Source organism: Numida meleagris, chromosome 4 (assembly GCF_002078875.1).
Source record: "Numida meleagris isolate 19003 breed g44 Domestic line chromosome 4, NumMel1.0, whole genome shotgun sequence".
Classification (NCBI taxonomy): domain Eukaryota; kingdom Metazoa; phylum Chordata; class Aves; order Galliformes; family Numididae; genus Numida; species Numida meleagris.
The window spans coordinates 90,420,882-90,491,482 of NC_034412.1; the positions used below are offsets into that span (position 1 = coordinate 90,420,882).

Below are 70,601 nucleotides of genomic sequence, written 5' to 3' on the forward strand. Positions count from 1 at the left end.
TGAGGAATTCTCTGCTGTTGCATGTTTTTGTGCTTATATATTTCAAGGGGTACATGAAGCCAAGGAGGCATTTCCAGCATATAGCAGTGATGGTAAGATTATGAGATGTCACAGCAGGTTATGCAGCCAAGACCCTGTCTGTGTGACATAAATACAGGGAAGAGGAACATACCTGAGTGAATCAGTGTAATTCAGTGATGTCCAGATGCTTTAGCTGAAGGGACAGGCTTCCTTATATTGAGTTTGGAGTCAAAAGGCAACATGATGACAACTGGTGGGAGCCACCCAGCCCTTGAGCTTCAAGCCTGAGCTCAAGCACAAAGTTTCAAAGGCAGCAGACACACAATAATCTGCAGACGAAGCCCATTACTTTCCATCTGTTGACACAGTTCCTCATGGAGCCTCATGGCTCGCAAGGCCAAGATGAGTGAGCTGTGTACATACTGACAGCTCTATCATGCACAAACGTATGCTCTTCTGGGCTTTTACTCCCAGATGTTCACAGGGCTTGGTAGTGTAGTGTTTAGAAGCAGTGGGAGGATAACTCCATGAGCAGCCTTACATGAGGAACTACCAACCATGTGAGCCCTCTCTTCCTTCTCCAGGTGGATGCATGTATGATGCTTTGTAACGCAAGACTGTATACATATCTTCATAAAATCCCCCCTCACAAACATTGGGGACACATGGGGGATGAAAAATATTCACAAAAATGTTGCCCCTTCATGTTGTTCCAAGGCAAATGATCTAACAGAGGGTAAGGTAAGCTCTGTTTTGTCTCGTGGTTTAAAGAGTCTGCAATGAGGTTTTGATCCTCACTATGTGGATTAGAAAAGTTCCTTATAAATACATGGTTCTTTGAAGAAAACATCCCCTCAGTTCAGTTTATACAGCCATATTGTACAGAGGATGAGCTTGACTTCTCTGATCGGATCAGACTTCCTCTCCAGATCAAATGTTGATGGGATAATTTCTTGCAGATACAGATTATCCAAGTAAAATAATGAGAGGGACTTGGCACAAGTACAGAACAGAGGAACACCCAAGTAAGATCCTCTGCCTCTGCCCTATTGCATCTATGGATGTGTGAATGGTTTTGCAGCTGAAGAAGAGGAGCGCAGTGCTCCAGGCATCCAGTAATGCCTTATGGCATGGATTTGCATGCCTGGTAAGGTATCAAAGAGATCAATATTTCAATAGCAATATTTCAGTGTTCTCCCACTCTGGTTTGAAAATCTAATGGAAAACATTTCACAAAATCAACATTTTGTGGGTGTTTTTTTTTTTTTCCCATTCTTCTCCCTAGTCTCCCTCCCCATCTTTCCTTGTTAAAACAATAATTACTCAATGTCCAAGCCCAGGGTTTTTGTTTTTGTTTTTGTTTTCCTTCTTTTTCTTTTCCCTTCTGTGCTTTTCTTAAAAATTCTTTTACCTTGGTAAAATTACAAAAAGAAAAAATAGCAAACAAGCATCAGCTCTATTACTGTCAATATTCAAAGCTTCTTCAACATATGAGAATTTACAGAGTATAGGTTATAAATAATTTTGTCTGTGCATTTTCAATGTAGATACCATAAAAAAACTGCAGACTAAAAGAAAGTCCAGGAGAGCAGGATTTGAGATCATCTCATTTTTAGTCTAATGCTGAAGTGACTCACTTGCATCTATCTCTGTATTTCAAATTTCATGAAAGAAAAGTTCCTTTACCTAACACTGAGAGGCCAGAGAGTTTGCTCAAGCAAAGTATACAGGGTTAAAAACAACAGAGAAAACTTGAGCATTATGAGAAGGGTCCAGATTCCCTAATGGAGCCTGGACATTTTCCAATTGCCATTTTTGTAATACCGTCTTCTATACAAAGGATACTATCTAGAATTTCCTGCCATAGGCTTTAATTGTAGGCAGATGATCAGTAATTTTGTTTGTCAGTGTAAGTGATCTAGATGACACAGCATGCAATCTGTGGCACCAAATACTGGAAAATTCAGATGAGGCAATGGAAACCCTTACTCTTTGTGTCTTTGTGCCTGGGCACAAACCAGGGCACTGTCTACTTTGAGAGTCCCAGAGCACCCTCAGCTTTGTCCATATGGCCCTGGAACATGGTGTCACAACAGCTCTCTGCCTGCAGCCTGCCCAAGGCAACTGTTGGTTTGTGGGGCAGCATCTCATGCCATCTCCTTGGGACATCTCTCAAAGGACCATGCAGAAATTCCTAAATATACTGACTTTGACACAACAGCAGGGGAATGAAACAAAGCTACAAAGCCCATTTCATCCATCAGGGGTTTTGCCAGTGGCTCCTGGTGTGTAGCATTCCTTCTATGAGGGAGCGATACCCCCCTGCTGCACTTCATCCTTTTTTTTTCAGGCAGAGCTGAACAGAGTCAGCAATGTGACTTGTCCAAGGCCACCCAGAATGAGCACTGGCCTTGGGATACGATTCAGTCTTCTTGCTCCTGAGATCAAGGGGGGCTTCGGGCATTTTTTTTTTTAAGAACAAGACCTTCCTTCCTGTAGGCTGCTGAGAACACTGGCACCAGCCATAGCAAACAGTCCCAGCTTTGCCTCTGTGCAAGAATGAACTGGGCACAATTTCCAAGCAATCCGAGGGCTGTCTGCTGGGCCATGGTGAAAGAGGCTTCCAATCCAAACAAAGCAGGGAAAATGTTTTGCAAAATCACTTCTCCGTCCCCTTCCTTCCCACTTTTTCTCCCTGAGTTGTGTTGACAGGAGATGTTTCTCCTGGCTGTGGGCTAGCTGCTCGGACACCTTCCACATGGGGTTCTGCAGCCCCCAAGAGCAGAAGTTCTGTTTCACAGAGAATTTCAGTATTTTGTTATCTGGCTTTGCTCCACATGGGCATTAAGTTTGGCCTTTTCTACAAACTACCATAAGGAAAACTGTCCCTACTCCATTCATATAAATAAGGCAAACTAATAAATACATAAATAATTTTTTTGGGTTGCTCCTAATGTTTTATTTCAAGGAATTTAGATGTTGAGTGTCTCCACAGGAGTCAGCTGTGAGTGAGGTGATGGGAGAGCCCTGTCCAAAATCCACCTCTGTCCGCATGTCCTAACACTTCTGCATCAGCTGTATGATGACCACAGCCATTTTGGTTACAAAGCCTGTGACAAGGGAAAGAGAAACTGTAAATCCAAAGTTACTTCCAAAAGAAATGCAAAGGCAAATTTAATTCCAAAGTGTCAAAATACCACATTCTAGCACTCTCAGAGCTTTCCTTCTATTTTTCAAACCATTTTGCAAAACTTTTCAGTTGAGATGACACTCAGAACTATGAAAGACCTCCATCAAATCTTCCCAAGTAGCCTCAGAGGAGTTTCATTTCCTAAAGAAATTCATTTCTAATGGATTAAATGTCATTTTCTTGATTTTTAGAATGCAATTATGCAAAGGGAGACAAGTGAAAAGGGATGGCTATGGGTATGCACACATGTGAATCCTGATCACTGCTTTGCCATTCATTCTGTTGTGCTTAGGGATGTCCCTTGGTACAGCCACTTTTTCTTCTAAAAAAATAAACAAAATAAATATCTTTTGCTGGAGCCTGTTCGTGCTGCTGGTAGGAAGCACAAAAATAACCAGAAATACCCATGTACCATATGGCAACGGCACAGCTCACCCCTTTGCTGTGCTGCAGTTGCACTTCCCAGTTCCAGAGGTTCTGCTTTTCCACTGACCATTTTATTTTATTTTATTTTATTTTATTTTATTTTATTTTATTTTATTTTATTTTATTTTATTTTATTTGCCACATGAATGACTAGAAATACTGGGGTCTTGAGATATGTGGATTTTATAAGAGTTGAATACTCCATCTCAAAAATCAAGCCCTGCGCTAGGGTTTGAAATTTGGTATCCGAAGAGATGACCGCTATAAATCATCAGCCACTTCCGGAAATCTCAGCCACTTCTGCAGAAAATGAGAAAACCTTCAGTTGGAAGTTAAAAGAACAATCCCTAAGTGGTTTTAGCAGCTACTGTGTGTCCCTCCCGCACTCAGTTATTTGAACTGAGACTAAGTTTCTTCCCAGGCTCCTAGCCCAACATGGCATGTTTTCTCTGCTGGAGATTCAGTTCTTGTACATCATGTAGTAAATATCAAAAAGGAGGTTTACAGCCCAGTGAATAGAGAAATCTCTTTCCAGGTCAATGCAAGAAATTATAGAGCATTGGAAAGCCCTAGTTTTATCTCCTGCCAAAGGAGGGATTAAGCTACAATGATTCCCAGGCCCAGGGTCTTTTTTTTTCCTTTCCCTCTGCCTTCTTTGAGTGCAAATTGACAGAGACGAGTTTTCACTCCAAACAGCTGTCTGTTATTTGAATGGAGTCAGTTCCTAATCCTGCACATGACTGCCATCAGAGGCTGCTGTAGTGGAAATGTTTCTAGTATCAAAACAAAGCCTCTGGCACAAAGATCTGCTTGAGAGGGCTCTGTGCGTAACCTCTCCTTTCAAATACTATCTTTTCTCTGAAGGCACTGCTCTGCTGGCTACCAAACTAGTCATTATCCATTTAATTAAGAAAAGATGCACTCTATTTTGCATAATTATAAAGGAGGAAAATCAGTATAAGATGTTCAAATGAAAATCAGTTGCTGGAATCCTCCTGTTTATTTTTTTTCTTTTAGTATGTGTTTATCCTCCTTGAATTTTCATTTGGAAATCAGAATTTCAAGAGAAGTAAGCTGAGATAATGAATGGGATTCCTCTGAAAATTGTAATTCCCAAAGCTCAGTTGCTGGAAATGCTCATACCAGTCATTAATACTAAAATGTCTAGAAGTTGAGGTAGTATAAACATCCTAAGTATTTCTCTAGTTCCTTGCCAATCTATATGTGTTCTTCAAAAACTACAGAAGTCATAACTGCTGATCTATGTAACATTTGATTCCAAATATTGTCACCTTTTCTTGCCTCAAATTAGGGAGAAATAATTCCAGCAAGTGCAGTAGGGCTCAGTTCATGATATCATGTAAGTGATCAGTTCTGTTAGCAATCCCATTGACAATTTTCTTTCAGAATTTTGGCAAAAAACTTGCTCTTTGTGCCTCCTGCCTTACCTATAAAACCATGACAGAAATACTTCTGTTGTTAAAAAAAGTCTGCTCATTCTTTCAGGCAGGAAATTCAATGTGTTCATACAGCAAGAAGGACACTGCACCTCATCTTGATCATACTTCTTATACGTGGAGGACCTGCCACTGATAGAGACTCCAGACTGGGAATAGATTTTAGAATCATAGAATCATTAAGGTTGGGAAAGACCACTAAGATCACCTAGTGCAACCATCAGCCCATCACTACCATGCTCACTAAATCATGTCCCTCAGTGGATGCAGGCACATACCCAGGATCCAAATCTGAGACTGTCATTTCTAAAGTACACGGTAAGAGGGGATGTACCCTCCACAGCCAGAGCTATTCTGTTGGGCTGTAGTGCCTCCAGTGTCCTCAGAATATAATACAAATCAAAATCCTACCTCTCTCATTGCCAGAATAGGTTTTGTTCAGAGGGGAGTCAGAAAGATCTCACTTCTCTATTTCAGCTCTGCTTCTTGAAAGATCAAGAAGATTTGTACATCCTCTTGATCTTTCAAATCTGCAGATACAAATGGCAGGGGACAGACTTCATGAATAGATATCTAGATTTCTACTGAGACAGAAAAAAAAAGGAGATTAGCTAGTCTGGTGAATGTTCTATCTCTTCCTGAATGGCTTCAGTCTGAACTGCAGAATTTCAGGAATTCTAGAAATCAAAAGAATTTTTTCCCATATACTTTGGATTTTTCTAAGCATAGGCAGGGAAGGTGAGGTGAGATGCAGTTCCACCTCCAAGGAGAGGTACTGCTGACAGCAAAGCACTGAACTACGTGAATACCTCCTGGAGTAGCGAATACTCAGTTCACCCAGAAAACTCACACTGACAAGAATCATCTCTTTGGCTCCAAAAGCCAAGGAGAGGATGAGAAAAAGCACATAGTACCTTCTAATTTAGAGTCAAATTGAGGTGTTACAAGGGCAGAAGGGCATGATCATAGAATCACAGAATCGTGGAATGGCTTGGATTGGAAGGGACCTCAAGGACTGCCCTCCACTAAATCAGGCACTAGGTCAGGTTGCCCAGAGCCCCATCCAAACTGGCCTTGAACATCTCCAGGAATGGGACATCCACAACTTTACTGGGTGGCCTGTTGGTATGATGTTGGTATCTTCAGGTAATGGGAGAGTTTTGGATGATGAATCTAAGTGTTCCAGGAGAAAAGACAGTGAAGAGGGAAAAGTGGTGTGCAAATTGGTAAAACTCACATAGAACGAAGGGCTAGAGCTCGATGGGCTCTGACAGTCCTAGCACAGTCCCCATAACAGCATGTCGAATGCTTTAGATAATGAAACACCATGTGCTGAAGCACGTCTCTCTAGTTAGTTTCTGCATTTGGCACAATAGGTCCAGTCAAACTGACTTAATGTTCAGTTCAAGAAGTGCTGGAAACCTCTGAAGTGCCCAGCTGGCTGTCCCTGACTGCTAGGGACAGACAGTTTTTGGTGGAAGTCACACCAAAGGAATGATCTGTCAAAAAGAAGGGTGCGAAGAGGCTGCTCAAGAGCTTGGCCAGCAGAAACGGCTTCTGGTAATGATGGCCTCTGGCTTGATCCATTTTGCTGTGGTGCATCAAATGCTGGGCAAGGCCAAGGAGAAGGCCGCTTGGGGGCAACAAGGGGCAGGAGGCGGGAGTACAGAGTGGGATGACTTCTGCACAGCCTATGCTTTGGTTCTGTGCAAAAGCAGAGAGATGATAAAATCAGAAAGATTTGTTTGTTTCTTTGCTCATGTAAGCGAATGGAAATTCCCCCTTCCAGTGTTGAAGTAATCAATCCTCTTGGAGTAATGATCCATCCTGTTTTCAGAACTCCCTGAGTGACTTCAGTCCAACACCATTTTCCTGGAAGGCAAGGATCTAGCCTACAGCATCTACAGCATCTGCCTACAGCTCTCCGTCCAGTCACACAAGCTAATGGTGCACAGGGGCAGGAATGAGTGGGTTTGCCAGGAAATCTGGATGTCTCAGGCCAACCTCTCCTCTTTTATTTTATAAAGCTGCTTACATAGGCAACAGTAACAGGAGAGAATCCTCAGATGGCAATAGAAACTTCAGATTTCACTCAATATCACAACTTTAGATGTGGGTGATTATCTTAAACAAATGCTTTTTCGACTGACAGGAAGATTTTCTTTCCAAATAAGCAGCAGTGCTCACTATGATAGTTTATTTTACAAGTAAATTTGGGATGCTTAGGTTGTAAACATTTTTCAGACTTTCAGAAGAGGGGGGTTAAAAACAGAAACAATGTTTGAGGAAGAAATTTAAACAAAATCATTTTGGGGCCTTTCCCCATCTGCTGCTCAGAGAAGATCTACCTTAATCTACAGCATTTCCAGTCAGAAACTGAATGAAGCATTTGGCTTTTTGTAACACGGTTTTCAGCTTTTCTAAAACAGAAAAAGATCAAAGCCTCTTTACAGAGTGGGTAGGCAGAGAAAAACTGATCTATAGTGCCTGAAATACATATTTCACCATCATGAAACAATAAAGAAGCACGTCCTGCTCATCCAAGTGATAGAATGAAAGACTGGCTTTGTGTTTCCTTCCAAGCAACTTCATTGGTGATCCTCTACAGGTCACGTTCAAAATATCTGTAATTGATACATTGGTCAGTCTATAGAGCACTTTCCAGGCTTGGTGTACAATGCTGACACTCCTTGAATTTTGGCTCTTCCTGGGCCTTGCCAGGAACAAATATGTGGAGACAGAGAGGAAAAAATCATAGACTCATAGAATCATGGAATATTCTAAGTTGAAAGGAACCCATAAGGATCATAATGTCCAATTCCTGAAAATGAAATGCTTTTAACTACTGCTTTGGTTAACACACATCTCACAAACCACAAATGCTCCAGAGGACCTCTGCCAAGGGTCGCTTAAATCTATCTTCTGAGAAGCAGCCCCTCTTCGCCACCCTGGCCTTCCACCACCCAGCGAAGGGTCAGACAGATCTGGAAGACACCACGCTCCTGATGGCACCAGGAGGAGGAAGATGAAGTACTGGAAATAGATGGCTGGGTCCACGTGTGAGCAAGGGGAGAAGGGAGGACTCCCCCTCCAAGCATCCCAATGCTCAAAAGGATGCATTGCCTCCACTGAGAACGTGAGGAAGAGCAAGTTTCTGCAGCAGGACCCACCAGATAAGGGCGTCCTGGCTCTGCTTCCCCCTGACTATCAATGCCCATCTCACCATGAGCCTCTCCCTTACTTTCCCTTGCTTTGAAACAAAAGGTCTGTTCAGGGAATGCCAAAGTGCAACTGGATAAAAAAGCTGAAAAGCCATCTTTCCCTCTGCTCCTCTTAGGGTGTCTGAAAGGGTATGCTCAGCACGCAAAAAAACCTGCTGACTTCACACTCTGCTGGAGAAGGCGATTTGAAACCAACAAAAATAATTGTCACTGTGTTTAGCCAGAGTCAATAAAAGCACTAAGGGCCTGGCAGTGTCAAACCCAGGAGAAAATAAATTGCTGGTTCATGAGCACTCCCTACAATGTATCCTGAAAAGACGTTTTCTTTCCTTTCTCCTCAGAAAAAAAAAATGATAGGGAGTGAGAGGCAGTGAGCTGAGAGGAGGGAGAGCCTGGCAACATATATTTCATGTCTAATGATATTGTTTTAACAGTGAGCAATATACTGTGGGGTTTTGAATGATGGCATAGGAAAGAATAAATAAAGGCCCTGCTCATACAGATTGCCTGTTGGCTCACATAGTAAATCTGCAGGGAAGTGTCTTACCCATAGGGACAGGAGAAAGAGTTGCAAAAGCAATGAAGTGACGCAATTTACTTTTTCCAAAATGCCTGTGATTTTGGGTGCCCAGCCTAACACATAGACAAGGGTCTGGATTTCAGGGATGGAAACTGCTCAACACAGTTTCAAAATTACTAGCATGTTTTAGCCTTGAAAAATGAAGGTGCTTTCTGCTAAAGCTACAGCAAATCAGACCTGGTAGGGATATGTCCTCATAACTATGACTGGTTTTATTCTCTAGTTCTGCCAATCTGCCACATAGCGTTGCCCTCTCCACAAATTCTCTCATCTAAAGCCACCAGCCCATTTTGAAAATTGGAGCCAAAACCAGAGTTCTAATAGTTTCCAGAGAACATGAGAGTATGAGGGAAAGCCACATCCAAGTGATCTTTTATTGAATGTTTAAATAAATTTAAATAGAATATGGCAGAATGCAGAGATGAAAAAGTCAGGCAGAAAATAAACAGTGCTATTTGTGTTTCATTTTCTGTCTTGTTTATCCTTACCCTGGTAACACTCTTCTATTTTAGCCTTGTTTGTCTTAACGATGTTAGGTGCACCACATGACTTCATTTTCAACCTGAAGCAATGTCCTGGACGTTGTTAGACATTCAGTTCTTAGGCTTGCATTTACAGAGCCGGCTCTGAATAGCCCTCTCAGTGCCTGAAAGACATCTCTATGAAGAAGGACACAGCAACCCAATGATACTGACCTGTGTCATCTTCTAATTATTCTAAGCACAATATACACATTCACTGAATCCAGAGTGATTCAGTGGATGTGAAGGCAGTAGCTAACCTGGAGAGCTGAGGATCCCCAGAAGAAAACCAGCAGCACTCAGAAACAGGGGTGGGCTTGAGATGAGACAGCTATTGAATCACAGAATTGTAGAATCATTAAGGTTGGAAAAGACCTCTCATATCATCCAGTCGAACCATCCACGTACCACCAATACTGCTCACTAAACCATGTCCCTAACTGCCACATCTCTACGTGTTTCTTGAACAGCTGTTTCTTGAACAGCTTCAGGGACGGTGACTCCACCACCTACCAAGGTAGTCTGTTCCAGTGCCTCACCACTCTTTCAGAGAAGTTTTTCCTAATATCCAACCTGAACCTCCCCTGGTACAACTTGAGGCAATTACCTCTTGTCCAGCTGACCACTCTCTCTTTGGAAACATCCCAACGGATGGAGAAGGGTAGCCAGCATACAGGGAAGGGATGCGTTTACGTTCAGTGTTGGCCCACCTGCAACAGAGGTTCCCAAGAAGGCAGGACCATCCCTACCACACAAGCAGGGGTGAAAATAACACTTGTCTCCAGGGCAAGAGGCCTACATTGCTCAGAGAAGGTGCCCACCATTTACACTTCTCTCCTGGATCTGTCCTGAAGAAGAGAGGACCAAAAAGCAGACTGTTTTTCTCTTGCTCACCTCTGCCATTCCGTGGCTACCGGCCCAGGTGGGTTTCACATAGGAAAAATGAGTTTTCATAGAGAAAATTAAAGGAAGGTCCTAATGAACACACAGCTGCCCAGCACTGGAAAATACCCGCTGCTGTATGCAAAGCCTCATACCACATTTTTAATTAGATGTGACAGATCAGGGTTCAAGCATCTGAGGAATTCCAGGCTAGATGAAAAGGGACCCGGCAGAGATCAATAGGGATAAAGAGGCAGCGATAAGGAGAAGGACCTGCTTAATCTTGTTTTTATCTCTGTTTATTTATCCTCTGTCAACGGTGCTCTCCTGATCAAATACACAGGCATGTAGAATCCAGTGTGCTTACTCCTTACAACATGGCAATAACAACAGAGCTGGTGTTCCCACTCCTGCCTGCCCCGGCCCTGGGCAAACAGGGCCTTCTGCTTGCTGACACACAGCAGTTGCTGCCCGTGTTTGTTCATCAGCTCATCAAGGCACTCACTGCTGCCATGTCTCCTTTCTCTTCCCTTGCAGCTGATAACAAGTGTTGCTCCTCTCTGACACCTTCACATTTGACAACTTGCATAGGGCTGGAAACCAGCAAGACGCGTTCATGAGGTGCTGAGGAACAGAGGTGCTTGGCCATTGCCTCCCATCACCTCAAGAAGCCCAACTCTTCTCCAGATATTTTTACTGCACATCTCCTCTTATTGTTTGTTAAGGTGGATAAATTACAGTTTGCATCCATACAGAGGCACTGTGCAGAGGAGAGAGCAGGGTGTAGTGGGCCTCATGAGGCTCCACAGGGAGCACTGCTTGGAAGCAAGCCAGGGCTGGGTACTTGCTCATTAGACATCTTTGTCAGGGTTAAGTGGGGATTTCATCTCAGATTTACACCCTTTCTGATGGCTATGTTGCACATAACTCCAAATTTGGGCCCTGAATATATTCCTCTGCTCCTTGGGGTTTCGCTAGCCTGTTTATACAATGCAGGGGTGCAGGGCAGCCTGAAGAAACTTGTAGTAAAACATGGTTAGGATTTTCATGAAACATGGGGTCCAGCATTTCTATCTGCCCATTCCCTTTGCACTGCCTGAATACACAATCAAACTACACCCCAGGGCAGCTAGCTGATTTAGAGCAGCTGAGGGCATAGCTAGATTTTTGGAGAGCACACATGCTGTGACTCCTGAGAAGAAATCTGTCTCTAAAGCATAGAATATATAGCAGCCCATACTTAGCCATATATTCTCTGAGCTATTTCCAGCCCTCCAGGCTTTTTGAACAAACCTAATCCAAGCAAGGCTATTTTAACATATCAAGTCTATTTCCAGGATGATTCATCTGCTAAAAGTGTAACATGCCTTGTCTTCCCTACAAGGCTTTTCAACTGAAGACTGCAGGAGGTAAAATACACCCAGCATTGTCCTAATTACCAGCAATCCCTACCTGCAATTTCTGCAGAGCACTCGAAATTATTAATCATAATTACCATTAGCACATCATCGATTAAACATCTAGTCTAGGTCAATATAGAGGAAAGGCATATTTAAGTACCTGCGTTGGCTATGACACTACTGAAGAGCGAGTACTGCATTTTCACTAACATAAATCCATTTCCTTCTAAAATTAGCTACTCCATTGAAATGCCCAAGCTAAACCATGTCAGTTAATATTATTGTTGTGGTCTGCAGAGATAGATCAGAAACTGAGTGGTCTGCCTTGCATCTTCTGAAGGTCCTCATTCCTGCTGCTGTCTACAGAGGAGATCTTAACTGATGGTTTCCGTTGCTTAAATAACTAAACGTGTAACAGATTAATCAGAAAAAATGCCAAGGCATTTTTGCGAACAATTTGTTAACCCCCTCAGCCCCTTTGAGATAAGCAGAGAATTCACAGGTGTTTTATACCAAGAGGGAAATGTTTGCTTTACATGCTTCCCAGTGCCTGCTGGGACCCAAGGCGACTTTGAGATGGGACAACCAAAACGTGTTTGTTTGTCTGTCCAAAATGGGTTACAAAAATCTTCTGTCTGGATCACCAGCCAACAAACAGCAGCTTAATTAACAGCATAGAGCCCCTGTAGTTGCTCTCACAGGTGAAGCTTGCAAATAATCCAGAGGCAACTACAGTGTTTTCACCTGGGATTGTCCAGGTATCTCCACTACTATCACAATTTTAGGCATATCTTCACAGATTACCTAAGTAATGGCATGTAAATTCCCCAAATTACCAACTGTCTTTCACCTGTTAGTTTAGTTTCTTGTTAACTGGCTTTGATTTTTTTTCTGCGTTCACACCTGGAAGAAACTCCAGGTGTCTCCTTCAAATCCTTCTCCTAAGCCTTGCCCTTACCTCAACCTTGTCATGACCCAGGTAGATATCAGAGAGCTGTCGAGCACTTCTTATCATTTCAGTCACAGCTATCTTAATACCACTTTGCTCCCCAGTGTCTAGTTAGCTATCTCTGTCTTCTGCCAGGTAGACACAAGAACCAAATGTTTTAGATGTCACCTTGATACAGATAGTAATTATGATTTAAAGTGTGTTTAGGGCTTGCAGGGGCTACAACTGTGGATGAGGTAAGGGTACCATACTGCTCTGATGAGCTACCTACGATCTAAATGGGCTCAGGTGGAACTGCTTTAGCCTTCAGCTTTTCCACACCAAGCTGCCCTTTCTATAGTCCAAAAACTTCAAATGAAGTGATTAACAGTATAATTTTTCTCTGGTCAGAAGAAATGCAAGAACTAGTGCAGGCATTGAATCCTAGCACACAGGTTCAGGTCTAGTTTGTGTCTCTCCTCCCCTACAAGTTTGAGAATGTTTGTACCTGGAGTCACTGAATAGAAAAACAAGGAGGGAAGCTGTGAAACCAAGATATGAGTTAGGGTTTAGACTCAGAACTCTTGGTGTATTTAGATGTGAGTATACAGAGTGGGGAGTTGTGTTGCTTACCCCATTTTCAAAATGAAAGCGAAAAAGAAAAACAAAAAGGAAACAGAAAATGAAAAAAAAGGAGAGTGAAGGAGAAAAAACAAGAAAATATATCTTACAATAACCTGAAGAATGCAAGGTAAGGGAAGGCACTTTGTTAAATGTTAATTGTAAGTTAATTTTTGGCCGAACTGTTTTTTCAAATGTTTCTTCAAGCTCCTTAGCCTGTATTATTCCTTCACTGGAGCAAGCTGTCTCTCAATCTGCTAAAGAAATATGGCTTTATTACATGCTCATTACAAATGAGTGATGCGAAGTATTCAGCGTAGAGCACAGAACAGGCAAGAGCGTGCACAACCATCCCTCTTGTGCAGCTAGTGACAGATGTGGACTAAGAAGTCGTTAAGAGTCTTTTGAGAAGTTCTTTGTATGACTGATGATCTCTCAAAAGTAACAACTGTCTTGTACCATTTCTCCTACTGAATTTGGGCTGCCTGCTTTGCATTGCATGTACAGTTTTTGGAGAACTAATTTCCATGTTTTCTAGGAGGCCGCACTCATTCAACTGCCTGTGCAACTAGAGTAAAGGATTTTTATTTAAGACTGCTCATCTCACCTGATGCCCTCAATGAAATTAGAGTTTTACAAGCTGGTTTCTGAAAATCAGACCTACTAATGATCCCCTATCAAGACTGCATTCACCTGCAGCAACCATGATTTCCATATAAGAAAGAGAATGGCATCTTAAAGGTCCCTTCCAACCCAAACCATTCCATGATTCTATGATCTTCACACTATACCTCCAAGAGAGCTGTCCCCAATCTCAGCTTCTGGTAAGATGAGAGGAAATTGATAGGGTAAGGGGGAATGGCCTCAAGTTGCACCAGGGGAGGTTCAGGTTGGATATTAGACAAAAACTTCTTGAAGAATGGTCGTATATTGGAACAGACTGCCCAGGGAGATGGTGGAGTCACCATCCCTGGAGGTATTCAGGAAATGTGGAGAGACGGAACATGAAGACATGTTCTAGCGGGTAACATTGGTGATAGGCGGACAGTTGGACAAGATGATCTGAGAGGTCGTTTCCAACCTTAATGATTCTAGACTGGGAAGCATGCTGTCTGGTGCTGCCTGGGCAGGGATAGTGACCCTATGGTAAAATTTCTTCATACAGAGGTAAGCTGATATAACTGTAAGATGTGACGTCCCTTAGTGAGTATGGTTCACTTGCTGTCATGTGGACACTGTGTTAGAACGCTCCATTGGTAAGCATGAGGAGGTAGATCAGGTACAGACATTTCTATTACAGGTATCTAAAAAAATGTGAGATTGCTTCTACTTCCTCCACTTTGACTGTTACTCTGATGAAATATCTGCTTATGTTTATATTTTGAGTTCCCAAGATAGGGATTGCAGATATATTCTTTCTCTATTTAGCACCAGTACCTGATGGGTATCAGACATCTATGAGGAATGCTAGGCACAGATTACACACTATAAGGAATAAATAAAAGTACTGTTGAGACCGGCTTCATTTTTAATTGCTCACTATTTTTTTGAGATGGCTCTCTGACAAGTGAAGCAGCTTTGCCTACTATTGTACTGTGTCCAAAATGAAGGCAATATTTGAAAAATTTGAAATCGAGAGGGCAGGCTACTCAGACATATAAACTGGGCATCACACTCTGATAGATGATGATTTGGCAAGACTGATTTTGAGAAAGTGGACTGATACAGAATTTAAGAACTGTACAGTAGAGATCAGAAGGGATCTGCACAGTATTCAATAAATTTCAAACTCCTTGTGATCCATATGGTCCCTTTGCTCTCTTACTGATGTGTGATCATTAGCAGAGATGTGTAGCCCCTCAGTAAATCAACCTAAATACTTTGTTATAATGATCCTCATTACAGAACATTGATAGATTAACCGTGCTCCATTTCAGTTTATGAGCAAAGCTCTTTGCTCTCTCTGGCAGTATGATTAATGTGAGGTTTGCATACTTAACATTAGAGACGAGTATTTATGGTCTTAAAAACATCAAGAAAAAGGAAAATATCTGCTGTGACAGTTCATATGGTACAAGTGTCAAATCTTATCAAGGATCCTCTCATCCATTTTAGATTCAAGAGGTACTATCATTTACCAAGCTGACCTGGCAGACCTCGGAGCCTCATTGTAGCATTCTTTGCATGGTAATCCATTTAAGAGCAAGACACAAGCTAAGTGAGACACAGCTTAACACGTTCATATTCTCAATAAAACTGTTACTGCAAAAGAAATCATCAGCAAGATGGCCAAAGTCATTCTTCTCTAATGGGAAAAGATTCAGTCAAACTTCGCCTCAGTCAAATAATTTTCTCTCTCCCTTGCTGTACGAACAAACTGAGCAATGATACCCCTACAGTCATGGATGGGTGGAGCAAATTTTGGGGGGATCCTAGGATAAGATCAAGGAATGGCCCAGGCCAATACATCATTAAGCTTTGCAATGTAGAGTTGTTTTCATTGTTTTAATCAAGGGGGATGAAACTTAACAGGGGCTTGCAAAGGAGGTATAATGGTTTTGACTACTATTCAGCTTGAAAGCTTCAAGGAGCACAAACCCTGCTTAAGCTTACTAATTTTTCTTATGGGATTCAGGATCCAAAATCCTGAGCAAGGGAAGCAGATCAAATAACTCAGTCTGGACATCCTCTTGCCTCAGTCAGGCCTCTCAAAAAGACCTGAACTGCCCTCCACCTCCTGCACATTGGGGATGTGACTGTAATAAGCACTGCCTGCTTGAGAAGCTGCACTGCTTGGTGGTTGCCATCACAACATGTTTCAGAGATGAGCTAAGAGGCAGCTTGACCTGGATGATTTATTAATACTCTCCTATAATAGGTGTTACTGGATGACTAATACTGGCCCTATTCAAGGTAGTTAAGCACTCAAAGGCACTTGAACATGCACATAATTACTGATACATGTCAGTATCATTGACTTCAAGGAGATATCAACATGAGGTTAGGGTAAAACACATACTTAGCTGCTTTCATGAATCAAGGCCATCATTTGATCAAACTGCTTGTGATACATGCATTACTTTAGATGTCATGCATTATGACATCTAAAAACAAACTATGTCCAGGATCAGGTTGTGAACCAATAATGTACAAAACAATAAATAGGACTAAGTTTGGATGGAAACTGAGGGCTCTGAACCAAATGAACAGGCAACTTTTGAAAGAGGAGACATTAACTGGTGCTGAGGAGCTGTAGTTCCTGGCTCTAAGGAGAGAACACACCAGTGGGACATCAGAAAACACGTAACTTGCACACATAACACCATGTAGAGATACACTAAGTGGAAGTGAGAACAACTGTAAAAGACAACACTGGGAGTTTTAGTAGAGTATGAAGATATCACTATACCACACAACTTCCAGACAACAGCAGATTCCAAGCAAGAGCTTGAAGGCAGTGGTGCTCCAAATCACCCTCACTATTTGAAGGCCAATGCGTTATCTGCCACTCACTGGGGAAAGAGGTTTGATGTTTTTGTTTGGGGAAAGCTTCTTTTTTTTATGATAATGTGCTCTCAAATTCAGTGGTGACTTGTAGTTAAATCACTGCCTCTAAGTGCCTCTGAGGTCAATGACAGCTCTCCTGAGTCATGCAGAGATGGAAGCTTACAAAATATCTCTACTTGATGTAAGGGGAAGGGCTTACCCAGAGATTTATTGGGGGATAAGGAGGGTTTGTGCCAGACTTTAAAGAGAACATGCTTCTACGAGATAAATTCATTTTCGTGTTTATTTATTTAGAGTAGAAAAAACGGTGCTGCCTAGTAGAGCATATGCTGGGTGTAATGAAAGACAAACGTCAGCTTTTGAAGGAAAACACCCATTCATCAAAGGACACAGAAGAACAAACAACTTCTTCATTAAAACACAATTGAAAGGTGGCTTCTCCTCTCCATTCCACCTGCTTTCCCAAGTCAGGGATTGCATGGGAAACTGCCACTCGCTTCGCTTTCTTGTTACTCTCTGTCTTGGAGAAAATGAAAGTCTTTCCCCATCTCAAAAGTTCCTTAAATCTCAGAGATAGGAAAAATAATAATAAAAAGTGATCCACAGTACTTCAACAGCTTTTTCTTCACTGTTTTGGAGATGGTGGCATCTGCATTCAGTCCAGCCCTGCTGTGACAGCTCCCAGCTGAAGGATGGAGTACATACCTGCCAGGCATTCTGTGCTCTTAACATGAATTCTTGTGGTAGGCGCTGGAAGCTGGTAATATGATACAGCCCCAAGATCCTACTAAATAGGAGGAAGCAATCAAAATCTTCTAAATTTTCCCAGGATGGAAAAGCAATTTCCTCCTCCAGCTGTAAGAATGGAGGAGATTGAAAGGTCTCAGGGAAAGTAATTATGCCCCTTTGATGAGTCCATCAGGAAGCTGAGACTGGTTCATTGGCATGAATAAATATTTTCATCTTTGACCTAATTGTCTGTAAATCTAACAAAAAGAAATTGCCAACTTAATGTGCCTTGTGTCTATATTCCTATGTGTGATGCTGATATGTTTTGTGAAGCATCACAGGGATATGTGGAGATAAATAAGTAATGAAGAAAAGAATAAGAACAATAGCCAACTCACATGTCTGATATCCCAGTTAAATCCACCCAAGCCTGGGCTCTGGCTGGTTTATGCTGTTGTTTCGTACCTCTCTTTCTGTGCTTCTTCTGGCCAGTCCTCAGTGAGGTTTTTGATTATGTCTGTAATAATATCAGTTGTCTGCATCTCTGGAAGCTGCAATTAATTAAATTTTAAAAACATGAAATATGACAGAGAAGTACAAGTGTTGCTATAGCTGTCCCTCGGATGGTCTTTTAGCAAAGCAACAGACATGAAAGTGAGAGATTAGAAGATGACTCCATCACTGCTTGATTTTTGCAAACTTTTAATATGAAATCTCAGTTCAGTTCTTTAAAACAGAGGGTCAGCTGAGCCCAAAAGATCATGTTTACAGTTCACAGCTGTCAGTAATAACTTGCTGCTTAAAAAACAAGGGAGACTTTGAGACTCCTCTTTAAGTGTAGATTAGATATAAATAGGAATGAATAAAAGAGAGAAATTCTGCTTTGCACTTGAAATCTGAAAACTGGACCCAAGAAGGAACAATACAGCTTCAATCCAGGAACACCTTGTAAAACCAAAGCCTAGAAAAATGTAAGTAGTTAAAATTACTCACCATCCTGATCACACAACATTGGTGTTGACTGTTCTTTGGATGTAACTGGAAACTTATTAATGATGATCCACTTTAGCTGGGGATTTTCTTAACCTATAAAGTTCAAGTAGCTGTTTCTTCTCCCCAAACCACTGATCTGGCTTTGCTGCCTTTGAGACTAAATAGACCCCTTGTGCAAGTGACCTTATTGACAACACTCAGAACACAGGCTTTTATTTTCAAAATGTTAGCAAGCAGACACCCAGGTTTAACTTGCAACCTATTAATATATCTAGCTGGGACTCACCAAGGCCACAGGCATCTCAAATTGGACATTTGTTTGAATAACATACTACTTTGTGCCCAAGTACAGCCCAACCCAAGGAGTTCTGTGGGCCAGGAGGGGAGGCAATGTAAGCTGAACCACCTGGGGAAGAATTGGGACATGAGGAGGCAGAATTCTTTCTTTCCTATTTTTTTTTCTGGTTCTTGATCCAGGAAAGAGTAACCTGGATGAATCCTCCAGCTGTAGTGGCTCAGCTGCATTGGCCATTGTGAGCAGGGCCATAAGCTCATGCCTTTGCATCCATATGGAAAATAGCAACAGCCCATTCCACACTTCCTCTTCCACGTCTCTTCAGGTCATCTGCTGGTATCCCAGTATGTTGTTAAGGAGAGGGAAGAAACTGCAGCTTTTATAATTGAGAGTAAGTGTACTCATGTAAGAAAAAGTTACTGCACTTAACTCTTCTTCCATGTCCCACAGGAATTACGTAGGATCTGTACCTGGGTGTATATCTGCCAACTTTCATGCTACTCATAATAATGTTGCTTTACATATCTAAAGTTTCATAAAGCTTGTGAAAACAGTGACAGAGTGAGTGGAAAACATCTCACCTAGCTTCAGTAGCCAAAAGTCTTGACATTTGGTCTAAAAGAGTCCCTAAGATCAATGGAAAGTAAGACAATTTCCAATAAATGGTAGCTTCCTATTCTCTCAGGGTAGAATGAAGGTGCCAATCTCTTTCTAAGAAATTATAAAAAGCCAGAGATCAAACCTCTTCCAAGAGCAGATTTTTTTATTATGGTCATATTTTGGGGGATAAACTCACCAAGGTTATCTACACTGCTAGAAAATGCCTTCCCTCATAGCTGTTTCTACCAGTTACTGCCAAGGGCAACCTCCCAGCCCCATCTGCAGGGCAGCTCATGTGAAAGTCATGTTGACCACCATTAGGTAAATTAGCCAAGGTTCAAAGGGCTCCAGCCCTTTGAATTGGGCTCATCTAATACGACTTACCTTGCTGAAGTGACAGGCAATATTTACATGCTCCAATCTGCTGGTAGAAGGCAGGGCATAGCATAGTGCAGAGATAGAGACATGGTCAGTCAGGAATAGGAATTTCTTCCAGAGGCACAGCTGAGGCCAGAAACGTGTCAGATAACAGGATAGGGTAAAAGATTTCCATCTTTTTCTTCAGTTTATCAAAAACTAAAAGCTATTGCGAGTTCTCAGATGATTTAAAGATTAAAGCTTGTCTACTTCAGTAGCAGTGTTCTGATTTTCTTGTGCCAAGCAAAAAGAAAATGGCAATCCTGGATATAACCAAGCAGTAAAAATACTCAGGCCTAGAGATCTGTGCATATAAGCACACATCTAGTTTTCAAAGCAAGCCATGACGTTCCACTGCTTGGAAGAAAGATTAGCAATATGTCAGGCAATGCAAATGCAGTGGTTGAGGAAGCCACTTAAGGGCAAATAAATGAACAAGAAAAGTCCTAGGAAGCAAATAATACACTAAAAATTACTTCATTGCAAAGGATGGAGTATCAGAGGTCACCATTTCTGCTACTTGTCAGGAGTTCTGCACATGGAGTGCAGCACTGAAATGGCTGAATGGTACTTGTGCTGTGTTGCACTTGGATCCAACTCTAAAAGAAAAAAACAGGTACATGCTAAAATCAGTGTAGATAAAGCTACCACATTTACAGAATTTTCTTCTTGCTGCAAGTTATCATGCCTCTGTCATGACCACCCGATTGTTATCCCAGGTTTAAACTTGGTCGGTAAAAGTCCAAGAGAATCAAGAAGTGATCATTTACCCCTAATACGTGATGTGATTTTTGGAGGAAAAGGTCTAATTCATGTTTACCTCTCTGAATCACCCTGTTCCCTTTGCTCCCTAGGTGTCAGCAGACTAGAGGAGGTATTGTGAAATATTTCCAAAGCCAAGTGGAGCAGAGATGAAAGGTGGGCAAGTTCACAAAAATTTTGGATCATATTTCTCACCGGAGCTGAACAGCTGAGATCTGGCCATTACAGTTGAAGAAGAAAAGGATTCAAGGATTTATGTGGTGTTTTGGCAAGCGAAGAGCCCTTGTCTTCTAGAAGAATGCCGAATGAAAATATTTAGCTCACTAAGTAAAGTATGTCTTGTTCCTTGTTACTCCTGCACAATTGAAAAAGTGACATGCTTCCAATGATCCTGTTGTTCTCAGAGCACAGCTTTAGTGCTATGACTCAAAATGAAAGACTCCCAGTGTGGTGAGGTTAAATTCATTACAGGTGAGCCAGGCTTGAAACAGCAGGCCCAGGCTTTCTCCTGCAGGGCACAGCAGATGTATCCCCACCAGTGAACCCAAACATGCCAGCCCCAGATGCATCTTGCAGGTGGCTTTCCTGTCCTGGAGGCCAGGAGAGGCAAGATGTGGGATGCCTTTTGCCAGCTGGTGGTAGGGCCTGGAAATGCTCCCAAACACATCAATCACCAAGGATAAAAGTAACCAAAGACTTCAGAATGCTGCCAGGTCCTCAGTTCAAGGTAGGCTACTGAAAGGTATAGGTCTGTAGTTCAGGTAACCTTTCTACCCTCCTTGAGCAGTTTAACGGTTGTGGAATTTCACCTGTACAGGGCATGAGGAACAACATCTCTGCAGATTTCCCTTGTCCACCTTCCTGCTTGATATATGAAAATTCACCTTCTCACTAAGTTTTATAGGTGGATCTCTTCTATCAGGAATAGGACACAACTTGAAGATTAAGAAGAGAATTAGTTACTCACATAATGAGTATCTAACGTGGAGCTTTTTAATCTCCCATAGAAACGGTTAAAATCTACAGCATGATTTAGTTGTGTAATCATAGATGTTTATTGACCTTTCAGATGCCATGGAGCATCAGACATCTGTCCAGGATTGGCACAGGCCATCGAGATATATATTCCAAGGGGACAAAGAGACCCATGCAGCCACGTGGGACAAGACCTACGGAGGCACCATGCAGCTGAGAATTCCAATTCCAGTCCATGCTTTGACATTTAATTTTTGTGCTCTCCTCGGTGAGCTAAATCCCATCCCAGCAGTCTGGTGAATCCCACCTGGCATTTCAATGCTTGGGATCCATGTCGCATGGACATAATATATGCACAATATAAGTCCAGTGAGAATATAACACTTCTAAATCCCCAATTTAGACAAACTCCTCTTCAGTTTCTTTGGCTCTGGAGTGGAGGTAATGTTATGTATTTTTAAAGATCATATAATTGTTTGAGTTGGAAAGGACCCTTAAAGGTCATCTAGTCCAACTCCCCTGCAATGGACAGGGACACCAACAGTTAGATCAGAGTGCTCAGAACTCCGTCCAGCCTGACCTTGGATGTCTCCAGGACGGGGCATCCACCACTTCTCTGTTCCAGTGCCTTACCACCCTTATCGTAAAAACTTCTTTATATCCAATCTAAATCACCCCTCTGTTAGTTTGAAACCGTTTCCCTTTGTCCTATAAGATCCTCACACTTCCTGCAGTCTCTCTCCATGCTTTTTCTCTGCACAGTTAACCCTTGTTATCTCATGGAGTTGTCTTAGAATGTGTGTGACACTGCTAAAGCACTTCAAAGAAACTTATCAAAGCCCATTTGCATGAATGTAAACTTCAGAAAAGACAATGACAAAATATTGTGAAAAATGTATGCCCTTGAGGAGAGAGAAACTCTGAGCTCAGTGGGTGTGTGTGTGCTGGGATAAATGATGGCTGAGCTGTATCCTGCAAACAATGGGTCGTTTTGGAGCAATTTTCTGCAAGTTGGACATAGCTTTCTTCCTCTTTTTGAGTCTGCAGGCCCAAATATGTCAAAATTTCAGTATCATCTCTGTCCTTGCTTAAAATAATCAATTCAAAGAAACAAATAATGAAAATAATTTAGTAATGGTGAGGCACCTTGGAAAGGCCTCTAATAGATAAAACTTCATGGTTAAACTGCCTGCATGTGTCTGTTCATTTTCTTTTATTTTTTTCCTGAGGTTTTAGTTCTTTCTCTCATACAGGGATATCGTGTGGTAAAGGGCTGTCAGACTGCATGTTTTCACATGGGAAAGAAGAATGGTATTTGCAACAGCTAATGAGAATTGACATCGTGTTGTATTATGGTTATTCATATTATCAATATTATTGTACCACAACATACATATAGACATTAGATTAGGATTTGGGCCATAGAAACTCTTTCAGTAAAGCCTCTAATTTCAGCACAAGTCTGCCTATTTCAAATATCTCAGGCTAGTTTTATAAAACAGAGCAATTTTGAAAAACTTTCTTCATTGCTTTTGAAAGGAAGTGACTCTGTCAAACTGCCACACACTTCACAGGACACAGGATTTCTGCCTTATCATCTCTGTAGCACTTTGAGCTGTCACAAACAGAAAGATCCATTACTATTTTGATGTAAAACTGCATTATTGTGTATGAGTTGCTTCCTGCAGGTGGAAAAAATTAATGCCAGAACCACTATGAAGATATGCTGTCTATGACATGAGAGCAATAGAGGTGGCATTTTTCAGCTACCTCCCATATGGGTACCTCAAACCACTTCACAGATCTCACTGTCTTTGCTTATCAACGAGAGCATTAGAGTAATGGAAGATTGAGGATTCATTCTATTAGAAAAGGCTGATAAAGCAATGCTAGAATCTACACTTTCTCAGGGCTCATTCCACTCCTTAGTGTTTGGCCCTACTCCTTTCTTTGTATCACAATACCCACAAACACACAGAGAAAGGTGCCCACTCCGCAGTAACTCTTGGTCACTTGTATGCACTTTTCTCTTTCCTTCCCATCCTGGCAACATGGAGCCTTCCTGAATTGGTAAGAAATAAATCTTTTTCCTTCAGACATAATGCTGTGGTTCACTTTGTACACCCAAAGAGAAGTTCAACTCATTATTTCCAGTATAAAGTTTAATATACACAACTCGCCTGAGTTCATAAAGTCAGAAATGTATGGAATGAGACTAGAACCATTTCAAAACGTGAAAAATATACATTCAATTATAAGTGGATCAAGATGATTTATTTGAGCAGTAGTGTTGAGAATATATGTTGAGGAATATTGCAATACAGTTCATCTTGCTGCTAGAGGTGAATCTGAGTCACCATGCTTGGATCCCAGACTGAACTTTCCCAGAACTTGGGAGGAAGCCTTTAGATCTCACTGGGAAACACTAACTTCAGCCTGTTAAAGTTTTTTTGTTTTGTTTTGTTTTGTTTTAAAGTTTTCTACCTGGAAACATCATAAATGTCAATCAACACAGTCTCCTTTTGGGGCTTCCGGCTAATCTCAGTACAGTAATGCCTCTCACTCTTTGTCTTGTTGCACCAGGAAGGCGGGAAGGAAATTAAAGAATTTGTTTCTTGTCCCACAGAAAGAGGACTTGACTCTCCATCACATCTCTTCATGTCTACAGCACCCAGAAGATCTTCTTACCATCCCAGTATTACCACCCAGCAGGTGTGGTTATCCAGACTCTGGAGCAAGAGGGAACCTACCTTTACTGCAAGAACTAGCCCAGGTGTTCTCAGACTCTCATCACACTCCTCCAGCTGAGCCAACATTCCTCTCAGCAGATAAGCTTGGCCACTTAGTTCATTCTCCAGACAACCTCATCTTCTCTGACTGAGGCCACTTCCCTGTCTCCCATTTCTGCATGTTTGAACATGCAATCTAATAATTTGAAAGACACCCTGTAATGGTGTAAAGCAAGCTGCTCTTCTCATTTCCAGCTGCCAGGCATTTCCTCCATCAGGCACAGTCATAGAGTGCCAGATAGCTACCAGGAGGAATTAGTCATCAAGTAACATTTGCTTTGGCTTAGTACACATTTGTTTAAATGTTAAAATCTCAGCCTGTTCTTTATTCTAACATGTTTTGTCATTTGCCTATAACCACCTCCAGTATGCTTTATAGCAGGCTCCTTAGGACTCTAGGAAAAATGTCTCGATGTGTACTCTGTTCTGTGCTTTTGCATGGTGTATGAACATGAGTCCAGGACCCAATTAATGAAGGGAGGCTCATACTATGTGGGTTCTGCTGGGTGAATTCAGTGGAGAATGCCCTAAATCATGTGCGAACACAGCATTTGTAAGCTATAGTTTCTTCTGAGTCTATGCCAGCATGGTGCCAAGAGTAATGTGGTATTTGATGATAGTCTTGCTTGTATGTTACCAAACGTGCACTATACAAGAGACAATCTGCTTCCAAATAGCAGAAATAAAGCTATTCTAGGATAGGTAAAAACTCAACCCTTTTCCATCTGACCCCAAATTCTATCTTTGTGAGAATTTGTATATTTCTACAAAAAGCCTTAGCAATCTGGTGTTTTTCTACAGAAAGAGATAAGAAGCTACCCAGCAAGCACTATTGAAAACCTTTAAATGTAAGTAAACTGTTATTGTCAGCACTCAGGACTTGAATATTTCATTTTCTGTCTGCCCATATTTTTATTTAAACAGTACTTTTTCAAGATATGGAATATTGTGGCTAGATTCTCATTTGTTATGTTTTCTTCCACCTTTAAAAGTAGAGTGGTGTTTGAGAGAAAGCAGCTTTTTGGCTTTTGTAATTACTATAACCAGAGGGCATTAAAAAAAAAAAAAAGACAAAGCATTTTCAGTCTCCTTTTCATGCAGGCACAATGACCATTAGATCAAAATGATGGCATCATTGTGATAATTGCTACTATTGGGGAACATGTCTTTTAAGACTCTGCTTTCTCTAGCAAGTGCCTTGCCACAACAAGGAGTGGATTGGTAGAATGACCAGATGGTGCTAAGGAGTCAACACACACATCTCTGTGTGTTTCATGAGGCTTCAGTTTGGACCAGCTCCATTCTGTGCCTGAGCACTCATCTTTCCTTGGCTGATGAAGTGCTTGAATTGTGTTTCTGACCCACAGCTTGCCAAGCCATGCCCAGCATTTACGCTGAGGACGGCTCATCACCAGGGCTATATTAGGGCTATGATACATGAAGGCTGAGGCAGCATTTTGTGCTGTCTCCAGTGTGGTATCTGCCTTTTTTGCTTTTTCGGCATTTCTGTTGATTTTACTTCTTGTGTTTCTCAAAAGCCCTGTCAATGGGCTGTGTCAGCTGCCATAATTCTTTGTAATTTGGAGGCAGAGAAAGCTCCAGGGAAACCATGACCTGTGGGGTGGGTGCCCAGGAATGTCCTCCAGGTCAGTGGGCTGAGCCATACTGTCGCGTTATGGCGAGAGAAGACCAAGAGTCTTCCTTATGAAACCCAGAGGAGACTGACTGGGCTGTGAGAAGCAGCTGTTTTTGTTCGATGCCGATGAATATTACACAGAAAAGGGTTCCTGAGTCTCAGCTTAGTATTTCTCGGTTCTCTTTTTTTTTTTAATAACTGCAACCTCAGCTACATAAGCATAAATGAAAAATGCCAATGTCTGCCTATCCTATAAATAAATAAACAATAAAATTAAAACCAACCTCAATGTACACAACAAAGACAAATCACGGGATGTTCCTCTGTAAAACTTACACGCTGCCATAACTTCAGGCTAAACAAGTCTGAACCAAGAAGGGTTTTGTCCCAGATCTGTATATTTTATGGGAAGCTGATGCTTATTTTCCATGGGAAACTAATTTTTCCAAAGGACAGTTTCAGCTTGGCGGCTCAATACCGTGCTGCTGTGACAAGCTGCTCTTTTAGCAGCGCTGACAGATTTTTGAGAAATATTTATTTTCTCAACTGAGTCATGAGGCCAATGACAGGTACATTCTGGAATGAAAGAGAATGCAGAGAAGCACGCAAGAAAATATGGAATTTAGAGCACAGCTTTTTACCAGCATAGCCAGATAGGACACAGGTTGAAGTCAACTTTGTGTAGCTCTCAGCAAAAAGGCATTAATTATGTGGTAGTTCAAGTTTGTCCACCAAATTAAAGAACCTGAGTGGAAATTTTTGTCAGGTAGACTGAAAAGTTTGGGGATTTTTTTGTTTTGTTTTGTTTCTTTTTTTTCCCCTGCCAGTACGTAAGATATAAATCATTCTTCTTGATTCAGACCTACATTTTTAGGCTAAAAACAAGAAATAAATCAAATGAAAAATATGTTCCAGTTCCAATCCTGACCTTGATGAGAAAGAAACCTTGATGCTAGCAAAAAACTATTTTCGTTTAGCTCCTAACCAGTGATACTTCTGAAGTTTTAGTGCATCAGAGAAAGCATCAAGCAGAACATGATCCAAAAGGCACAAACACTGAGTTTTCTCCAAGTTAAACATCTTCTAGAACTAATGTCTTTCAAAATGCCTTTCTTACACCTTCAGGTAAGAAATTACACACGTGAGCCTGGACAGCTACTCAAACAGTGCCTAATAAAATGGATTTCTCACATGAGTCAGGCCATGAGTATCTTGTAGCACATACAATGTTGTTTTGATTCCTGTGCTATCATGAAACCCCAGCCAGTGTCAGCTGTGGTGATGTTCTCTGGCACATGATGTCTAGCAATTACCTTTTTTTGGAGAGAACTTCCAAACAGATGGTTATCAATCACTGAAAGCCGCCCAGAATAAACAGAAAAGGGGCCTGAAGGATTACTGGTCAGAAAGTTCACTTCAGGATATCAGCTTGTCCCAAATCCCTTCTCATACACCATCAGCAACCTGAATCATTATTTTCCTCCAAACCTCTTCCTGGTGGATGGAAACTGGCATATACTTTCTCCTTGCTTTTGTTACTGAATACAGACAGTTTGCACACAAAGATTGCTGTGGGCATAATAAAATAATCACATCCAATGTTATACTTTCCTCATGTATTGCACATTATTTCGGCACTGAAAGGAGTTCATGCATAACCACAAATCCTCAGGGAAAAGAATTCAAGAGATACCCAAAGACAATGACTCTCCAGAAACTGAGATGACTTTTGAATTACTGGCTTTTAAGATTACATTTTGTTTTAAAAAAGGAAACTTCTACGAACTTTTCAAGTGAATGAATATTTGTAAAAACAACTTTCTAGTCTTCTCTAACTGTAATTTTCCTTACATTTCTAGAAGTTGTGCAAAAAGTTGTCACTTGTCAAAATAGGCAAATACAAAGGGGATAGTCTATGAGGTCAGACAATTTTAACACATAAAGCACTGATCATATCAAGCAGTAGCTTGTAAACTAGCTCATATCACACTGTGCTGACTTCATACTGCCATTATTTGGAATGTCACACAAGCGGATTGGAAAAACAGGGAAACCAGTGGTTGAACACAAAGTTCTACATGAAGCCTTGATTATGAGCAGCCAGTTCTGGCTCTTGTGTTCTGTCAGTAAGATACCTGGAAGCAACTGACTTCACTGAGGGATTAAAACATTCATCACCACTCAGGAAGCCTAATGTGCCCGACATAGTCAAACTTCCTGTTGGTAAGAGTACAAAAATGTTTGCGAGAAGGCCCCCATGCCTTTCAAACCCCAGGTAGGACCCTTTTAACTGAGACAAAATAATTCAGCAAAATTGTCCTTTGCAAGCTTTCACCCTGTGCCAGCTAGTACCCTCCTGGGTAGTGCCCAAGCAAGGCTGGAATACTCCAGGAGCCATTCCCAGCAGGTGGCTGGTTGTAGGACCAGGGATGTTCCCAAACACTTCTATTTTACTGGGTTAAGTACAGCTTCAGCATAAAAATTTCCCAGTGATGTAGAAATTTGATGAGGATATCAGGGTGATAGAACTGTAAAATAATCTATTTTCTACAGAATGATTTCTGCACTTTCTCCAAGCTTGTCTGGTTGTACCAGGAAACGTGGCAGGTTGTCCTAAGTTAAAAAATAATATTACTGTTAGAGTGACCCCTTGGGAGCTCTGAAGTGCACAGCACTCTGCAAACACATTACCAAAAAAAAAGCACCCCCACCAAGTATGTATAACAGAAACAGAACAAGAACCGACGGGGGTGTAGATGGAAGGAAACAATGTGATGTTCCTGGGCAGCACAATAGGAGACAACTCAGCTGTAAGTGCTGCTGCGTTTTCTGAAGGCATGAATGGGAGTTTTAGAAAGTGTGAAGAGACATTTTCACATCTGGGCAACAGCATCAAGATGCTGCAGATCAATCTTCACCCGTTTTGCCCAGTGAAGCAAAGCATGCTGAGATGCATAAAGGGAAGACCTGCTAATGCAAAACCCATCTCTCCTCCAAACGGCAACTGTCAAGACACCTCTCCTGGGACTCCATGTTCCTAGTCTTTCCCTTCATTTTATAGCAGATGTTTTACGTTCACACATATTTTTCCTCTCCTGGCAGCTCCGCAAACTCCCAGCTGGATTCATTCCCTCTTTGCCTCATCATCATCAGCAAAGGAAGCCAAATACTCATCATTATATGCAACCTCATGATGTCCAGACTCAGTTCTTTCTGACATTTTTGCAGCTCTATTATTTCAGATGGGCTTAGGCAAGTCCAGAAAACTGTAACTGTCTCTCAGGACATAATCATGACTCAGAGTATTTGACAGGAGAAGACTGAGCCACAGTTCTTGGAAACAGGTAATGAGATCGATGGCTGTTTATTTTAATGATATCTCTAACACATTTGCAGAGCAAGACAAATCCTTCATTTTCAAAATTTTATTGCTTCTAGGCCAACTTCATCATTTTTGAAGCCCAACTCTGAGCTTTTTATAGTTTAATAGAAACTTGAGAACCTCTGAAATTTTAAATTTTACTGTCCCAGGAACCATCTCAGAAGTCCCAGACTCAGATAAATGTCTGTGACCTAAGTGCAGTAGAGTTAGCCTCCTTCAGCTCACTTTATGGCCCATGGAGAAAAGTAAGAGCTCCTACAATCCAGACCATCTAACTTCATCTTGTACTTTCCAGCAAAATGAATCTTTTTCCTAGCACAGCCTTTTTCTTTCCATATGAGGAGCCAAGGGCCACTTGCTATATAGTTTACACCTAAAATTATGTTAAATTAGTCTTATTCAAGAAGCAGCACCACTTATTTTTATTTCAGATTTATTCCATTAAAGAGCATCTCATGTTTGCAGGCTGGTGATGTGACTGTGCTGGTAGACACACTTGTAAGCACAAATAAAAGGCCTGGCATCTAACTAAATGATGAGTTTTGCACTGTGCTCACACACTTTGCCATAGTTCTTAAGTCTTGGTATTCCATCTTTCCCAATCTAATGAGGCCCAGGACCAAATCTCCACCACAGGAAAGAGTCGTCTTTACTCAGAAATGTTTCAAAGTACAAAGAGATTTTATATCAGCTGTCTGGTTGGTCCTCCAGAAAATGAATCCACAACTAATTGTTTCTTTAGGATATTCATCACTGTTCAGGTACAGAGTTTCAGTTTTCCCATTTCTTTGCTCAGAAGCAGTAAATACAGCTGTGAGACTTTGCTGAAACCAGTATCAACCTCAATACCTTCCACAGGGCTCTGGTGCTTAAATGAAAAACAAATAAACTAAGCAAACAAACATACATCAAAAAAAAAAAAAACCCACCACTAACAAAAACAAAAACAAAAAACAACCCATCACCACAATAAATGTTGCAAAGGACGTCCCAAAGCTTGAAGTGAGTCAGCACCACCTCCTCCACTGCAAGGATAAATGACCGTGTTTGTTGCAGATTTTGAGATATTGTCTAGCAGATATTTCTCCAGAGCAGTTACTCTTGCTGTATAGTTTCTGCTGTAAAACCTGGCAGGAGAACTTTGCTCTTCATCCCCAAATATTCCCTCCTTTCTCTCATTCTCTTCTCCTTCTTTTGCTCAAAAATAAGAATTTGTGATGTTGTTTATCCTGAATAAATAAGGAATAACCTTATGTGCAGCTTTCCAAAAGGTATGCATTTTTTTGTCCACTTCTTTTTTTCATTTTTTATTTCCACATCTCCTGTATGAGGAAAGACTGAGTAATCTGAGTCTTTTCAGTCTGGGGAAAAGAAGACTGAGAGGGGATCTGAAAAATGTTTATAAATATCTAAAGGGAGGTGGGAGGCAAACGGGTGAGGCCAGGCTCTTCTCAGTGCGTAGCGATAGGACGAGGAGTAATGGCCTAAAACTAGAACATAGGAAGTTCCATACAAACATGCGGAAGAACTTCTTTATGGTAAGGGTGACAGAGCACTGGAACAGATTGCCCAGAGGGGTTGTGAAGTCTCCTTCTATGGAGATATTCAAGACTCATCTGGATGCCTACCTGTGCGACCTATTGTAGGGTACTTGCTTTAACAGGAGGGTTGGATTCGATGATCTCTGGAGGTCCCTTCCAATCCCTGTGATTCTGTGGTTTTGTGTTTCTTCATAGAATCAGAGAATCATTTGAGTTGGAAGAGACCTTTAAAGGCCATATGTTCCAACTCCCCTACAGTGAACAGGGATATCTACAGCTAGATCAGGTTGAATCTCTGATGAATTAAAAATAATACCTACCAGGAGTAGGAAGAGGTGATAGCTCTGGGCAAGCAGGAGCTGTGAAGGCAGGTAAAACACACCAAAGAAGCACAGGTGGTCATTTTCAATAGAACAGGATAGCTCTTCCTCAGCACACACAGTTTCCCTCTCCTCTGGGGAACAACATGGGTCAAATACTATAGTTCAATCTATTATTGAACCGTGAAGGAAAAGAAAAGCACTGAATGTCATCACAGTAAGTAATGACACAGTGGAAGGTCCAAAGATCTGCCTCTGAGTTACCTCTTGAAACCTTCTTACACTCTCCCTAAACAGCCACCTAAGTGTTCAAAGAGGGCACCTGAGGAAAAAGAATGGAAGCCAGATGAACAACAACAAACTGGGGTCAACAATGTGTAAATTAAAGGAGAAAGGATTACTCTCCACCCAGATCATGTAGGGTTGCTGGTTTCTGCAGCAGCTGACCATGCTACTGTGTCTTATTTAGGATGTAGTGGTAGGCAGGGTTGTGCTCACCCTGAGTTACAGGACAAGTCAATGTTTTTTCACAGAAAGGCAAGACTGGAACATAATCACCTCTTGCTGAAATATTCATTGACATAAAGATTATCTCTTCTTCAGGTTAGAAATAAAGTCAGCATGAAAAGTTATAAATACAAGACTTTAATTAGACTTTGTATTTTCATAGTAAAAGTGTATGTGGTCAGAAGAGACAGAAAGCTCTCCACCTGTAGATAGAAAATTTATGCCGAATTTTACATGTAAGAATCTATTTTGTTATTTACTTTTTTTTATCCAACTCTCCATCTTACTTTTATTCCAAAATAACTTTTCTAAGTGACATCTTTAATATAAAATAACACATTGATTTCTTTTGAATTTAATCCAGGATGCAGGGTGCCTTCATCTGGTTTCCTCCCAATCTCCCTTAAAGCCCAATAAATCTGTGACTATTTCCTCACTGAAGCCTCAGGGGATATAGAATTACTTCACAACTCCTTGAGCCCAGAGCCCTCAGCATGGCTGATGGAGAGCCAAGATCAGAAGGGAGCTGCTGAAATTGGGATGTGAAACAAAAATAATCCCCTGGAAAGGAGAAAAGCACAACGACAAAAGAAAATCTTTACTGGAATTACATCATGATGATTATCAGAAATCACATTTAAGTGTTAGAAGAAAAAAAAGAAAGAAAGAAAAAAACAAACCACAACAATGACTTTCTATGCATTTGCTTCTACCAATTGTTAAAACAGTAGCAACTGTCGTATGTTTCCAGTTGTAGCCCATCATTAACAAAAACATGCGGTGGGGGTGGGTTGACAGTTGGACTAGATAATCTGAGTGGTCTTTCCAACCTTAATGATTCTATGATTCTACAATTCACTCGATAAGGTCATGGGCCAATGCAATTTAGTTTTATCATAGTACAGTCAGTAGTTCCTTGCTTTTCCAGTAAGGGGATAAAGTATGCTTCAGCTTTAATTTTATATAGTTCTATTTTTAAAAAGCTACTTACAGACCCCATGTTGCTGTTTTACTGCTTGATCCATGTCATATTAAGCTCCATGTCTGCGTAAGTTTTATTGAGCATTGTATTACTGCTGGCTTTGAAGTTCAGTTTCATATGTACATATAGGTTCAGTCTAAAGGAAACAACAAATTGCTCTGGTTACCACTTACATTAAAATGCATAGTTCTGTGACTGTGATACACAGCATGGTGTGAAGGATTTCAGTCACCAACACTGAAAGAACAGATTTTTGCCACTCCTTGCCCCCAACAAGGGAGAAATAAAAGCAGTGTTTGGCCACTGATTCATTTGTATTCCCCTGAGGATCAAAGTGCAGTTGCATAGATCCAATGCCTGTGCAAAACCACCTGCTCCAGTCCCTCTGTGCAGGGAATTTCCAAGGGCAGCGGCAGTTACTTGTGTATTTTTTCGGCACATAGCAAGAGAGATGGAGCTTACGGCTGCCCTAAAGTCTGTGGCAGAAACTCCCATATACATTTCCTAATGATCCACATTTTTAAAAGCTTATTGCCCTGTATCTATTTGCAGACAGATCCTTAATGGGATTCTGAGAGGGGAAGGTTTCTGTGGTATGCTACATGGGCTGATACTTCTGACTCATCAAGACTGTGAAACTTGATAGGGATGGGTGTGGTCTTTGGTGTCACAGGAACGACTCCACCATTATCAGAATCCACTCCATGACTGCATCATCTCTGAATATCCTACAGTTACATCAATGGCTATATCACATTAAGGACTCTTCAGATATTTCAGCGTCTCACTTCATTCCCAGATGATACAGATTTCCTGCAGCCCAGGGACCCTCTCGCTAGGCTTAGCTCTGCAGGTCTTCCTCCAAGTGCAGCAAAATTCTCTTAACAGGATGAAGGCAAATTGCTCAATTTGAGCATGTCCTTATCAAAATGACTTTCTCTTCCGTCTTTGTAGTTTCAAAGCAAAATTTGCAGGCATGTCACTGTAATTTAATGATCTCTCTCCTTTCTGCTGAGTGCTTCTAGTGTTACAGAAGCTAAACCATTAAAATATGTGTTTCTGTCACAGCATGGATGCTTGGCTCTAAGTATTACTTAAAAGACATGGGTAAACACAGGAAAAGACGTCCCAGCAGGAGGGAAGTGATTGTGGGGACAGTATGTTCTGACAGCAATTCAAAATTACCAGCAGGCTGCAGAGTAGGAAGTCACATATAACAAGTTGTTTTATTTAAATAGCCAGCAGGTCTCAGCCCAGAGAACAATAGCGTCTGCTCCTACAGATGGTGCCATGCTCTTGCTGGGAACTTCATTTGGTCAAGCTGATAAAGGCAAGAAAAAAGCAGATAACATTGCAGAGGGATGCACTGGGCTGAGAGGTTGGCCCTGATTCTCCTTTTGCACACAGCAGAGAAAGTCACGTAAGGTGAGCAACGGTGTTTCATGGTGAAACTGGAAAGCAACAAGACATGTCTGGGCCTTTCCAGCCCTGGGGTGGTCTGTATTTTTCCTTTAAACACCTGTGTGTTTCTTAGGTCATAGTCTATAGTCATGTTGGGCTGGGAGGAGGATGTGGCACAGAGATTGGAAAGGGCAATGAAGCACAAATGGGGACCTCCCCCTCATCGACACAGGAGTAAAAAAATTGCACAGCAGCAGATGGGCAAGAAGAGGTGTTCCTAGAGAAGAGGAGGGCTGTTTTGTTTTAAATACACCTCTTTCTTGCTGTCTTCTTATTTCTTCGTTGATCCCACCTTAATGGGATCTCAATCTCCAGTTTCTGCTCCTGCATCCCTCTGCACTCTCTGTGGGCAGCCCACAGCACTTAACTCTTCCTCTGCAACAAATGACAATTTGGAAAAAAATCAGCTGCAAAATTCTGGCTTTAGGGATGGTTCAAGCCAAAGGGTGCAATTTTACTATGTTTCAAACAGGGAAAATAATGTGAATGTGATCCCTATTTCATGACAATTAAAGGTGTGAATTGAACATATCACCATCACTTGCAGATTATTGATGGCGCTGAGAAATTTCCTATTTGCTCCAATGGGTCCACATCTCACACAAAGATTCCAGGGCTACATACAAGAGATATATATATCTCATCTCTTCCTTCTATTCATCTCTTGCAACACACTGAGCAAAAGTCTCCATAATCCAGAATTTTATATAGCCCTTTATTTCCATATGAAGCCACTTTAAACAGCTACTTAATGCAAACAGCAGTGATTTTGGTTCCTTTGACCTTCAGAAGTGTAAAAATTATTGCAATAAGTAACTAAAAGATCACGCTTTCACTCACTCTCTTTGTGGTACCCAGCAAAGATCATCTGGCATTTAATTAGTGACCATAAAAATAATTTGTTCCTTTAATAAAGGAAAAACAAACAAACAAAACAAAGCCTAGGAACCTGCTCTGGCTCTCTGTGCTGCAGGAGATGTGTGTGTTATATTCTCCTAATCATGAGTAAGAAGTAAGCTTGAAAATGCCCAATGAGATGCGTGAGTGCCAGAGAATTCGTAAGTGAATCTCCTCTTTAATTGGAGCCTAGGTTAGTAAGGGACATGGTATAGTCTATGAGACCTGCAAGTCTCTAGCAACACTAAGGGGGGGCTGGCAGCAGTCTGGTTTAATTACGCTCATTAATAAAACAATTTGACATAAAAGGATGGTTGGTAACTGTGACTGTTAGCCAGTGAGATGGCAAGTTCCCAAGTCTTTGTGGGATAGACAAAATCACATGTGAAAATGAGAGGAAAAACTGGAGAATGACATCAGGGAAAACTGAAGATGTCAGAGACTCCATCTCCATGGAGTCTGTAATTTTAAGTATCAAGTGGAATTGTTAATTCTATTTCATGTTAATGAGCTCCCATATTGATTACATTAACTCACAGAAGTAGTGCAACCATGCCTGTGGTCCAGGAAGACATTACACACACAGGAGTGTAGCAAATCATTTCCCATCATTATCAGTTCACCTCAGACTGAAAAAACACAACCTGAGGAAAGCAATAAACCACTGTCTGTGTCTCCCTAGGCACAAGAACAGTGTTGCTGACACTGCAAGATTTCATTTAGATATTAAAAAAATTCTTTCTAACCAGAAGGCCAGAAGAGGCCAGTGACTGAGTTTGGGCAAGTCATGCAATGTCCATCATGAGAATGCGCACATCTCTGTAATGGGTTGGATAGGTCTAAATGATCTTCTCTCGGGGCAGGGAAAGGATGAAAAGCCTTCTCAAGCTCTCTTCCAGCCTTATATTCCATTTTTCCAACTACTAAAAATTTTCAGTTTCTTGGGATGCCATTGTTTCCTGTTTTCCCTTAAGAAGCAGCTGGGAAGCTGTCTGTCCACTCAGCAGAAAGCTTTCCATTAGAATCCATTGAACGTATGCGCTGCTCCCATCCATTTTGACTAAGACTCTCAAAGAGTGGGTGGGTAAGATGAAATCCAGTGAGATTACCAGTTCCCAGTGGTGTTCTTGGATGTGGAAAGCATGCTCCTCCACTTGGGGAATGAGAAAATTTCATGTATTTCACATATACTGCTGAAAAAGCCACCCGAGGGGAACAACTGTGATGTTTATGACTGGGTGATGCTTATGATCAGTGATGACTGGGGTGGTGTTCAGAGCAGCAAACCCGAGATGAAAGATTTCATATCACATTACCAACCACCCAACCTAAATGCGCCAGCAGAATTAATGGAAACCCTTTGGAAACTCACAGAATTCAATTATTTTGGCTAAATTACCACATCCATGGCAAATTACAGGCTGTCTATTGGAAAATATCGTCTCTGAATCTTGCCATTTTTTGTTCTTCAGTTCTGTTTATCTTCCCAGCATTTTCCCCTCCTGGCAAAGGCCCAGTGTTTTTTGGGAAGGACTAAAGATAGGCTTTTGATCCACAGAACACTATTTAGTGGTTGAACAAGGTTGCAATTAGACAGTGTGGTCTTTGATTCCTCTGCAGGACTGTGATATCAAGCTTGCAGTGTGACCTAAAATACTATATTCAGATACAAACCCTGCCAGACCAAAGCTGCACAGAAAATCTGATGAGTGTTTAGAGGAGAATGATAAGGGTCATGCAGTCACAGGCTATCAGAAGCTACTTCTTATCTGGATTCTCTTCAAGAGGTTCGGACAGGGAATTCCACTGACTTTAAACACCAAATGGGTGAGCTTCACATCATCTGTTGCAGAGCTCATTTCAGTCAAATGTTGTACAAGGAGCCCTAGGGAAAGAAAAGTGCGAGTGCCCAAACTTAGCACTGTACTGCTCAATGACACCAGTTTGGACTTCAAAAGTAACATACTCATGCAGAAATCAGAGGGGCTTCAAAACACTCCAACTTTTCCAAATAGTATAAAGAGGCTAGAGACGGAGCCAGGCTTTCTCTCCAAAATTTTAAGCAAAGATTTAAGTATACACTCCCTTTCTTATTTCTTGGGGGCATTTGAGATCTGATTTTCAAGCATGCTTCAATCTGCAGGAGGTCTGGATGGGCAGAGGATGGTCAGCATGACGCGCATCTCATGGTACACACTTCACAGCCTGGAGAAGTGAGATGGGAGCTCACATTCACTGTTGGAAATGGTCAGCCTCCATAGGCAAAATTGGGATATCTGAGAGTGAACACTGTGCCACTAACTGAGTGTCTGTGCTGTTAGTGGTTTTCTGAGTTGTGAACCAACACATCTCTCGCAATACAGCAATGTCTAGTCATTTCCCAGTTTTTAATGTGTTTATCACCACATCAGCCCTTTGAAATAAGGGATTACAGGTGAGAATTTGAAGCACAAAATCTTGGATCAGGTTTAAAAAAGATTATGAAGGCTTAGGCGTATTATCTGTAGTTTAAAAAATCTAGTTCCACAACAGTGACCCAAGATGACTGCGCTGGAGTTGGGACTTTCCATCCCAAGCCCTTCTCTAGAGGCATCGCACTATTCCTGTCTTTAAAACACTTTTCTTAATTTTAAATCATTCCCTTTAAGGCACTAAAGAGAAAGTATAATTCTGGACTTACAAACAAAATCATGTAAATATTACTGAATCTAGTGACATCCATAATCAAATTAAACAGAGTTTTCTAAGATTGCTGCTAAGCTTTCCTTAGACCATGGCACTATGGTATCTGTCTCTCACTGAATATGGAAAAGTCTGTAGAAAACCAGACAAATTAAACTAGAGCCATAGAATTACTCTGGTACTATTTAAATGCAGTTACTTTATATATTGAGAGATTGCTCCTTTTGTTGTTTTTTTTCTGCATTAGTAACTAGGTTTTCCAACATCCTAACAAGGGTTCCCTATAAATCGGCATTGCTATATTTCCCCATGTTAAGCAGGCAAGAAAGGAATTGATCAAAGCTGTTAAGAATGACAAACTTTTGAATCCATACTCTGTGCAGGCTCTATAATTTCTTGATGGCTGCTGGTTTGTCTTGAGGCATACAGGAGGGATGAATGTACCCCACAGAAAAGTTTCAGTTCAATCGGTTCAGCTTACAAAGCCAGATGAAATCTGAAAAAGTTTTATTTACCCCAGGGAATTTGGAAGGAGAGAGATTTTCACCCATGTTGGTGATTTCACATTAACCTCCAGGTCAGGCCAACGTTGTATTATGAACATTATTTAATTAACAAAATTCATTATTTAATTAAAAAAATTAATGCTTTGAAACTTTAAATATTTGCAAATTCACCCCCTATAATTACTTTCATTCATTATTATTTATCTAGGTCTGGAGTCAGCCTGTAGCAGCTCTCATTTCCCGCAGTGGAAACAGCCAGGGGAGACAACCCCGTCACTCTCTGGAGGTGTTTAGATGGGAGCCGGGCTCCTCCAGAAATCTGGCTCCAATTACGAGCACTACATGCTTTGAAAATCTGACCCTCGCGCCCAGTGTCGGCTAGACATTTTACAAACAAGTCTGATGATAATGGCATAGTCATATAGGCAAAGTGCTCCCAGTGTAGATGCAGCCCGGGCTTGGGGTTTTGCCAGTGCAGCATTTTGTGGATGGGCTCACACCTTGTTGTGCTGCCAGCAAGTCCTTGTGAGTGGGGCTCTGCCACTGGGCAAAGCCAAAGTGCCCAAATTCACCATCGCGCTGATAAAATGTGTCATCAGAAATACTCTGCTGTGAAATAAAGCCTCAGGTTTCCCAGATTGCACTGGGAGAAAACTAGACATTCATATTTGTTGCTTATTTTTCAAAAAATCAAAATATTTTACTTAACCTTTTTGAGGAAATGTTATTTTTTTTCTGATTCTTCTCCCATCTAAATTGTTTTCAATTGCAAGTTTTCATTAAATAAACTACCACATTCAAAATACCTCATTTAACTCATAGTATTTTCATCTTGTGATTGCCAGGGCTGCTCAACCTTTGTCAACAGCCCGCTGGATGGCCTGAAGAAAAACACGTCACCTTCTTCTAGCTCTGTTCTGTTGCTGGTTAAAGGAGAAAGTGATGCTGACATGCTTCTTAAGTGCTTGGAGATTAAAATGCTCACACTCCTGATAGATGGAGAGAGTCTATGGGTGTATACATGGGAGCTAATAAAGCTTTCAGTACAGCACTCTGCCACCCTGTACCTACGACACTGGTAAAAATATCCACTGATGTACTTTACAGCACTGTTTCCCATACCCATCCCTCTACCTGTCAAGCCCTCATGACCATGAAGTAATTGAAATGTGCATGACTGGCGCCTATAAGTCCAGCAGCAACAAAGAATTAATCTGAACAATGACATCTCCTAAATAGTCATCCCAGCACAAGCTCAAATTGGCCATTTCACTCTTCCTTCTCTCTGGCTCTGCAGTGGGACCTGATGGCATATTTGGAGAAGAGTCTCATCTTCTCTCAGTCATATGAGTGAGCTGGGGGTCAGCCTCTTCTCTCTTGTAACTAGTGACAGGACGAGGGGGAATGGCTTCAAGTTGCGCCAGGGGAGATTTAGGCTGGACATTCGGAAATACTACTTTTCTGAAAGAGTGGTCAGACACTGGAACAGGCTGCCCAGGGAGGTGGTTGAGTCACCGTCCCTGGAGGTGTTCAAGAAACGTTTAGATATAGCGTTGGGAGACATGGTTTAGTGGGGTTGTTGGTGGTAGGTGGATGGTTGGACTAGATGATCTTGTAGGTCTTTTCCAACCTAGCTAATTCTATGATTCTATGATTCTATGATTCTATATGGTTTATTTTTTGGGTGGTTCTCTGTGGAGCCAGGAGTTGGACTCAATGACCCTCATACATCTCTTCCAACTCGGGATATTCTATGATTCCTTCACAGTGTGAGCATGGCTAGGCTTTAGGGAGAACCAGAAAATAGGAACAGAAAGCTTGGCTCCTCGCTGTGCTGCAAGGCAGGGGCAGTAGAACGCCAGGACTGAGTGACAATACAAAAATAACTGCCACAAGAAAGCAAAACTTACCAAAAAAATATTCCTCAGTATTCCACAAAAGGATATCTTTATGGTGTAAAATCCAAAAATGAATGCTGAAGTTTTCACCGGATCGTTTGCTATCCTCTCCCACTCTACTGCTCAAGCAGTGAAATGTGTGCAAATGCAGTGGCAGCAGTAGAAGCAGCTGCAGGATGGCCAGAGTGTACCCTGAGAAACCTGACTACCAACTGGCCTACATTATAATGATGCAAAAGCTTAACTTGTATCTTGAAATGCTCAGTCCCTGGTCCTCATAATTCTCCTAATAGCAGTCACGAAAGAAAAGAACACGCAAATCAATTTATTGCAGTTCTCAGAACAACTCAGTTTTGCTGTTTCACTTAGGTTTGTACAGAGTCTAACCACAAAGCTTTTCAGTGTGGTGGTGGACTCAGTGGGAGGCACGGCCATTAAAGGCAGTGCCAAATGTGGCAGATAACTGGACACACACCACTCCTTCTGCTGGATAGATGTGAAAGCTATGCTTCTCCTGTGGATCTTAATGAAGGACTTCCAGACTAAGCACTTGTGAGATGGGCCTGCACTTGCTCTTGCCATCAGCGAAGCTCACAGGTAAGCCTGGGTACATGTTCACAAGCACCAGCCCCACCTTTGGGAGCCATCCTCTGGTGGTCCTTGGCACCTGAACTGTCCCAGCATCTGCCATTGCCCAGGGCTGGCATCCCGAATCTGGGGGCCCTGAACCCCCTCTGTAAGATCTCTGTCAAGTGTTTCAGTGGAAAGTACAAGAAACCCTCTAGTGGACAATTAGAGGGAGTGGGTTTAGCTTCCAGCGAGCGAATACTTTTATTGCTTATTGGATTTAATGCCAGTCTGACCTTGCAAAGACTATTCTTCTATAGGGAAACTCCTAGCTCCTTTTATTCTGTATGTTCTCCTGGTTTTGGCCACACCTCAAGCCAATGCCTTGAGCTGGGCAAGAATTCTGTTCTCACAGGTGTTGGAGGCTTTGCCATGGGTAGCAAGGGCTAAGACATTGCACAGTGCCTGCACCCCAGTGGCAATGCAGGGCATGAAGGGGCTGGAGCTGCTCTCTGTAACTGCAAGCAGAGCAGTGGATTTTTAGAGGTAGTCAGGCATGTAACTACCTAAGTACCAAAGATTTCCCCTCAGCATCCTTGTAAATCCTGAAAGTCTTTGGGTAGTTTAAGCTCCTCTATAGCTCATTAAGCATTTAGGCAAGAACCTTGCAAGGGTCCCAGTACAAAATGCTGTCTCTCTGAGCCCAATGGTAAGCTGAATAGGGTAAAGCTTTCATCATATGAAGTTTTTAGGGTTGCAAGTCCAGATTTTTCTTGGCCTTTGTATTCCTGAAGGTTTTTTTGTTTTTGTTTTTGTTTTTTGGCTAAGCAGGTTTTTTTTGTTTTGTTTTGTTTTGTTTTTTTGTTTGTTTTTTGACAGAGAGAGAGAGAGAGAGAAATACATTCATCTTAGCTAAAAGATACACCAAAAATCCTCCTAGAAAAGCTGTGGCTATCAGGATGCTTTCACACTGAGAATGAATGCAAAGCCTGCTCCGATGTGTGACTGTGCTGCTCAAGCATGATCCCAGAGAGCTGACACTGAATGTCACTAAAGCTTGGCCCTCTGACCCTGTACAGGGATGCTGCACAGAGCCACTTTCACTTGGACGTTGCAGGAAATAAAATGTGCACAACTGTGGCCAGCTCAGTTTTAATTTAGGCTACCTAGGCTGACTGCTCAGCCTCTCAAGACAGCTGCACATCCAGTTCATGGTGAGTACCCCATTTCCAGCACCTAACTAACCAGGCCTGGAGCCCTCAGCACAAGAAAGTTGTGCAGCTGTTCCTTTTCTGTCTTAGTAAATAGTTTTTAATCTCAAACCAGAAGTTCCACTATGTTTTTTTTTTCTTTTTTTTTTTTTTTCCCAATTCTCTCCCTCATCCCACTGGAGGTGGAGTGAGCAAATGACCCTGCGGTGCTGAGCGGCTGCCAGGTTAAACCACAACAGGTGGCATGCAGAACTGTGCCCTCCACACACCCGCTGAAACCTGATCTCTAAAACATGGATGGGAACACTCCCTTTGAAAAGTCACCTTTCCTCCTCTAGCCTTGCTGCCCATCCTTTGTGCAGCTGCTGGACCCCTTCTCAGGAGTCAGGAAACCCATGCTCCATTCCTTCCTTTGGCTTACAGAAAATGAATATTCATTTTCCCATCTCGAGGGGCAGTGTGGAGGGTGACAAGGGCTCATTTCAGCTCTTCGGGATACAACTGCTCTAGTGTGGAGGAGAGCCTTCAAACTACATGGTACTGGAGAGAGCAGACACAGTACGGTACACACCTCTGTTCTCTGATGGCTGGGGCTCCTCTGGAGGAAGTAAAGCATATTTTTTCCTATTTGAGTTTGTTCCTGAATTTTGTTCTATTCCTATTTAAAGCAAATATATAGGTTAGTTCAAGTAGGTGCAGCAGTCGCTGCACTGCAGCAGACTTCAACAGGGGTCTCTCAGTTTCTCACTGGTGTGAAGGTGGAGAGTGAGCTGCCATGGCTCAGTGAGAACCTTAGAATGGATGCTTGTCAAGTATAAAATAATGTTAACAAATTAAAGCAATTAAATTTAGGATGTGGTATGTCAGAAGAGGAAGAAAAATGCAGTCCCTGGCATCACATTGGGGTGCATTTGTCACCGAATGTCTGGGGAGATCCCAGCAGATAGAGAGACCTTTCACTGGATGCAGAAAATGAAGCTCTCATCATCATCCTAGGTTATAAATGGGACTGTTGTTGATTTTCTTCATGTGAAGGTTGTCTGCTCCCCAGCAAAACATTAACGGTCCCAGAGAAAAATTCACACAAGCAGATTTTCTCCCCATTGAGTTCCCCCTTTCAGGCACAGCCACGTTCGCTCCCAGCTCGGACCGCAGCTCAGCCATCAAAGTACCTTTTGTGCTTCTCTCCAAAATAGTTTATTCTTCTCTGGCAAACAACATCATTTAGCACTAGCTGGAGGAGCTGAATGGGCTCAAGTTAGGAAAACCAGATGTATTTGAATCATCAGTCAAAATTAGAGGCCAGCACTTGATCTATGGCAAGGTAATGAAAAGAGTCACTCATACATTAATAGGGCTGAGCCATAGGAGCACCGCAAATCACGGAGCGGGATATTGTATGAATGTGTCAATGTTACTGATATCCAGGGGCCCGTTACCGAAACACTCACTGATGAAAGACTTTGTGTGTGCACGCAAAAACAAGCCAATAAAGTCCTGCTCATTGCATGAAAACAAAAACAAGATCTCAAAAGGCTGCGCAGTGCTAAAACAACAATCTCCTGTTACCCTTTTTGCTGTCACTGGAGCAAGACACTGGACTTGAGAGACTTTTTAAAATTATTTTTCTAAATGTTTTTTTTTCAGGCTTAACAGCCTACCTCCAAGGTCATGCCATGAGAAGTGATGACTCAGATGCCATCAGTGGGTTTAACACCCTGTCCTGTTCTGCCATTATTTATTGCTGGTTTTAAAGCAGGGCCTCAGTGCACGAAGCTTTGTACAAACACACAGTGAGGACAGCCGAGGCTGAGGGCTCACAGTTGGTAAAAGCAGGCTGCAAACTCTGCCTTGTCCATTGCCAGTGGTGTGCAGAGCATCTCGAGGATGAACGCTGGAGCATCTCCCTGTAGTCTTGGGGAGATGTCACCTCCAAATGCAAAGATAGCCCCAGAATTGGTCATCTAAAGTGTTGATGAGAGGGGATGCATTTAAGGTAGAGATCTGTGGAAGTGCATGGAACCATCAACCTGAGCCATCTCTGACCTCTGGAGACTACGAACATGCGTGGCTGGGGCAGGCAGAACAGGAACAGCCTTGTATTCGTGTGATGGTTTGTCTTGAGCTATGGTGTTTTTTGTTCTGCCTAGTGGCCTGAAGTTTGGTGTCCCTGGTCTGAATGTTATTACTGGCAGTCTTGAAGGACATGCTCAGGGTCACGCTGAACTTTAGGGATAAATGTTAGGAATAAAACTCAGAGCTCCTCAGCCCTATCTAGATGCCAAGGCAAACGGGTTTTGGAGGATGCATGTGACCCCTAATAAGCATCACCTTCATGATATTCTCATTCCATTTGAATGGCTTTCTGGTGAATAGCTAAGAAAATGTGTAGAATCAGATCTGCAGCTAGCACCATCAGGAAAACCAGCTTCTTTTGACTTGATTTAGCTGTCAGAATTTGACACCGGTCTACAACAACTGAGGATTCAGCCCTCTATTCTTGGCAAGTGATCTATAATGAAAGAATGTGGATACACTTAAGCAGCTTGCTCTTTTTTTTTTTAAGATCATGATTTGTTCCAGACTAGTAATTAAATTTAGTTCTTTCAGTGATAGGAACTGTTCTGACAGCTGCAAATCATAATAATATGCATTTGTATACATTTGTGTATGCATGCTTGTTGAAACAACAAATACAGTCACTGACTTAGGAACACTGCACTGTATCTTGGAATTGTTCTTGTGAATACCCAGTGTTTGCATGGTCAGAAAAACCTATTTGCAGGCAGCAGCATCTCTACCTGTGATGCTAGTTGGGTCAGCCCCAGGTTAGCCCAGCCACAAACCCCAAATTAAATGGTTCTTTCTTCTGATGTGGCCACAAAATGTGCACTGCTCATCATCATGGGGCTGTCCCACTGCACTGGAACCATTCTCTTCAGTGCAAATGGACACTGGGGAAAGAGAGAGTTATTAGCAGCTGAGTAATACAATCCAAATCTTGCCAGGAGTGGTGGCAGATAGCTAAGTGAAAGTAGATGCAATGCACAAGGCAGTGCATCCTGCTGGGGCACCAGCTAACTGGGATCATGTTCTCCATGGAGGCAAGGAAAAGGTTGGGAGCAGCTCCCCAGCTAGAACTTGTGCTAACCCTGCTGTAAAGACATGGCCAAGAGAACTCACCCCACTTCTCAAACATGCATTTGCAAGGCATTTGAATGGCAATCACAAGTAGAAATACCACCAAAATGTTGCTTTATTTCTGGAAATCCAGTGTAATTCAAAGCGCTTTTTATGAGCTGCCAGATCTGTTTTCATTGATGAAAATTAAGGTTTCCCAAAAACCAAATGGCAGAGTGTGAGCCTGCCAGTTGTAGTTCTCTTAGATGGCGGCACTGGTTGCTGAGTCTACTATCTGGGCGTGCAGCATGGATTCTCCACAGCTTCACATTTGGCTCCTGCGGCTGATAGCCACGTTCTTGAACCCCACATAACCCGGTCTCCTGGTCTGCGATAGATCTGTATGATAAAATCCAGCCTCACTGGGATTTATTTTCATCCCTCTAATGAAAGTGTTTTGATTCATTTTGCAGCATGGTTTAGAGAGCAGGAAATTTAAAACCAGCTTTATGTGCGGTAGGCTTGAATGCAGAAATGTGCTTTCAGCCCACCCAATGGGGTACAGGCTGGTGTGTGACAGAAAAGGAGGTTTGTGGGCTTCAGAAACACTTTCCTCACTATACCACCAATTCACTCCTCAAAGAGCAGTGAGCTATTTGCAGTACCTCTTCCTGAGCGTGAGTGAAGGTCTGTCAAGCAAGGAGGATGTATAAGAACTGGGTCCTCAAAGGGCTGTCGGTGTTCACATTGGACATGGATGTGGGTGCTGGTGCTGAGCTGCTGGAGAGCTGTGCACATGGGTCCCAACTGACAAACAAGGGACTTTCCCAGTCTTGGCGTTATTTTCTGAACATGTTCTATTAGACCTAAAGGTGAACAAAGAACAGCCAGCAAAAAGAGGGAAGTATATGCCCATGACTTGCTGGTTACAAAAACAAAAAATAGGAGAGTGCAGTACAAATCCCTGTTCTGCATCAGCCAGACAAAGGATGCAAATCCAAACCTAGGACTGTGGGAACCACTAGGTTTTTTAGTATAAAGCAAGGGGTGAGATGACGCTGTTTGGAGCAGATCCTACTGCCTCTGCTGCAGTGAGAAAGGCTCTTTTCAGGCTACCCACTAAAGGACTTGCTGCTGCGAACTGCAGGTGGTGTGAGGCATCTCCCTCTGGCCCAGAACTGAGCACCCCATGGCCCTTCTTCTAAGGTGCCCTCAGTGCCCTGGGACAAGCACATCCCTTAGTTCATTATGGGCAGGGGATAAAAGTGGCATGAGGGTATCTTACTCTCCCATACCTTCACCAGCACCTCCTCGCCAGTTGTCACCACTGACAAATGTGAAATAGCTTTTGAAATCTTGTTTTTCTCTCTTAGAGCATTGGCTGAGTTTGGACAGCTTAGAAAGCTAACAGGAATACTGGTTTTAATTTTAGGGGAGAAAGAACAACCCTTCCAAGCTTGAGTTTGTTTTCCAACTTCCAAGACAGCGACCACATCCTCCCTGGTTTACTGCTTCTCCTTATCTGACAGACGCGGTCATGCTGCAGGGATAAAAGATACTTCCAATGCAGAGGTCCCGCGTGTTTATTGGGAACAGCTACATCTCTACCCAGTGTGTTTCTTAAAACATTTTAAGAGTTTCTTTGATGGCTAGTATAGGGGTTGTATTCCTTAATTCTTCTGAGAAAAAATGACCTTTAAGCCTCCAATTTTGAAAACTGTTCCAAACCATGGAGCCCCGAGTGCCAAAACCTTTTCACATTCAAATCTCTTTCAGGCAGAACAGCGAGAGGAGACCAGAGTTAGTGCACTCAAATGACCTCATTTGCCACATCAGAGCACAGAGCATTTATTCTGCAAAGAGCATCAGTATGTATGCAGAATCCAGGATGTCTTGTTAGCCAGTTGCTTCAATATTGCTAGTAATAATCCAGCTTTTATATGGTATGGTTTGGCTGGGAGCAAATGTATAAATTCTGCAACACACAAAATTTTGAGGTCCTGATCAGTAAGGCCACTTTAGCACATGCGTAGGTTCAAGTACACAAGTATGGCCATCATCAGAGCTTTCCACAAAAAAAAAGTTTTCCAGTGGAAAAGTAACTGTTAGATATTTGGGGGGTGGAGGGTAATTTTTTTTTTCTGAACTAACTTATTTGTGAAAGTTATGCTGTTTGAGGAAGATGCCAAGTAATCCTTCATAATTCAAATACTTACTCTGAAAGCAAGATGTCTAGATTCAGCTCACTTTCCATGGCAAACGGTGGGAGTTTCAGATCCCTTCCTTTGTATCCCCATTCTCTTTTATGGGCTTGGCCAAGTATTATCTCCCAGAAAACAACTGTTTTCTCACATCATGAGAGAAAACTGTGGTGTATCACTGCAAAATGAATCTGAGCGAGTCTGGTTGATTGAGGCAAATGTGCGTATAAGGAACTTAAAGGGCAATTATTGCAGGGTAGCACATGAGCATTTCCAACTTTAAAAAAGGGGAAAAGCAATCTTCAGCTGTTCAAAAAATTTGCCCTTTATTAAGCAAAGCTTAAACTTTTCTGCAAAGGATACTAATGAAAACAATGCTGCTTTCATTTCTGCTAAAGTACTAAAGATAGCATTTCTGAAGAATTTCTGAGGAAGTAAATTCTGAAGAAAGCCAAATTGGGCCAAAGAAGAGGGACTGTATCTGGGGAAAGCCATGATTGCTGAAAACAATTCATTTTTAAGATAAGCATCAAGCAGTGGCTTTGCCTTGCAAAATCATCCTTGTAGAGCAGTAAGTCCTCATAAAATAATGCATTGTACTTTGGGACCGTAAATGCTCATGTCTAAGACTGTAGCCCATACCAGTGCAGGACTATTAAATATTGCTGTGCATTCACTGCCAGTTGCAAGGAATAGGGCTCACGATGAATAAATTGATATCTGCATGGGACGTACTATGAGAGCTATTTGAAAGCTTTGCTTTCAGTTAAATGCTGGTAGCCTGCTTGGTGCTGGCCAAGATTCTATAACAGTGTCGTCTCCCAGGACTTGCACTCTATATGTCAAGCCTTGGAAAAGCAGGATGCAGCTAAGAAATCTAGAGGGGGGATTTGTTTGGAATTTTTCTAATTATTTAAGGCTTAACTCAGCCCTTACGCACATTTGTTGCCCTATAAAGCATTTCACTCACCAACAGAACTCATTTCAGTGCAGAGCTCCCAGAAGGTTCAAGTCACCTCAGCTGCCCTGAAACACAGAACTAGGGTAGATAATGCCACCACTTCTTACCCACAGGTGCCCAGAGGTTTCTGTTGGACACTGTAATTGATGAATTTGCACAGTGGTGATGTAGGTGGTGAGGAGACCTCACAGTCCACAAATCAGCAATAACAGCTGTGCCTTATAGGGTTGTTTAAAAGCTAAAAGATCTGCCTAAGCATCAGTCACTTCTTTGCTTGGTCATGAGGAACTTCAGTGGTAGCAAAGCACTAGGAAAAATAAGATGGGGATGATGCTAGTGGGTCTCAACTGGACTGAGTACAAGCAGGATCACAGAATCATAGAATCATTAAGGTTGGAAAAGACCACTAAGATGATCTAGTCCAACCATAAACTCATCACCACCATGCCCACTAATCCATGTCCCTAAGCTCCACATCTACCCTCTTCTAGAAAATCTCCAGGAACAGTGACTCCACCACCTCCCTGGACAGCATGTTCTAATGCCTCACCATTCACTCTGAGAATAAATTTTTCCTAATAACCAATCTGAACCTTCCCTAGTGCAATTTGAGACTCTCATCTTAGAAGCCCATATCCCTTGGCCAGCCTCAAGGAAGGAACAATGCAAATGACAAACAGTTCCCCCTAGGGCCAAATGAAAGCCCGATTTCCCCTCACTGTTAATGCAGGACTTCCACTGCATTTGAGAACTCATGATAGCTTGTCTCTATCTCACCAGTCCTGTGATTCAGGACTTCTCAAGAAAGGGTCATATTAAAATTATGGCACTAACAGTTTGCAAAACTGATAGGTTGAGTGAATATTATTTTAAGGGAAGAAAATATTGCTTGAAAAAATTTTCCTTTAATATAGCAGCATTTCAGTCCCAAGGCACAGCTGTAACGTGCTCCGCATCATCACCATGTTACCCCAGGCTGGTGGTAGCCAGCATGTCTGACAGGAGGCCAGAAGGATGTGGTTCAACTCTGCCAAGTGGATAGGGCAGCAGTTTGCTTTTGTATGTGTGTGTGTGTGTGTGTGTGTGTGTGTGTGTGTGTGTGTTTGTTTCATGGTGGGGAAAACATGAAGAAGTAGGTATCAATATTTGGAGTCTGCTGCCCTGTAAGCAGATGCACTGTTCCAGTTCTTCTGCCAAGGAGCAGATTTTACAGCAAGAGGATGAATTTTCTAGAAGAGCTGATGTTTATCCCAAGCAATACTATACTCAGCCCTTTCTTCTAAAAGTCCAGGATGCCTTATCTGACCCCAAACTCTTAGTCAATGGGGACAGAGGAGGCAGTGTCGTCCTTTACTGGTTACATCTTACTTTGCTCTAAGCTTTCTCTTATTACGCGATGCGTTAATCTTTGCACATCTCTGTACTGTAACAATTGTGCTGGCACAAAGCACTTGATTTAATCATGCTGTGAAACACAGATGTGTGTAACAGAAGTTCCTCAATCTCGTCAGCAATGTGAGCATGATGGGAACAGCAGGCAGAGCCCTTCGGACTGACCCAGGGCTTTCTCCTTCCCCCCTTAGAGATTGCTGGGATGTGTGAAAAAAAAATACAGAACGCAGGACCCAAACCACTCCACACCTCATTCCCATGGTGTACAATGACTGTAACAACCAGCTCTTTCAAAGTGCTGCCATTAAAATAAAAACCCTCATCAGATCTGCTGGCACCACGCGCAGCGTGTTCCAGGTATCGCTGACAGCCAGGTGACGTCTCAGCCCTCAGTGAGGAAACACTGGGCTCTTTTTTCTTTTCATCAGAACTGATGAAAGTTTATTTTGTTGTTGATATCACTTTCTGCTAAGCAACACTGTGAGCCAAACAAAGGGGCTTGGGGAGAAATGCGGGCACCCAGTGTCTTCCTCTTCTCCTACTTTGAGACAAGCTGGGCGGGGTCAAGGGCACTTAGGATCATAGAATCATCAAGATTGGAAAATACCACTAAGATCATCCAGTCCAGCTGTCAGCGCATCAACATGTGAGGGACAAGCTGCAGGATCACATCCACTACTGTCTTGCTGCATGGCTGCCATATGCTGGAGAGGTACTGGAGCCATAGGAATGGGGGATGAGGGGACACTGGGGCAGGAATATGTACAGCAGTACCATCTCCTTGCTGGCTGCCACCATCCTGCCTTGGGTAGTGGGGCAGCCCTTTCTTCCTTTCCTTTCTTAACTATATAGGGAGAACTAATTTTGGTTCCGAAGTGCATCAGGCTGGAATTCAATTCAGCACTTTGGCACATGTCTGGTTTTGAGTAGGTGCTCAAGACCATGCAACATTCATGGCACTTCAACACATATCCAAAAGTGAGTGCATACCTCAGGGTTTTGCTAGACCAAAGCAAATGCATCTTAATTTGTCAGGTTTCAATCTAAGATGCCAAAATGTCTGAGTCAACAGATGGGAAAAATGTCCAGAAAAGCCAGATTCATTTACTTTGTGTGAAGTAATTCAGCTGAGGAGCCTAATACCATGATTTCAGTACAATTTGAGATTCATGCACTACCTGGGCATCCCTGCCCATGGCAGGGGTTTGAAACTAGGTGATTTTTAAGTCCCTTCCAACCTAAGCCATTCTATCATTCTATGGTTCTATGAAAGCCTCAGTATTGGGAGCAGAGAGCTATGAACCTGAGATGCTCTCAGGAAAGAAGCTGAGCTTTTTCTCTTACTCCTTGCCAGAGAAAGCACTCTCAGAAGAAAACGTGGTATTTTTCTAATTTCCTTTATGAATCTGCGCTCTCAGCCTCATCTGGGACCATCCTCAGGGTCCTGTTCGCGACTGTCTCTGACCACTAATGAAGCCTGGATGATAAACAGGAAGGGAAAAAAAAAAAAGCAACAAAAAATGAGGAATAAATGATTAACATTTGAGTACATAGAATGTCTAAGAAAAATGCCGTTTGTTTTTCATTTTTGCTTCTGGAATTAATTTTAATGTAATACATGTTCAGTTATGAATTTAGTTCTACAACAGTTAGTAGCCTGATGATAAAGATCTTTAGCGTTATCCAGGGGTTTGATCTGTGCAAGTTTCCTTATGGATATTTTTCTCAGAATCAACATGATACCGTAAACAGAACTAAATACTATCTTTTTTCAATTCAAAGGAGACATACCTTGGGCCAAACTTATTTACAGAGGAAGGAGATAAAAGGCACTTTTAGGGATTTCTTTATTATATCAAGGACAAAACAAGCAGAGAGTCAGAATAGGGAGGAGAAAAACAATTAACAATTGGAAAAAAATGCATTGTGTCTGTACTCTGGGATGTCCCAGTTTAGCAATGTGTATGCTGGATGTTTAGGAACAATTTCAGGGTTTAAAGGTTGGCACAGACCTTATTGCCCTCTGAAGGCATCAGCCATGGAGACTGGATGCTCTTTGCAAAGATCCTGTGTTTCAGACAGATATTAATAGTGTTCACTTCTCATGAGTTCAACTGCTGGTTAAACTTTCAGACCTGTTGTATACAGGAGGTAATTCACCACCAGAAAGACATTGTGGAGGTGCTTTTCTGCCTTCAACCACTCCAAGAGGAGCTTGGATTTGATTTCTTTTTTCATTTTACTTTAGCAAGAGTGAAAACAAAACAGACCACCATGACCTGGTGGAAATCTTACAGCATCCTGTGTTCCCCTGTTTCCTAGGTGGGAGTTCCCTTTAGGACTGGATTAGGCTAAATCAGATTATGCTCTACAGACAATGGTGTCCGCAAGCTGTAGAAAAAAGATGTCAGGGCAAATCTCTTCTCAGACCCATCGACATTATTCCAAAGCAAGCCTGTGAAATGAGTCCCTAAACCAATGCTCCTTTTGTGGATAGGCACTGGTGTAGCAGATCAGCAGCAGAATGTGCGCGTTTACCATTAACTGAAATTAACCTTTGCCCACACACCTACATCAATATCAAGTGAAGATGAAATGTAAGTTGTATACCAGTTGGCATCTACCCTATGTTGAGCAGCCACAGAGAAAAGCTGTGGGACAAACGAACATTTTGAGCAAAGGACTAAATTTGGCCAACCCTCACCAAGATTCTCCCCAGCCTTTCAAGTCTCAGCATTCCTCAGAGAGCTCAATATTTTAGATGAAGCAAGGAGGTGAATTAAGCTCTCACTAGATTGGAGCTGGCATTATAATACAATGAATTTGCAGTTGCAACCCAGCAGCAGTAATGAAGAAGCATTTCCAGCTCCCTTCTTTAAAGGGCTCTGTGGAGCTTGGTGACATCGTAGCATCTCAAAACACCTATTAGTGGAGAGTTTCCACGTGCATGCATGCGCGTGTGCTGTGAACATTAAATCTTCTTTTGAAGTCTTCTTAGATAATTACAGAAAGCATGAAGCTTTGTGGACCTTGCTGAATTAAAGCTTCTTTATTTCTTTCTTCCTTCCTTAAAGCATAGCTGTGGTTTTAATAATTTATTGTTTCTTGTTAAGATACTCATGAACTATCTGGGCTGATTTTTATGACTTAAGCCATTTATACACGTTCCTCCACTTTAAATCTTCCTCTCCCTAACAAATGACACTCCCGAGCAGGCCTGGGCTACCAGATTAAGCAGTTTAAAACCACGGTCTTTAGCAGTGCCTTGAATAGAAAATCCCACTTGATTTAAACACTTTCAGTTGCCCAGTCATAACTGTTAGTATAAGAGTACTTTCTTTAGACTAACTCTTTAAAACAAGATGCCCTTATTAAGGCATTTGGAAGTCAGTGTCATCTTTTCTGTTCTCTTCCAGGTTTTGCACAGCTGAATCTTGACCTACATTACGTCACCAATCCTTGAATTTGATGTAAGCCAGGGTGAAATCTGGCTTATCGCCTGTATTATAAACAAGGAAGATCTGAGAGCATTTTTCTCCTTCCACCATGGGATGATGTCACTGTATTTTGGATGCATTGCTCATATCAGAGACTTTTGCAAAGAAACTTGAAATCCAAGAAACTATGGGGAAGAATCTGTGGTCATCAAAACCCTCCAGCTGGGCAGTGCCAGCAAAGTACACCAGTAAAATGGTGAGAGAACTATCACTATCACCACCACTATGAAAACAATATTTAGTAGAAAATTGTGCAAGAATCCTCTTGGATTCTTGTATTATTTAAGAAAATCAAGTCAACAAATCTTTTGCAGTCCTATTTATCCTAGGGCAAATGAGATTCACACACAATATATTTTTATTAACAGATACTGAATTTTAGTTGCCTCTGGAATAATGATGAGATATCTAACACTTCGATGGCAAAACAAATGTGGGGAAAAATGGCTCAAGCAATGTGGCAAAGTCTTTTTCACTCCTTTTTCTGAGATGGAAAGAGATGAATAGACCACAGAGGAGACACAAGCATGGTTCTGCAAACTGAGAGGACACACAACTGAAACTCCCCAGATTCAAAAGCCCAACAAGTAGCATGTTTTCAGAGGCTTCCAATAAAACATTTTCACAGTTACTGTTCAAAAGTTTCTATCAAGCTAAAAGTCAGAGTCAAGGGTGCTAAGCACGGTGTGCAGCACGGGCGAGTTATATTCTCCTCCCAGTGTTCAGAGACTGTTCAAGCAAACAATGGCAAATACTTTAGCCATCCATGAGGGGACACAACGTCAATGTCCATATAAAGGATTTAGCTCACCTACAGGCATATAAGCTCCATGTATAGTTGGAGGCATGTGGCGAAAGAGAGGATAGACAATTTTCTGATCTACCTCAAGTAGTCAGCACAGCGCTCTCAAAGAAGGATAACAATAAAAATGTATGGCCTAAGCCTACAAGGTTGTGCTTCTAGTTGTTTTTCCAAGGGAGGTAGTTTCACTGATCTCTGCTTTACCTCCGTTATTGCAGATTGTGATCATGAGGGCTGTTCCCAACCACTGGTGTAGCATGGGGCAGAGGCAAAGGGACCCCAATCAAGAAGCAGCATAAAGGCTGCTGCCAGCCCAGTGCCTTCTCTCCAGGTTGGTGTTGAACCTTCTGAACTTCTCTAAGCAGCCCCATCACTGCTCTCCCTGACACAGGATGTTCTCCCAGTTTGGACATTTCCACTATGAGAGTACTCTATGCATTAATAGAAAATACTGCACTTTGGCAAACAAACCACAACATTTTTTTTCCATCACTATTTACTCTGAAACATGTGCTCTGGCAAGTACATACTCTTTATTTCTGTGAAATCCAGAAGATAAATGAGTATGTCTAATACTAAGCACAGTTTAGAAATATGGTCCAGTCTACCCTCTGATGCAAGACTGAACCATTTTTAAATCTTGGCTAGAGATGCTATATTATCAAATATGCATACACAAAGGTCATTAGAGTTCAGTCTGATTTTTTGTCTCCTTCTTAGCAGTTATTTATGTTGGTACTTGAAAAAAATTTATTGCTTTGTGCTCAAATTATATTTACATTTGAGCATAGAATTTCAGCACAGTCCAGCCATCGACAGTTTTTCAAAACACTTATTTCTTGGAAAATCTCCACACACTTTCCGTTGTGATCAAGGGACACTTATCTTAAACCACTTAGGAGCTGACATGAATGACAGTACAGTAGGTCACTCTGACCACATAAAGAATAGTTAGCCAGGAAGAACAAAGGGGAGGATTACGACTCTGTCTTCAGGACTTCTGACATGCCGACCCCAAAAGCTGTGACTGTATAATCTGTCCTTCAGTGTATTTACATTCCTGAAAATATAGGCAGTTTAAGATATGTTTTAAGCAATTTGTTGGAATTAGTAAAAAGAAAATCTTTTAGGGGGTCTGCTGTGATAATTCCTATTTATTTTAATTCCATTTTCTTTTTTTCTTTTTTTTTTCAGAATTGTGGATGTTGACATTGAGACAGAAACAAGACTTTATTGGGACTGCCAGTGGTTCAAAGATGAAAAGGCCTCATGAGGCTTTTTGTTATCAAATTCCACTTACCCTCCCTGTTGTAACTTTCATCACAGCTGAAGGGATGGTGCCAAAATCTGACTTCATTTCAGAAAGTGCCAGGATACGCCGCTGGAGTTGCAACAGAAGAAAGACAGTTGGAAGGAAGGAGACAAAATTCAATTCAGGTTATGGCCTGGGAGAAGGGGAAAAAGCTGGAGGAGAAAGAAAATGGTTTTGTGTTGCTTCCCAAATCTTCTCTGAAGTTGCTAGGCAGGTGGGGGAGATGAGGCCAGCCCAGCTCACCAACTCCACTTTTTCCAACAATCTCTTTTCAGATCACTTCTCCTACCACATGGGGAAATGGGAAAAATTCTCACCAAATCACTGCAAAGTCTGCCCTGTGTTTCCTGCCAGCTCCCTCCTCTTCTTTAAAGCAGGCAAGATCCTACAGCCCAACAGCAGCTGAGCAGGTAGCATCATTCTCCCTGCATCTTGGAGCTGGATAATACTTATTTTCCTTTGCCCCATTTTTACCCCAGTGATTATGTGTTGCTGTTTGGAGAAGTTTTTGGAGCAAAGGACCACTCTTTGCATATATTTGACAAGCATGCAGATCAGTGATAATCCTCAAATCTGTGTTTGCTTGTAGACAAAATAATGAGGCTAATAATACCTGCATGAGTATTGTATAAGCCCACATGTTCAGGAGGGAAAAGAAAGCCTTGTTACCTCCTCCATTCTTGGGTATTGAGAGCAGACCCTTCATAATATCTGGTCTTCCAAGTGCAGATGCTCACCATTATCTCAAAGATCAACTGACTCTTTCTGATCTCCACTTAGGTTTTGCCCAAAAGGAACATCCCAGATAACTAATCATTTCAGAAAATTGTACCTTATTGTGTTGGTTCATCAGTTTTCCCTGATTGTGCAATGGAAATAAGACTGCTTACTACACCATGATTTCTCAAAAATACTTTCAGTGACTCCAGCAAAAGCCATTTGTGTACAAAACATTATTAATATTGTGAAATGATGAAAAATCAACATGCGCCAGCTGTTACCACATAGACCTCTGTCCTTGGGCTCCTTTATACTTGACAGGTCTCTCAAGCTAAAGGCAAGGTGAATTCAGAGGGCAGTCACTACTGAATCACACATCAATAAAGACTCATTTTTGAGAACAGAGAGCCATTTTAGAATAGTCCAGCAGAAAATACTGTTAACCAGAAATAATGTCCACACATGAAGTTACTGAGAGACAAATGTCTCTGAAACAACAGTTCCTTCAGCATTACTCTGGAATAACTTCTCGCCCACAAGGAGAAGTCCTCATTTAATGTAAGACACTACAGTGCAGAGCATCCTGCAATCAGCTATGCAATCTTGCAGGCATCAATCCAGTAGTGATCACTGCACTGTTCCAGTTCACTGAAAATATATTCTTTTACTCTATTGAAAAACTATGAGCAATTTTGTTAAGAGATTATTTGCTTCTGTTTGAATTTGTTAAGAATAGAGATAGAACCAATGTGCATCTTGCCTTGTGTCCTCCTTCAGAGGTGACCAGGAGCAGACGCCAGGAGAAGAAGCCTCAATCAAATGAGCATACTGCTTCCTGTAGCGTATGCCTGAAGGTCTTGCTGGCCTTAGCTCAGGGACTTCCTGATACCTTTGGATTGTATTTGTATCTTTACTTTTACTAGGAATTTTCCTTCACAGCCTCGTCTAAATGTATTTGAATAAATTTATATTTTTGTCATAACACCCTGTGGAGGTGCATTCCACAATGAGGCCAGTTGTGGTGGGAAAAACTACTAGGTTTGTTGGGCTTTATAACATCTCTGCGATCATTTCATTTCATAGAGTCATTAAGGTTGGAAAAGACCTCTGAGATCATCGAGTCCAACCATCAACCCATCCCCACCATGCCCACTAACCTCAGTGCCACATCTCCATGTTTCTTGAATACTTCTAGGGATGGTGACTCCACCACTTCCCTGGACAGCCTGCTCCAATGCATTAACACTCTTTCTGAGAATAATTTTTTCCTCATATCCAATCTGAATCCAACATCCAATTTCCAATATCCAGCCTGCACCAGTTCTGCTCTGACCCAGACCTACCTGAAATCACTGGGAATCTTTCACTACACTTCAAAGCAAGCTCTTACCTGCTAACAGCATTTTTCCCACTGACTGCATGGAATTAGCTGTACAATTTGTGAAGGAACATAAATAATATTTAAGGCATATTTGGTGCTCAAAGTGGGTTCCTGTGCCACGCTTCCTTGCTCTCTGCTGCAAGATTTACATGCTACTTCATATTTCAGTACCTGACAGACCAGGCTTTTTTACAGCAGCAACCAGAGATAGACAAAAATCTTTTGTTCAGCACTTATCTTCTTCGCCCTTGCTCTCTCTCCACCCCTCTCTCTTGCTAGAGATAAGTTCACAACTAATCATGAGAGATGTCAGATAAACTTACTGTGAATTGAAATCCTGCAAGGTTAAAAGGAGCTCTGTTGTTCCTTTCTCAAGCAGGTATTGTATTTATACAGCCAAGCGAACAGGCGATGTGAAAAAGATAATTCCTTCAAAACTTGGCCCGTAAACTCCCTAGAGAAAGATAAATGATATTTTCTTTTTCTTTCTTTTTCCCCCTCTTGATGTAGAGCCAACAAAATGCCCCTGGTGCAATGCACCTATTATGATCTGCCTCCATGGATTTGCAGACATTCAGGCTTGGGTCTGCATGGTTAATCTTAAATATGAGCCCTGCTTTAACACTGATTGAGTGACTCACTTTGGGGATGAAATTGATCCTCATGTTTTGTATAATGACCAGGCTGCTGTTAGGGGCACAAACAGTTAAGGGGGTGTTGCCAATGTGTCACTAATCAATCTTTCTCTAAACAGCCTCTCTCCATTGAAACTGATGAGATTTCATATCATTGTTTAGGGTAAAACAATGATCTTTGGTTAATTAGTAATATGTGTACATTTCCTCCTTTGAGCAGGGAGGAATTATTTATACAGGAGACAGCAGGGTGAAGGACAGCCCTGACCCATAGCAATCTGGGGGTACTCACCATATCAGAAACAGCACAGAGCAAAGTGTGGAAAAGTAGAAACACTGGGGGAAAAGCAAAACTCACACCAGATGTGGGGCATTTGCCCCATGCTGGTATTTGCTCCAGCTCTGATACAGAAAATCGTAGAATCATCTGAGTTGGAAGGGACCCTTAAAGGTCATCTAGTCCAACTCCCCAAAATCACACTGCCACAGTGTCCAGCTCCACAGCTTTGCATGTTACCTTGTCATTTCTTTCAGCCCTTGTCTGCCTTTCAGCAGCCACTTATTTTGTAATGCCAAATCCCTGTAAGCCTTATTAAAGTCAAAGCAAGTTCCTCTGGCATAAAATGATGCCAAATCTCTACTCAGCTGCAGACAAGGATTCCGACACATATTGATTTTAAATTGCCCTTATCTCAGTACTTCTCCAAGTGTTGGATAAAGCTGCAGGCTGTTCTCTGACGGTAGATGGAGATACCACCTGGCCAAATACCGTCCCCAGACTGCATTGCAAGATCAAAGTGAACAGCAGGACTGAAAACATAAATATGGTCATATTAAGGAATGTGAGGAAAGACTGCTGAGATCAGATCTCTGCCTGCAGTGAGTATGAAGCCTCAGACATAAGGTTTTCAGGCAGGTACCCACTAGCTCCATGAGCAGGGACTTCATGGGCTGAGCATGGTCTCCTCCTTCAGAGCTGACCCACAGTGCTCTGGAAACAGCAGTTTCAATTCCTATGAGACACCAGCAATAACCACCACTTAGGTGTGTTATCACACCATGGCACTTTATTTAGGAAGTCACTGCAGCTCAGCAAGACAGCAGGATATAAATGGGATCTCTCTGGAAAATCCCCTGTGACTGCACAGACTTACTTTCCCTGGATGACACAGTGTGATGGACAGATACTCCAATTGGATTGGAATATGGCCAGATACCGACTGCTTGTAAATTATCTTTAGCAGCTGATTGAGATGTACAGAGCATCTGCCCATCCCATTGAAGCCAACGTGCATAAGAAGCTCTGGGCAGCCCCTTGGGAGCAGATCTTCCTCTCCAGGTGTAAACATCAAATGACTGACCCTGGCCCAAATCTGCCCTCAGATTTGCAGCACCAACTGGTTTCTCATCAAGCATTACTCATTAAAACGCTGTCCCTTCTCATTCTGACCACACTCAAGACGTGCAACTAGCACACAGCAAGGGATCCTATTTATAAGATGTTGTGTCATACGGCTAATTTTAAAATGGCATTTGTCAGCGAAAGCAGTAATTTTTTCAACATGCTCACACAGGGCTCCTGAGCAAACAGCCCCGAAAATTATAGGCTTATAAACCTCACTTTAACTCAAGCAACTTGACAATGTTCGCTGCAGAACTATTCGGGGGCCGGCTATTTAAACACAACCAGCAGTTCATTATCACTTGTGTTTTCCTGCTAAGCTTTCACTCTTTTGTCAGCCCACTCCAAGCCCCGGATTGAGACATTCACAAACCTGCCAGGTCACTCCTGCTTATCTTTCCCATGACACCCTGTCTCCCGACGTGCCCAGGGCCATGTCCGTGCATCCCCACACAATGCCATTCTTCTGGCTGAGCGGAGGCATTTCCCCCGTGCCTCCGTCCGGGGCCGGCACAGACAGCGTGACAGATGTGGGCTGCCTTTCCCAAGCAGAAAGGCGATGGAGGCTACGGGCTGAATGCTAAACGCACCCAACAGCAAACATTAAAACAGACCAAACATGCTTACGGAGATTTATACCAATGCTCGCTCTCTCCGGCTGGTCAAAGGTTCAGGCGCTCATAATAGTTTCCCAAGGCACGTTGACTGTGACAGATTTTAAAGAAGAGACTCCTGAGGGAGTTCAAGGCGTAAATTGAATTACAGTATGCTTGGCCTGTGGTTGCTAGGGAGATCTCAGAGCCAGAGAGAGAGTTCCTGGTGATTTTTCACTGTTGTTTGAAGGCTGTGAAATTAAGGCTTTGTGCGGCACTCACCAAGACAAGGCTGTGGTTGGCGTTCACCATTGACATCAAGCTGGATTGGCCCAGAGGGGGCAAATTTTTATGAAACAGATATGACAAAGCAGCATTTTGATCAAGTCATCGCCCTCTTTTAAAATGGCCATGCTTGCTTTTCTTTGCCCTGAGTGACAGACGTTCCTATTTAACCACTTTCAGAGCCCTGAACCTCAGCCTGGGAGCCCCAGCTTTGGGAATAGTGTGGAGCGGGATCAGGGCTTTGCAGCTAATCCCTTTACCCCCGGCATGGGTGGAAGTAAATTCCCAGCACTGAATCCACCAAACTCAAAGTGAATTCAAGTCTGAGGCTGTGCTTTGCAGCCAGAGCCTGATTTCAGCTCATTACATGGACTTCTGCAAGGTTTGGGAGGGGTGGATTTCAGTTCTTTGGGGCAGAGGGGAGTTCTCAAAGAGGAAAGGGATTTTTTACTCCAAGGGAACCAGTGCCCTAGTGATGGCAAATGGATCTTTTGAGAAAAGATCGTATAGAGCAACCTGCAACTCCTCTCCTCCAACCATACACAGTCACAGGATCTGTGCTTAGATAAGCTTTCATCAAAATATGCTGTAACAGTTAGCTGTTGCCAACAGCATTATCAAGGACCAGCTTTAGCCAGAGGCAACCCAGGCAGTGGCCAAAGGTGGCCCAGGGCATTCTGACGCATACTTTCCTCCCTCCAGTGGTATCTGCTGAAAAAGGCCCAAGTGTCCAGCAGGTACACTACTGAATCTTGGTAGAAGCATAGAATCACCAAGGCTGAAAAAGACGACTCAAATCATCCAGTCCAACTGTCCACCTGTCACCAGTATTTCTCACTAAACCGTGTCCTTCAGTACAACATCTAAACATTTCTTGAACACCTCCAGGGACAGTGACTCCACCACCATCATGGGCAGCCTGTTCCAGTGCCTGACCACTCTTTTGGAGAAGTTTTTCCTAATGTCCAACCTGAATCTCCCTTGGCACAACTTGAGGCCATTCCCTATTGTCCTATCACTAGTTATGTGGGAGAAGAGGCCAACACCCACCTCACCACAACCTCCCTTCAAGTAGTTGTAGAGAGCAACAAGGTTTCCCCTGAGACTCCTGCAATCCCAGTTCTCTCAGCCTCTTCTCATAAGACTTGTGCTTGAGACTCCTCACATCTTTGTTGCTCTTCCCCAAACATGCTCCAGGGCCTGAATGTCCTTCTTGTAGTGAGGGGCCCAAAACTGAACACAGTACTCACGGTGTGGCCTCACCAGAGCTGAGTACAGGGGGATGATCACTTCCCTGCTCCTTCAGGCAACAATACTTCTGATACAAGCCAGGATGCCATTGGCCTTCTTGGCCACCTGGGCACACTGATGGCTTGTGTTTAGCTGAACATCAGCCAACACTCCCAGGTTTGTTTCTTCTACACAGTCTTCCAGCCACTCTGCCCCAAGTGTTGCCTGGGGTTGTGGTGGCCAAAGTGCAGGACCCAGCACTTGATCTTGTTGAACTTTATCCCATTGGCCTCAGCCAAGTGATCCAGCCTGTCCAGATCCCTCTGTAGGGCCTTCCTACCTCCAGGCAGATGGATACTTTCTGCCAACTTGGTGTCATCTGCAAACTTACTGAGGGTGCACTCAATGACCTAATCCAGGACATCAATAAAGATACTGAACAGAACAGGCCCCAACACTGACTCCTGGGGAGCACTACCTGTGACCAGTCATCAGCTGGATTTAACTCCATTCACCACCACTCTCTGGGTCCAGCCATCCAGCCAGTTCTTTACCCAGCAAAGAGTGTACCTGTCCAAGTCCTGGGCGGCCAGCTTCTCCACGAGAATACTGTGGGAGACAGTGTCAAAGGCTTTGCTGAAGTCTAGCTAGACTACGTCAACAGCCTTTCTTCATCCACCAGGCGGGTCACTCAATAGGGTAGTTCCTCCCAACAGCAAGGCAAATACATTTCTGCATTGCTGGGATGGGAACAGTATCTCAGTGCTGCAGGAAAGCATGGGACTGAAGAAATAAAACTACACAGAAGAAATGGTGATCTCTTACAACTCTTGAGAGATGGGTACTCATCCTAGCTCTGCCGTGAATTTTCTACATGAACTCAAGCGTAAGCTGTATGTGCAGTGGTGAATAACACAGGGCTGTGGAGCAAATGCAGACCCTTGACAACCAATCAGCCACATGGCTTCATGGTTTGCATGCTCCCTGGTTTGGTTCTGGTGACACCTTCCTGATCCATGCTGGAAAGACATCACTGCATGGAAGTGCAGTGGCACCAGGTCTGGACTCCATGCTCCTCCAAGAACACTTTGTTCTCTCAAAATACATCCTTACATCACACCCCAGGGCTTGGATCACTCTATCTCAGTATCATGTCAGAGTAAAGAGCTGTAAAGTATAGCTGGAGTCATGCAATGTAGGTAGAAACCTGTCTACCCAAACTGGCCTGAGGAATAGTGACTATTACTCACAGATGTTGGGTTTTTTTGGCACTATGAGCAAAGGCATACACTGAAAACACGGTTTCTAAAGCAGCTGTAAATACGGCTCTTCTTCCTGATTTCTGGCTATAGGAGTACTTCAAATAGAGATGGTCAAGTTACGGTTGGCACATGGCAACCTGTGCACCCTGAGAAGTATGTTCTGGCCATGTTTTGTGTCACCCTTAGGCAGCGGAGATGTATCCTCCTTCTACCATTATTCTGCCTTTCAGAAGAGATTTTTTTTTTAAATACTCAGACAGGAAATGTTGTTTGGGTTCAGATTCCTGTAGTTCACAGCACAAGATAATGACATTTTTTCAGAGAGGTCATTCTTCCCACTTGCAATTTTTATATTATGCCAGTTTTGTATATGGAATTGCTGACCGGAGCTTTTGAGAGTAAGGAGCAATGGATGATCACACTTGCAAAGCAGGTACTGAAAGCAAGGCAAAACTAAACAACGAGCATGGGGCCTAAGTCCTAGAGCCATCCCCAAAAAGCCGAAGCTAGTTCCTATGTCCCATGCTCAACACGGTCAAGCTTTCTAATCTGTAAACGCAAAGTTGAAAGCTGCCAAAACGAGGATGTCAAGATCCTTCTCTTTTGACTTTCTCCCAAGGAGGTAAAGAAAAGGATGAAACTGGGATAGAAGAAACTAACAGAGCTGAGCTGATAAGGCTTTGACTGAAGGATTGCTGTTGATGTCCCACACATTTCAGCCTTGCCCTTGCCCTTGCCCTTGCCCTTCACAGCCACCTTTGTGGCTCCTCACACACCTGGACTGTTTCTGGTGCTAACAAAACCCCTTTTCATCTGAGTGATACTGAAAGCCTTTTTCTCAGAGACAATTACAGAATTGTAGGGGTTGGAAGGAACCTCTAGAGATCATGGAGTCCAACTCACCTGCAAAGCAGGCTCCCTACAACAGGCTACACAGGTAGGTGTCCAGGCAGGTGAAAGCACCTTAATAACTGGGAAAAGGACCCTGCCTTAGATTAAGGTAGATGCCACACAGAGAAGCACCTGGAGTGGCCAGGTGGAGCCAATTTCCAGGATTATTATCCCCATGGGTATCAGATCAGTTATAATTTTAGATGATTCTAGATAGCTCTTGCCTTGACTCAAACAAGCACCAGTTAGATAGTAGACAGCAGCTACACATAGTGGGAAGAGTCTTAGGATGAAAATAAAACAAGATTAAAGTAAACAAGGAACAAGTTCAGTAAATCCTTGATAGAAAATTTATGTGCTCCCATTTCTCAATTTTCCTTTGTCCTCTGACTCCATCCCCAAGGGACTGATGCAGCCCCTCAGCTAACAAGCTCTTTGGTACGTCTTCTGGCATCTGAGGCCCATCTGGACTTGTCTGCATTTTATAAAATACTGGAAGGACTTTGCAAACACAAAAACCCTCCCAGAATGAATCCCTCTATTTCTTGTGTTGGCCTATTGTGCGCAAAAATGTCACCTCTGTTTGCTGAGAGGAGCAAAGTGAGTAAAATACAGACGGGGAGAGCTTGCTTTCACTCCAGCGCTGTTTGCTTTGAAACATTATGCAATGCAGATTAATGTTTGAGCACAAGAGAGTTCAGATGAGGTCCTGAGATTATGCATTCTTCAAAAAAAAAAAAAAAAGAAAGAAAGGAAAGGAAGAAAGAAAGAAAGAAAAAAAGGAGGAATCTTGTAGGAAAGGGAGAAACCCCTGAAAAAAGCAATCAGCACTTTGAGAATTTGAACCTGCTGCAAAAGGAAGGAAGCTTAGAGGAAATAAAGGAAGCAGATGGAACTATACTGGGGATAAAACCACATAGCATCAGCAACACACAGGGAAGCTGCATAGTGCAAGCACTTGGGGAAGAACTGAATTCAGGTTTCGTGGAGGTCTTGAAATGCCAGCATCCACAGTCCAGCTCTGTTCCTCAGTGTAAATTAATGCTGACAAGACTAGGTAGATGTGACAACTCAAAAAAAGTTCTTAGCCATAAGTTCAGACTCTCCTGCAGATCTCAAAATGCACCCACCTCACTGCTACAGACCTGGAACCAAGCTCTGCTCTCGACCTTCCTATGGCACAGGTGTTGGTCGTCAGGAAAGATCATGTTACACGCTGCTGGGAATGGCTCCTGGTGGAGTTTCTCAGTGCTGTGACACAGGTCTCTCTCTCTTTCATTAATTTCTCATCTACCCCTTCCTCCCCCCAGTACAGCTCTGGATGGGGAAACATCTGCAAATAACGAAGGGATTTTCTCTTGTCTCTTAGAAGACAGCTCCTCATTCGTTTTCTCATTCGCTTGTTATTGTTGTCGTTAAATGAGACAGATGCCGTGCATTGATGTTTTCTGATCCAAAGCATACTGGGGACAATGAAATGACTTCCATTCATTCCTGCACACACTGGACAACTGGTAATACCTACAAACTCCAGCCCCTTATACATGCCTTAATTTACACTATTTCCAAACCTCCCAACTGTTCTGTGCAAAAAGTGAACAATATATAATGCACCAGGGTTTCTCTATGTTCCCTTTGGGAATCTTTATCTAAAATTTAAAAGCTATTATTAACTAATGCTTTCACTTTATTATATGCGAGAAAATAATGAAGTCCAATAAAATCGTTTTCCAAAGCCATTCCATTTTAAATGTAATAAATCAGAGAGATGCTGTGAGTGCATGGCTATGCACACCAAATGCAACTAAAGTTAATACCGTGATGTTTTACACTATTATAAAATGTGGTTTTATATTTTCTAAATGCCAACTTGATTAATTGGTCCCCTAACTGAACATTCAGCAGCTACTGTGATGAAATGTTTTGTGGGTTGACTGGGCGATGGATTATTATAAAGAGCTGAGTAATTAACTCTATTGGGAGCCTTATATCAGGCACTGGGGTTCAATCTAAGCCACGATGACTTGGTGCTAGAAATGAACCAAATGCCAGGGGGTGAATTCATATCTAGTGTAATCCACTGTGCAGCCCAGTGGAGTTACGCAGGAAGGGGTTTCATTTGTGCCTTATGTTTTCACTTGCATGGTGCAAAGGTTAAGGCTGTCAGGCCAGGCTGTTTGAAAGCTTAACGATTAAGTATTATCACTGTTTGCAGAGTCATTCTTCAAATGTTTTCAACATAAAACAGTTTATTAAATGCCTGGCAGGCTTTCACTGAGAAATGCCAAGATGTGATTTCTCCCCTTCCTCACTGTTATTTTAATACTTAGCACCTCTGCAAGCAGGGGGAGAGAAAGAGAAGAAAATCCCCAAAATAAATAAAGTTCCACACTCCAAAACTCAGCTACTTGAAACTCCAGGAGGGACTCAGAGGTTTGTACTGGGGAGGGCTGTGGGGACCAGGGTCCACCAGATCCCACACATCATGTCCCCTCTCTGTGCTCTGTCTAATGACCACCCAGGAGCTCTCTGATGGGGCATTTGTCCTTTGCATTACATTTGTTTGGGCTTCTAGGATTTTTTTTTGGAAGGGACCCCATCCATAGAGACCCCAACAGGATTGAGAAGTTTGCCTAAGGAGGTTCAATGAGGCCAAGTGTACCATGGGCTGCATCAACAAAGGAGTTGCCAGCAGGGCAGAGAGGGGATTGTCCCCATCTACTCTGCTCTTGTGAAGTCACATCTGGAATACTGCGTTCAGGTCTTTCCTGGGCAGCCTGTTCCATGCCCACCGCCCTCTGGTGCAGACCCTTTCCCTAACGCCCTCCTGTCCCTCCCCTGACACAGCTCCATGCCGTTCCCTCGGGCACTGTCGCTGTCACAGAGAGCAGAGCTCAGCGCTGCCCCTCCGCTTCCTGTGAGGAGCTGCAGCCGCCATGAGGCCTCCCCTCAGCTCCCCTGCTCAGGGCTGAACAACCCGAGGGACTTCAGCCACTGCTCATACATCTTGCTCTCCAGACCCTTCACCTTTTTTTTTTGTTTTTTGCCCTCCTTTGGACACTCTCTAATAGCTTTATGTCCTTTTTGTACTGTGGCACCCCAGACTGCACACAGTACTCAAGGCAAGGCTGCACCACTGCAATGTAAAGCGGGACAATCCCCTCCCTCAACCGACTGGCAGTGCCATGGCTGATGCACCCCAGGATATCGCTGGTTTTCCTGGCTGCCTGGGCAGAACTTAGTTGGGTCTATATGAGACAGATTAAAGGAAACAGTGATTTCCTATGCAACTGCATTCAGATAGCATAAGAAAAGCATCTTTCCCTTCTTGATGTGGCGTAAGAGCTAGCACTATATTATTTCATCCTCCAATGACTTTGTCAGGCCTGTTCAGCCACCAGGATAAAGCGAGAGCTCCAGAGAAGCAACTATTTCTTTTTTCTGTAACTGAAAAAAAAAAAAAAAAAAAACACCTTTGGAAATTAGAGAAAGAGCTTTAAAAACTGGAGAAACGCAGTATCAAACAATGTACACTTCCAGGGTTACTGGGTAGTTTTCTCTTCTGTATGAAGAACTGTACAGCATTTAGCCATGGCTTGCAGAGCGTTTTCTTTAAACAGGGATAATTCTGTAAATTAAAGAACAACTCAAAAAACTTTATATGACAGCTTGCTGCAGGAGATAAAACAACTTTACAATAGTTTGTAAATTGAATAAAATTCCTCTAGGCTAACCTCCCATTTCCTATCATGAAATATAAGTGGAACACTGGACACTACAAGAAGAGATCCTTGCTACGTTTATCGAGAATACAGACAATTGAGCCCGTTTTAGTAACTTTGTTGGGTCTGTCTGAAACAGATTAACAGAAACAGTGATTTCTCATCCAACTGCCTATGTTTGTTAAAAAGGAGAGATGCTTCATCTTTTCTCAGAAGTACATATCTTTAGGGAAATATCCTCTTTCTGCATTAGAATAAATTACTATGCAGCAAACATATGTTACAGATAATTGTGCTGGAAAAGAAGAAAGCGTCTACCGCCTTCCGTGGCTAACATGTGAGAGTGGATAAGGGACACGAATTGGCTTCATAGTCATCCTTTCTGTTAGGTTCTGAAAGCATAGATATACATATTGGGTTTACGAAAGAGAGAGAATGAATTCAGAGGGATTATTTACTAAATCTGCCAATGCTTGAGCAGAAAGAAATAACAAAGAAGGCAGGATATCTGATTACTTGCTTAGCCTGCACTATGATGGCTACAGTGTACAGCCTAATGTCCAGTCCCTAAGATCAAAATCAATTCCCATACTCTGCTCTAAGTAAGGAATAAGCTTGAGAGGCCCATGGGCTGTCTCCAAATTTACATGAGCTCCCAGCATGCAGACCTGAGTGGCTTAGTCTGTTGGAGCTGCAGCCACATCCTCTGTGAAAATGACAGTGATGGAGAAGGTTGATGGGGCACAATCTCATGTCTCTGCTGCATGCAAATAGAGAAGACAAAGCATGCAGGAGAGCCTACATACATGGCCCAAAGAGCTGCTGGGCTCTCTGTGGGGAGGCATCTGCAGGGATGATGCAAATCATAACTCAGTCTGAGTCATCATCGGTAATGCCGAGAGCCAAGAAAAACCTGTTTTTTCACCACGCAGGATGAGGAAGAGGGAGCACAGGGCAACTCCTTTTCCTTACTGCTCTAAGTGGCCATCAGACTCTTGTTATCTAAGGAACATCCAACCATTGCCTAATGGTAACTTTACCTCTCAGACAGCTCCAGGCACATGAAAATTTACAGTGCATCTTCCAAATATGCAAATACACAATATGTAAATTTGAAATAAGCATTCATATGTATATCTACAAATCATTGTGAGTAGCAGGCACAGATGTTTGACTTATAAATTTGTAGGTTGATAAATTTATTTCATGTCAAATGAGCATAATTTGGAACTAGAACAAGGTCAGACTCTCATCTCAAATAGGAGAGTTTATTTTTGGAGTAACTCTTCTGAAACTGGGGTTTTTTCTCGTATTTGTACCGATGTAGTCAAGAAATCTGTAGTCAGAGTCTGACCTACCCATAGCATGGAGGAGTTAAAATGAGATGCAAATCTCATCTTGTTTCACTACTGTGCAGATGCTAATATTGTGTATTGCGTTATTCAAAGCAAAAGTGCTCATTGTCCTGCCTTATCAGACCTCCATCCCAAGAAGAGATTTATGAGCAGCATGTGAAGTCCTGTGATTTATGCCACATTCTCTCCTCAGGTTTGCTACCTTCCCCCAGGGATCATATCTGTGTTCGTAAGCACTTTCTAAGATTTCTATGCACACCTCAACAAAATGCCCTTTCATGAGGCCAAATACATCACATCAAGAAAGCAACTGTATTTCTTTCATACCATGTTAAGCTCGGTCAGCTAAATGAGGTGCAGTAGCTGGCCTCTGGAAAATAGTTAGCCCTGTGTATACCAGAGTGATAAATTAATACAGAAATGATCTTTTAATTTAGAAATGCCCGTGTTTCTGTTGCTGGGCATTGGGCACTGTGACAAGCATTCAGGGCCCCTCTGTTTGTGTCACCATGCTACATGCAAGCCCGTGAACTCTTATGCAGATGCATTTCCAGGAATGTAAATGCCTTTTCCTTTTATTTCACAACCGAAATGGCATTTTGGTGTGCTCTAAATGCATTCAGAGTATGGAAAGATTTCAAGAAATTATCAACTCCCACAGTATCTTCTGTTTTTTTTCTTGCAACCCTAGATGGATCTAGAAATTAATCAGCATCAGCAGGCGTGCTGCACATCGCTTGAATTTCTTGGACAGAAGTCATACGGCTGGCAGAGAAGAGCCTCTATCCTATTTTCACTCACCATTGCATGTAAGCAGGATTTTATTGGCATGCGAGCTGCAGCTCAGGACTTGTTACAGCAAGGTATCCAGGATGTTAGCACCATGATGCTAATGGCCAGGACTCTGCTACTTTGAAATATTGTGTGTTACAAGGGATGTGTGTGCCATTTCAGAAGATGGAGAAGTCTCAGAAAAAAAAAAGACATGCAGTGGAGATAGGGATAAAAAACGTTTTCCTGTCTCTAAGTACTGCCATGTATTTTCAGTTAGAAAGGAGAGATAGAAATGCATTTCTTTTAAAAAATAATCATTCATCTGGGCACTAGCCCAATTTTCCAGTCTCTCAGATTTATAGCATGCCTTACAGGCTGTTTCATCTTCCTCATTACAAATGCATCAGCTTCTGGGGGCCAAATCCGTCACTAATAAAAATAACAATGAGGACAAAAAGTTAATGATGTCCCCATTTTATCTTCAGATTGCATTCCAGTTCCCCACCACTTGTTCGTTCTGGACAGAATCCAGAATAACACTCAGAACCTGATGTGCATCTCAGGAAGTGTCTAAGCTCCTCTACTGAGAAGAGCAACTCGAACCCTCAGAAAGGCTTTGTGACTGTAATGGCCTTTATTTTGGGATGAAAACTTTCTTAAGCTGTTCGTTGGAGGTGATGGAAGGTGTGGGTCTTGTGTCAGTCCTCATGGCTTGAGTGCTCTAACTTAACAAAAAAGGCCAGAGGTCCTTCAAGAGAAAGTGGTGATCCAGTCATCTGCACTGAGATACTTGGTTTCAGTTTCTGCTTAAAGCACAGTTTCAGGTTCTGAACCCTTATTTCTCATAGGTGCAGAACTGTAGCTCTTAACTATGAGCTATTTCTGGATAAAAAGAGAGCTTTTCCTTCTCGTGGGTTCAAGCATTCCCCATCTCACTCCCAGTAAATGTCTCAGTAGTAGAAATGTGGGGCTCACTCAGCCTTCCACATTTTATCATTTTCAGATATTACAGCTCTAAATATCACAAATGCCAACATCTCTTCTTTGGAAACAATGACAATGCTACTTTCCTTTCCTTTCCTTTCCTTTCCTTTCCTTTCCTTTCCTTTCCTTTCCTTTCCTTTCCTTTCCTTTCCTTTCCTTTCCTTTCCTTTCCTTTCCT

The 70,601-nt window shown here is 42.3% G+C and overlaps 1 long non-coding RNA gene across 1 annotated transcript; it reads right to left on the reverse strand.

The window, feature by feature from the left end:
* Window positions 32,388–57,527, reverse strand: LOC110399003. The gene is made up of 3 exons (XR_002438810.1): window positions 57,300–57,527; window positions 55,178–55,258; window positions 32,388–32,818 (listed from the first exon to the last, which is right to left on the reverse strand). It is a non-coding gene; the product is annotated as an uncharacterized LOC110399003 (long non-coding RNA).